The sequence below is a fragment of the Pholcus phalangioides genome, unplaced genomic scaffold (assembly GCF_987345545.1).
Source record: "Pholcus phalangioides strain wild (caught in Gottingen) unplaced genomic scaffold, Ppha-v1.0 ptg000015l_1, whole genome shotgun sequence".
In the NCBI taxonomy this organism is placed as follows: domain Eukaryota; kingdom Metazoa; phylum Arthropoda; class Arachnida; order Araneae; family Pholcidae; genus Pholcus; species Pholcus phalangioides.
In genome coordinates, this window is record NW_028301608.1 from 98,044,321 (window position 1) to 98,116,409 (window position 72,089).

General features: G+C 33.6%; 4 non-coding genes across 4 annotated transcripts; all 4 read right to left on the bottom strand.

Annotated features, from left to right (window-relative positions):
- Window positions 1–30,717: 30,717 nt before the first annotated feature.
- LOC149077145 (signal recognition particle RNA) lies at window positions 30,718–31,012 on the bottom strand. The gene has a single exon (XR_016194231.1).
- Window positions 31,013–31,534: 522 nt separating this feature from the next.
- LOC149077146 (signal recognition particle RNA) lies at window positions 31,535–31,837 on the bottom strand. The gene has a single exon (XR_016194230.1).
- A 2,398-nt stretch (window positions 31,838–34,235) lies between these two features.
- On the bottom strand, window positions 34,236–34,527 carry LOC149077147 (signal recognition particle RNA). Its single transcript, XR_016194232.1, has one exon.
- A 534-nt stretch (window positions 34,528–35,061) lies between these two features.
- Window positions 35,062–35,364, bottom strand: LOC149077148 (signal recognition particle RNA). Its single transcript, XR_016194226.1, has one exon.
- Between the last annotated feature and the right edge of the window lie 36,725 nt (window positions 35,365–72,089).

The window sequence follows — 72,089 nt, forward strand, 5'->3', positions numbered from 1 at the left end:
ATTTAGAACATTAAGTTGTTAGCACGTGCTACGTTCGCACATATATTGCATTACCATAAATTTTCACATTGAGGAAAACTAGCGCACCACAAAAATTTCATTCTACAAATTAATTTATAAAGCGCTCACAAATTTAAAAATTTAAAAACTTCTTTGTCTTTTTTTTTCATCAGTATTATCTGTGAAAGATTAATCTCTTTCGGAATCACTACATAACTCTTTCGGATGGATATAGCACAAAACCGTGATCTTCATTGTCAGAGTTTGCATAGTAGGTCTCCACATCCTACGATTCGTTGTCCGAAATATCATTTAGTACTGATATAATATCTTTCTTCTAAGAGGACACTATACACTGCGAATGAACCTGTTTCCTACGATGCTTTCAAAGCAGCTTTCATGTTATATGAGGAGTTATGGAAAGTATGACAGAAGTAAAAGAGAAACTGAGCATGTTAGGAGAACGATCATAAAAAGAAGCTACACAGCTACATAACAAATAGTGTTTTTTGATTGTGAATACATGAACTTCTGCTGCCCCCGCAAATAGATAGATTTTTTAGCCAGACGGAGTAACATGATGCAGCATATTTTTTTTTCTTACCTGTATGTTACTAGGGAAGATGCGTTGTGTTGGGTTTACCATCAGCAAATGATAGGGGACAAACCAAAAAGCAAAAGCATGCAACGCCCGCCAGAATGAGGAAACATAAAATTTACATATACGCCTCCGTAGCAATCAAAATCACTGTTCTTGGCCGTTCTCGGTACAAACGTCGAGAACTGCGCAGAAAAACCCTTCAAGGTCTTCAACTTTTTGTACTCGAAGGTAAATGTAAAAATAATGAAATGTCACCGAAAATTGAATGCGTACGTCAAGTACTATCGAAATTATAGCTTTCTCAAAATCAAAAACAGTCAAAACGACTGCTCCAGCCATTCTTGTGTTAAGTTCCTTGAACCGATGGACGACATGCAAAAAGCGCATCCATTTACAACAAACAAAGAATCAGAGCATTAGCAAATGCATAAAATCGATGATAACATGGGAAAAACCAAATACCCCGAATCGCGTGTTTCAAAACCAAATTATTCTTTTCCATATTTTATCGCTTTCAAATGCAAATTACCATATTAAGAGGAAAGAAATGTCATACAGGAATTTCATTTTTATAAGTAAATTTTAACACATTATAAATGTTGGTTTTTTTAATGTTTTTGGGGTCTTCTATGTAGATGAAGGTCGAGCTGCATTATTTCTATGATAGAAGATTGCTTCTTTATCATAAGAAATGTAGCACTGATAGAAACCCGTCGCTACGTCTGTAGAGTGCGTGATCTGAAAGTCGTGAGTGATAAAAAGCTTGTTAAATAGGTGAGGCTGCTTGAGGAAAGACGGGAAAAAATATGCATAATCATTCACGCTCGGACCAGCCGTCTGTAATCGTCGCAAAACGTATTCGTTACGCCAGTTTTTACAATTTTTTTTATCCCATGGCTAAAAAAAGCCCCCCCCCCCCCACTTGAACATATTTTCCTCTTGTGGCCCACCCCCATTCGGAGCCCCTCAACCTCATTTAGGAAAACGACCCCTTTCTTTTACTCGCAACTAAATTTATAATGAACAAAAATTTTATAAATGAGGTTGATCTGGAGCCCCCGTGCCTAGTATGGATCCCGAGGGGGCGATCAACCTTACCAAGAGTCAAATCCATTTGGGAAAAATTTGGCTGTCCCGTAAGGGGAAATGGGGACGCTATAACTAACCATCATGATAAATCGTCCCTCTCGGTATATCACCCCGGATCTGACCAATGGGCTAGAGTTCAGAGAGCTTCGTCCCTATATGAGGTTCTACGCAAGGCCGTACCAAAATCATGGGTCTCCTTAGCAGAGTAATTTTCTAGGGCTACTGCTACTCAGCTGGGTGTCTGGATGTATCGGTTTGCATATTTGGCATATTCATTCGCGAATGTCATAGTACCAGATCGCATCATGTAGAACTCTCTTGTGGGCATCATAACCGAATGGGTCCGTGTGTTAAGAAGGTCGAGATTCTATTAGCAGTCAATTTGAATTCTAAAAGTAGGCATATTTTCAATACTATATTTCACTTGAAAGCGTCATTCCGTCAAATCCGAATTTTTTTCTCACAGCTTTCGATGGCCTCCTTACAATGCAACAAGACAGCAAAAGGACCAATATGGCCCAACGTTGGCAATCCCTACTACTGAACTGTACCTGCACCTCGTACACAATCCTCTCTGGAATTTCTAACGAATCAATAAATCCCGGAATGTATGTTCTGAGTGTACGTGAGGCCATTACGCACTTATGTTGTCAGAGTTGTGCTAGTTTCATGCTCTTGTTGCGCTGCCATCTGGTTCAGGACCACTGAATTACACCATGGTGTTAAGAAGTCACCAACGAATAAGACAAATACATGAAAAATACAAAAACCCCTAATGCATTTCAACACAGTGGGTGTCGTCTTCAAAGGGAAAAAATGTTTAATCACCAATCACACTGACCGAGGATCTCACTTGGATTTGATACCAAATCTTAGGTTTCGGTTGCTCAAAGGAAAAAAATTACGTTTGTTCACTTCAAACGTCGTGGACAGAATGAAGCTAAGAGCCTGCGTGTATAAGACTAATGTAGCATCAACGAAGTGGAGTTACCCGATTGGTCTATTAGAATTTTCTCAGAATTCCTGCTCGTAATCAATCTAAGCCATTGCGTTGCTGCCGTTTACTAATATATTTTTGATGGCTCGACTGTATGTGCCTTTTCGTTGAAATCTGAATCAGCTGTGGGCTTCACTTTGTGATAAACTCTCGCTTCCTGAAATTTAAATCTATTTAGTCAACATTGCGCAGCGATGGTCGATTATTCACATTCCTGATTCTTAACTCAACGAGCGTGTTTATTTAATCTTGCTTTTATGGGTCTCCTTTCTTGCCTGTCCTATATAACGAAGAGGGCAATCACCACGTGTAATGAAATCCAAGTGGGATCCTCGGTCAGCGTGTAATTGATGGTTAAATATTTTTTCTCTGAAGACGACACGCACTGAGTGTCGAAATGCATTAGGAGTTTTTGTATTTTCATGTATTTGCCTTATTCGTTGGTGACTTCTTATTATTGGACAAAGTTTGTCTACTCTTCCATACACCATGGTTCCCACATATTATAGCGTGTCTTTGACAGTCTTGTTAATTTGCGAGCATTACCAACGGCACGCTATCTAAACCATACATGTCACTGATCTTTCACAAATCTCTATGAAGACATTATTTACCGTAAGAAAATGAATAATAAAAAAATAAACCATATTTTTAATAGGCAGAGGACAGCTCGATGTTTTCCTTGTGATACTCAAAAAAATAAACTCACGGGCAACGATTTGAAATCGTATCTGCGTGTATATGTTATTGCCATAGCCTTCAATTCTCATTTACTGCCAAAAGCCCAGGGCCAGCTGTTGGCGGACTCCTGTTATAGACGATCAAGATCTATTAGCAAGCATTTCTGTAGCTGCTGGAAAATAGGATTTCCAAAATGTCCATAACTCGATGTGCACCCTATCAGTTGGCTTCCACTTCGGAAATGTTTCGTCACCGTGAGCAGAACACCAAATATACATTGAGCTACAAATACAGGCGCCACAGAAGGGCAACATGCCCAATGAGGTAGTGGAAAGAAATTGAGTAAAAATGTCCATGTCTCGAGTTTTGAGAGAAATACGTGTGTACGAAAAGGTAGTGTCATGAGAACATAGGTAATTATTATCGTCACTAGAATAATGAATGTAAATACGCTGTTAATCAGATCTACTGTTGGAAATAATGGCTTGAATAATAGTAAAATCAATCTAGTAAACACCAATTTTACCTAGTCTCGGTACGCATAAAATCACCTCAATGGCTGCATACGGCCCGCGTGCCAGCTGTTGGCGGATCCCTGTTATACACGATCAAGATCTAGTAGCAAGCATTTCTGTAGCTACTAGTATGAGATTTTCAAACTGTTCATAACACGATGTGCACCCACTCTGCATCGAGCAATATCCATTGTGATTTATGAAGGCATTTCGTTCTCTCTTACATGCTTCTCCATTTCTCGCCCACTCTGACATAAAGTACATAAGTACATGTAGACAGCTTCTGCATCCCCGACAAACCAGTCACGGCCCAGGCTCTGTCCCTCCAGGAATATAAGATAGGTAGGCTTCTGCATCCCCAGCATTGCATGGTATCCCGGTTTGTTACTGGTTACCCTACCTCTCCCAGAATTTTGTCAACGTATATCTGAAACGATTCTGTATTTGTTACGCCAGATTTCAATCTCTTGTGTCAAAATAACGTACGATATAAAGTCAAAAGTCAAACCGAAACTGAATCGAAAGCTTTTTAAAATGTTCACGGAAATGTCAGGTGAATTCGTGAAATAGCCGAGATGTTTGGTAGAAATCCAATTTTCCGATATGATTCGGGTTTCTGCGGGCGAATTCGCAAAGCGGCCGGAGTTTTCTGGGCAAAGTTCGTTGTGTTGATGTAAAACAAACATCCGCGAAATGCGTGGTATTTTTGAAATTCTTCGACAATCAATGCGTCGCAATTGTGAAGCGTGCATAACTGTGGATGGTAAGAACTTTGAACACTTGTTGTGAAACTTAACGTGTACACGTACTGTCCTCGTATATAAAGTATCGTTTAATAAAGGCTTTTTCCACCCATTATGGACCACCCATTATGGAAATTGGCAGGGTCCATATTCAATGAAATTGGCCAGTTCACGAATTCACCAATTTCGGCCATTGGCAGAAATATATACAAGGGATGCCAGAAGTAACTGCGCATGCGCCAAAATACCGAAGTAAATTTTTTTGGAAATACATATTTCCAAAGGATATCCCTATTTTTGAAGATATATTCTCCTCGTATTTTTCTCTCAATAATTATCGAGTCATAAGGGAAATGTCAATGAAAGAAACATATTGGAAAATATTCGATTCCGGAGGAAAATAATTCGTTAGAAATATATCCATATTTCGCTTTAAAAGCGAAAAAATTATGTATTTTTATGTGTTTCAATTATACTTCTTGGGAGAGAAATTTGCGCTAATCAGTATCTCGTCTGGTAGAAAATAATTCTTGCTTATCTCAGTAGTTATCCGGGTCTTATTACAGAGAAGCGCTTGACTGTTAACATCCTTCTAACATTAACACGAATGAAAATCCAACATTATCCGTCTCGTTACAGCCTCGTTAAAACTTTTATGGTTCTTTATGGAGCTGCTAAAATCTACTCGCGCTCCTGATGCGCAATTTTTTTGGAATCGAACGTAGAAATTTTGATTTTTATCATTATTACGGTACAATTAATTATTCGCTTTCATACTGATTTTTCACGATATTCCGTATCAGGAAAAAATATATGATATTCTTTAGCACCTTCTATTAAAATATTCCAAAATGGGAGTATACTATGTAGGTATCAGAAATTTTGTACACGAAATTCGATAATAAGTTGGAAACTACTGTAGATAATAAGTTGAAAACTACTGTAGATAATAAGATAAAGTTCATGTATGTTTATAATTTTACTCTTTTTTTAAAACATTATTCAGAGTCGTTTGCTTCTTCATTAGTGATGTATAAAAATACTGTAATATACTGGATACTTTCTCGTACATTATCAAGCATATATAACACAACATATCATAACATAATCAAGCCCATTATAAGAAATATTGACAACGAAGCACTTTCGGAAATAGGATCCGTGGGAAATTATTGTCGCGTTGAATTTATGGTATGAGAAATTCTATTCAAGATATTTCAGAAATGCATATAATAAGCATGTAGGAGATGATTAATTTTGATTTTTTTTATTGATATGTTTCTTGTTATGACGAATCTTTTTCAATGGTAATGTATTATTCTACGATATATACAGTCCAAAACAATAAGTGGAAATGAAGTTTTCATTTAATTGTGATTTTTAAACATCTTATTTGATAAATTACTGTGCTGATAAAGAACATGGTTTAGTATTTACAAAGAGTTGTGTCACAAGTAAATAAATTTAATGAGTTTTTAAATAAACAATACATTTTGTACGTGCGTATTATTTAGTTATATACATACCATGTTTTGAGCAGTGAACATAACATCGATAATCAATGTGTTCAATTTAAGATACGCGACTGCCTTTTGTTAGCACTTTTGTATGAAATGGCACTGGAATGAACTTAAATAACAATTTTCGATATAAAGTATCTCAAAATGATGAAAACAATTATAAATTTTGTATTATATATGTCATTTTCGATGGAAAAGTGATTTCAAGTCAAATTTTAAAGCAAAATTCATGTAATATTCGAAATAAGATTGCAAAAAAATTCGTCGAATGAAATGTTTTGTTATTTTCACGGTATATTCAGCTAATGATGGCGCAGGTTACGAATTGAACTGAAAGTTACCAACGGATTGTATGGTGTGCTCATAAGTTACACCCAAATCTGTTGTTGTACGTGTGAATTCGTCTAAATTTTACTTAACATATCATGTATAAAACAGCGTAATTAGACAAATACATTTACAAACCTTAGATTTTAGTTCATAGCCTTCTACTAAATACTTAAACTAAATAAATTTCTGTTATTACTTTATTAATATATGACAAAATATCATATTCAAATTTTGTAATGATGTCATCAATAGATTTTAAGGAATCTTCTTCAAACTCAAGTAAAATGCCGAAAATTCTTGATAAAATGCCTTTAAAATTTGTATTCTTAGATTACTTGTATGTAAAAACACAACACACTAAGGTGGGCGTAACTTCGGTTCGATGTGCCATACGAACAAAGGCTTGTTTTGGAATCACATGAAATGCAGCTTCTATAAGAAAAATTTTAATCATTATTTTCTTCAAAAATGACATTTTAGACGTAATCGGATACCCAATTTATATTTATAATATTGATTGTTTATTTATTTATTCATTTGATTTGTTTTGAACGTTACTGTACGACTGTGCATGGTTGTTAGAAAAAAAGTGCCTATTTTTCTAACAACCATGGCCTATTTTTCTTAGTAAAAATATTTCAACATTCATAAATATCTAAGAGAGGTAGAGTAATGGGAGTGATTTACGTTAGAAAGATCAGTATTCTTATTAATCTAGAAAATTTTACAAATAACGGTTTCCCGAAACAATTCATGTACCGAACAATGCGATCGACTACATAAAAATGGCGTTTGTGATCTCACATTAATTAGTATTTTTATTCATGAACCCCCCCCCCCCCCCGGAAGTTTTAACACATGCAGGTGAACTTGGCTAATTTGAACTTGTCTGCTTCGAATTTTTGGACAAGTCGAATTTCAGGAATTCCCTTTAAGTTCCAATCCAATTTGATGTTAAATTTATCTGTTTAATTCGATATTTTTTTTCTCCTGTTTTGGATGATTCGAAGTTTCATTCTGATACATCATTTGCAAAATATATATTTCCCCCATAATTTTTTCTAAAAACTTTACTCATTCTTTTCTTTTTTCCCGTGGTTTACTGATCTTTTCCAGAATATAACGTGTAGCAATTATAGAAAAAAAAATTATAATCAACAAAATCTAAACTTTTTGTTTCTGTTGTGGCTCTAAGCGATAAGTAAGAGAAGCAATGTTTACGTTGCCAGTTTCCAGAAACAAGCTTCTGTCTTTCCGTGAGCAGCTAGTTTTACCGGTTCTTGGATCAAAAGCCATTACTCAGAAAATATGAAAGTTTTTATGTGTTAGTAGCAATCGCTACAGACGGAATGTTTAAAAGCTGGAGTGCTGAAGTCCTAGCTTTTTTCTGGTAAAATGTGTTGGAAACCGAGGTCTCTCTAATGTTATTGTTCACTCTTATTCTAGAATATCCATGTAATTCAGCAAAATTTTCATCATTTCCAACCAAGGCTTATAAATTATTCAGGTTGTTTTTTTTTTTATAAAGATAGTTGATAGAATTATGATGATTAATTGGATAATTTGAATTTTAGATGATTAATACTTTTTCGCTGTTCCCTTCAGCTTCAAATTAACCAAGTCCAACTGCATTTATGATAAATTTAACAACCTCCAGCCCGTGCATGAAATGCGGCCCTGCAAGGGGTTCCATCCAGCCCACGGAGAGTGTTCTAGAAGAAATTCATCGATACACACATACATATATATTTTAAGTAGACAATATTTCCTAAAAAAACAAAAGAAAATATAGGACATTGCCAATTCTATCCAAAGGAATGCGATTGAATATTCCTATAATATAATTATAGTTATTTTCATAATTATCATAATACAATTAATAGATTATAAACTTAATTTCAGTAAAGAATATAAATTATGGTAAGTTTCATTGAGAATACGAGAAATAACGGAATAGTCTTTTTTAAGAAAAAAAGTAAGAACAGCTAAAATTACAAGAAAATATAATAATGTCCCGTAAAATACGGGCATGCCAGTCCCTCTATTATATGTGAACTAGTTTCAGGCCCGCGTGCGCTAGCAAAAACATGTATCTGGCCCGCTGACTGAAAAGTTGTGTACCCCCTCCCCCACCATTTATGAAATACATACTCTACATATGATTTGAAGAAAAATTTCTTAATTTAGTTCAGTCATGGTCGTAAACTCGAACAGTCGTAAATCGGGTACGTAGTAAATTGGTCTATAATTTATTTACGGGCAGTTCTACGTTTCTCTAAGAATAGCTGTAGTTTTATTTAAAGATACTTTATTTACGTACTCTATATCAGGAAGCCATAGAATATTTATACCATTGTCAACCAATTATTTCTCGTTAAAACCCACTTGGGAAATATTAAACAATATTAACCTACCACTATTCTATCGACTTCATAAAGTTTGCAAGCAATTAAAATGCTTAAATTTTCACTCAATCACTGCTCCTCACGCAATTGACGCTCAAGTAGTCCCATATCTCAGACGTAACTCAATTCTCTCAATATCCATCTCTTTAGAATAGCATTTGTTGCAATGTAAGGGAAAGAAAATGAAAAAATTCTGTTTTTTTTCACCTAATACTATTTTTTCAATACAAATTAAACGTCAGTTAGATTTGACTTACGCCATCTTACTGGAGTATAATCTCACTCAAATTATATAGCTCTTCCCTATAAACATGGCAGTTACAATGTATTAATGTCATTCGTGCAATCTTATTCGTATAAAACGTCAACCGTTTAAGAGGCACACTATAAACGTCGAAGAAAAATAATTCTTATCCAAACACTTAGTGAGGGATTGGTTATTGACTGTTATTTACATACTCTATGTCAAGAAACCATTGCATTTTTACCATTTTCAGTCAATTATTTCGCTTCAAAATGCACTTGGGAAATGTTAGTACGCTACTATTACTGCTCTGATTTCCAAAATATATGCAAATTATGAAATCTTTTACGCATTTGACGCTAAGTTCCGAAGTTCACAGAGATAACTTAATTCTTACGAAATCCACCGTTTTATCCCTTTATTTGGCCGTGTTGCTCTCAAAGCAACATGAGTATCTTTTATTTTTAAAGGCACTTTATATTTTGAGCTCGTTTCGGCATTGATGCTAATAAGCAACTCCTAATCATTAGATTCTTACTTGTGAGTTTTTCGTGAAGTTTCTATACTTTTTCTATAATTTTCCAGCAGAATGGCTCAAAGGTAAAGATTTCTTGAGAAGCAAAGCGAAAACGATTTCTGACTCTTGTATTTTGGAGAGAAGTACCACGTGTGTGGAGTGCTATACATGTGTGTGGAGTGCTATACATGTGTGTGGAATGCTATACATGTGTGTGGAGTGCTATACATGAGTGTGTGGACATGTTGCTATACATTCTTCAACAATGATGGAAAAAGTAAGTTGGTAAACAATAAATGGCATTTGTATACTATTCAAAAATGTATGTAATTCATACAAATAAAGTTTGTTCCCTGTAGTGCAACATCCCGTATGTTTTGTTTTTTAATTTTGACTATAATTTTCTTTACGTCGCGTAATAGCATTCAGGATACCACTCATTAGCTCAATGTAGCCCCCTCAAAATTTTTCTCCTCTGGATATTTAAATGCTTGAAAATTAAAGGATTGAAATAGCATTTGTGTTGCTAAACTAGTAATAAATAGTCTTCAGTGTTTGTTCTAATACAGGTATCCCTCGCTTTACTCAATCTCACTTTAAGCGATTCCGCTATAACGCGATTTGAAAAGGTGATTTCAGAAATTGCAACCTGCAAAATTTGGTATAGAGTTTTGATGTTAATCTTTGAAAATAGGCTTGCAAATTGAAAGATGTGGCGTAATTAAAAAATATCAAAATCCGTTCGATTTAGTTATTTGAATGAGACAAGTGTGGAACAGGCATTCAAATCAAATTCTTCAAATCTCGCTAATCAACATCTTCTGTTAACATTGACAATGCTACCAGAAGTTGAACCAAACAAAAAAAAGAGAGATCCAAATGAAACTAAAATTTTCGTATTTGCGAGGGATGTTCAGAATCCTCTGACAATTCTCTTAGTACTGAAATTTTTTCAGAAAGAGATGAAGAATGCTGCTTGTCAACTGAATCTCGATTATTTCATTAAAAAGTCAGTTATCACACCAGGCTATTTAGGAAAGAAAACATCCTCACTCACTATAATCAATCAGAAGTATTGAAGACAGAAGTAAAAAGTACTAATTAAATTCGTTCATATAGCTTAAATTCATGAAATTTATTTAAATGTTTGAATTATCAATTTCTTAAAAAAAGTTATTTTGCTCCTCTGGAAGTTGGTTCTATTTTTTTTTTATCTTTTCAAAGAAAGCATCCTATCATTATCTTAACTCATGTTAATACACTATCTAAACTCACTCTACGTAATTTCGTCTTATGCGGTTATTTTGTGGAACCAATTAATCGCGTATAGTGAGGGATGCCTATACTAAATTTCTAAGACGAAATTTATATATATATATCTACGAAAACATCAATTAGATTTGACCTATGCCATCTTATAAAGAAATCTCACTTAAATGATACACCATCTTCCTATAAACATGACAGTTACAATGTATTAATGTCATTCATAGAACCTCATTCGTATAAAACGGCAATCGTTTAAGAAGCACGCAATAAACGTCAAAGACGAATAATATTCCCGATCCCAACAATTAGTGAATGATTGATGGATCTCAATCTGACCGCCACACATCACCAAATAATAATGTATTAAGAATGACCTGAAATGTCGAAAAATAATAATTCACCATTTTTCTCCTGTAAAGCCCTAATAGTTTTTCCTCGGGTATAAAAAAGAGGAATAAAATGGACGCCCCATGCTTGGCAATATCCCAACCACTGGGTCAACACCGAAGAAATCGAAACCGGGAAGACTTCTGGCACCCGAGTGGCTCCTTTGAAGTGGCAACGTGGCAAGCTGGAATTCTGAAGCATTATATATGGGAGTGCGTGATATATCCTGCTACTACTACCAACTATCCCGGTTTCGAGTTTACGTTCACGTCTCTCGGAACGTGTTACGGCCATTGTACGGAATAATAATATCCGTGATTGTTACCCGTTACTATGAATACAAAATAGATTTTGTTTTTGTTTATATTACAAACGGTGAGCCAGATGAAATTTTTAGAACTGACCAGAAATTATTCTGCCCATTCTTTTCATTCATTCTGTTCATTTTTACTAAGATTTTTTTTAACTTAGTAATCAGTGGAGACGCCGACAATTCTATGGGGGACCTTCACGTTGTTAATCTTATATTGACTGAATCTTTCATATTTGCAGGCAATGACGTCATGAGACATTCGACATGATTGATTGAAAAATTTTACGAAGTACCGAAATTTTACGAAGCAAAGAAGTTCCGAAACGCAGCAGGTCATTGATTTTGATTATTTGTCTTTAAACACTTTTTTTACCTCAAAATTTACAACTTGATCGTTTTGCTAGTTTCTATCAGATGTAGTATTGCTAATCCCTATATTTTTAAACTGGGCCCAACTCGGCGCTCAAGAAACTTTACCTTCTGATGCTGCGAACAATTAATAGCGTTGATTGAATGCTAGCGGACGTGAACTCTCACAGAGGATAGAGATAGGGTTGCTGGAAATCCAGGCTGACTAATCCGCCATATTTGTGACGTCATTATTATTATTATTTATGTTATTAATATTTTTTCGACGTCACTTTGAACCCGAAATTCCGAAATTGGTCTTCCTTTTCCTAAGATGGAGAATGAGTAGTCTTCTCAGTATTCACGTTGCTTGAAACTGACGTGAAACCAGATCCACGACGGCATTTTCACTCTAGAAATTATTTTCCTAGTGACCGAAGCCGTGAAAAAATCAACTAGATACGTGTCTTTTGACAATGAAGCCATTCGCCACGTTATGATAGTAATGCTAATTTCTTATGCAAATCTTTTGGGTCACTTGCTGCTAGGGCAGTGATTCCCAACGTGGGTGTTAACACCCCTGTGGGGGCGATGGAATGTTCCATGGCGGGGCGGTAGAAGCTACCGATATAACATAGGATCAATGGGTTAGATTGCTTTGGGGGGCGATGGAAGATTTTCTGAAGAAGGTGGAGATGGGACAAAAAAGGTTGGTAAACTATGTGGCTAGAGTAAACCGCAAACAAAAAAACAAAACATAAAAGAATCCAATTTTCAAAAAAAAAAAATCTACATGAATCAACTTGAAAATGACTTGAAAACATTAATATATGTCTAAGAAAATTACGAGTTTTCCAAGGAGTTTATTCAGCGTTCCATTTTAATTATTTTTAATTGCTATTCTTTTTACCATTGCAAAGAAAACTAATAAGTGTAAGGTCGGAGTATCTTATATATAAATTGAGGCAGAGTTTTTCTCGGAGATATTTTCCGTATCCCACTAATAAAAAAAGAAAATTGGGAAATAGCAATTTAAAATGAGATGACTAAGTAAAATAAATAAAAAAATCGATAAAGCCCTCAAAATACTTAGATCTATAGACTGTTGTATTTAGAACAGGGAAATGCTTTTCAGATTCACCAGCAATGCGTTAACATTCGAGAGCCCGGGGAACATTTGTTGTGATTTGTCATTAAAGATTCTTTCTAACTCAAAATTTACAATTTTACAGTTTTGCTAATGGCTATCAGATGGAGTGGTAGAAGAGATCGCAGTTTATATTTACGCTAAGTCCAACTCGGTGCTCAGGAAACCCTATTTATCTTCTGAATCATTTTTCGGGTCCAGTCATTTAAAGGGGACTCCTGATTTTATATATTTCGGAAGGGAAACATTTTTGTAACAACAGAATTTACAGAAATAGAAGAATCACGAAAGTAATAATTTCAAGATTATAGAAAGAATAATTTCAAGATTATAGAAAGAATAATTTCAAGATTATAGAAAGAATAATTACAAGATTATAGAAAGAATAATTTCAAGATTATAGAAAGAATAATTTCATAGTTGGTAAAAAAGCTTAAGTGTGTAATGGAAACATAATTCTAGAATTGTGGAAGAAATAATAGAAATCCATATGAAATCAAAGTAATTATTTCAAAATTAATAAAATTAGTTATTTCAGAATTAATAAAAGTAATTATTTCAGAATTAATAAAAGTAATTATTTCAGAATTAATAAAAGTAATTATTTCAGAATTAATAAAAGTAATTATTTCAGAATTAATAAAAGTAATTATTTCAGAATTAATAAAAGTAATTATGTCAGAATTGATAAAATAATTTATTTAGTATGAAAAAAAGAAATTGTTTTAGAATCAATGGAAGAAATAATTTCAGAATTATATAATGAATTATTTTTTCCAAAATAAATACAATAAATACTTCAATAATCTTCACCAACCCCCGTTTAACTATCGGTCCGTTGGCGCACTCGTCTAGATATCACTATAAATTAAATAGTGTCTTTGTGATTCTGAACATAATCCCAATGTTTTAAATACCACATGACTGTGAGTCCCGCGGGGAGTATGGAGAGTTTTCCAATTCAGCCAGCAATGTGTAAAACGTTGAACATAACTGGTGTAAAGGCTTAGGTATTCGAGGGCCTTTATTTTTGTACATCCTGCTGTTCCGTCCATTCAAACACAAAATCCCAGCCGTAACACTTCAAATATATCCTCACTAACCCATTAAGACAATTATTCCTGGATGTGTTTATAAACAAGTCATTCTGAAACGTGGCCGAATAAGCTCCGGAAATTTCACAATGATCCCTCCGTTAGGAATTAGAAAAGATCCTGTGAAACGGCCATTTCCACTCCTCTGGCAAAGATAGACAGAGAGAGAGGAAACTCTCTTTTTTTAACACTCAACCACTCAACGTTTGTTATTGATGAAACCAATTTCCGTCAGAGAAATCGTCATTGTCTAGTACAATTTGTATCCGTTACAAACAACGTCAAAGTAGCCTGCCTAGATTTCGGAACTAAAGAAGTTATTTGGCTCGGATCATGAACGAGCCAATCGAACTGAACATGTACAAAAACAAGAAAAAAGGTTCAAGAGCAAGGAGGAGCAAAAACGAATGTGTGTGTGTGTTTTGGTGTTAGTGAGTTATAGCTCGCATTTTATAAAGAATAAAAAGGACAAGGCTGAAGCTCCTTCCGACGACCATGAAAACTTGGCATGAAGGCGAAGCCGTACTAAAGGCTCCTGTAGAAAACAACGTAACGAGTAAAATAATATGAAAAAGAGAGAGAGAGAGAGAGAGAGAGAGAGAGAGAGCTACGATTAGTACGTCTGTGTGCCGCAAAACTCCTGGCGTAATCCCAAATTTCTGAACACGCAAAAATTCTGGACAGAACCAACGAGCCATGTGCGTGCGTCCTCTCTCCTTGCCAGTTATTCAAATACACTTTTCTCTATGGGAACTGGAATTACTTTCAGACAAAGAAGCTTATGACCTAGTTTACAGGAGCGTAAAACTTATTCCTAATGAATGACGTTACGCCGTGCAGGAGTGTAAAAAGATCTGCTCATGGGGTTTTTCCTCCGTGACGTGTGATTGACGTTCCTGTGTTATTGGTACTCTCGTGTACACGTGTATTTTACGTTTGGAAAAATTCAATCTGCGTTGATAGCAAATACAGGGTGATTATTTATAGGGCCAGCCCAATAATTCCGTAGTTGATGCATATAACTACTAAAATTAAGATATATTAATCTCTCGACTTTGTAGAGTGGAATATTCGAATAATCTGCGTGTGGCACAAACAGAAGGCAGCTTATACGGGACTAAGTTAAAGAATTAAATCCTTAGACCTGAGAATTCTCGATTTCATTTTATGGGCTAATGAAAAACAGAGTGCACGGAATGGACATTGAAAGACCTGAGACACCCTGCTTCGCCGTTCAGAAAGGTATCGAAACATTCCGTAAGGATGGGTGTTTGCACAAGCAACCTCATACCCACACAATATAAAATTTGAGGAATAACACTCCTGCTGCGATAAGGACAATCATCAAAGGAACACACCACTGAGAATGTGAAATATCGAGGGACCGCATGTCTCCAAGAAAACGGAACCCACTTTCAACACCTGCTCTAATCATAATGAAAGACTTTAACATCAGTACACAGTCCAAGGTACATTATTTATCAAGCATATAATTATATGTGTGATATATTTTGTGATGAACCTCATTTTCGGGGGGGGGGGGTGGTTCGATGCGATTCACCCTGTATGATATCAGTCAGGTATAGGAATGTCACACCACATTGAATATCTCTTGAGACATTTACTTTATATAATTCATACAAGTAGGATTACATCCACTCTTGATAGCTCTAACAATAACTCTGCTTTAAATGGAAAAAACACAGTGTGGAACAGAAAGTCCTGCAGCATGCACTAAAGTACTTATCATGACCTGGAGTAGTTTTTTTAATTAAAAAAAATTCCAATTTTATTCACAGGTGGGGTGCTATGAAACTAAAAACTCGATATAGCACAATAAAATGCAACACAAGCAGTGCGTAATTAAGGACAATTCGCGTTACATAAAGCTACCATATCGCAACATGAGCTCAATCGGTTTAAATGTAGTCCGAGCGAAAAAGCGCGCTCATATTGGAATGTGATAATTTTATGTAGCACAAATTGTAATAAACATTAACTATACACTGTTTGTGATGAATTTTATATGTTATGTCTACGATTAATTTATATGTTAATTCTACGATTAATTCGACAGCGCTCCCATTGAATGAAATTTAAACTTGTCAAAAAAACTGGTCATGACAAGTATTTTAGTACAAATCGCAATCCGGATTATTCAAGATTATTCAAGATTATCAACCGATTTTCAGTCGGTGAATTTGTTATTAGTTTGTTAAATTGTATCCAGGGCTTGTCATCTACCCTGTATAATAAAATCCTAATTATTGGAGAAAAATTATATATTTTTGGATCATGCTGGTTAATCACAATACTGGTTAAAAATGCGGATTGAAAAATTATTGCGAATATATATTACCAATCATTTCAATTACTATTTACAAATCTAATCAAGGAAAATTTCAAAATTTTGTATATTTTTGTTTTGCTGGAGCCTGAAAATCTCAAAAACAATTGAAGAGAAACTTTTTCCATCATGTCTGAATATGTGGCGGAGTTTCGCCAACGCTTGGCGTAAAACGTGACTACGCAGATTACGCGCGCCAAGCGACCGGAAGAAGAAAAAAATATACAGTTGTGTGTAAATAACATGATGTGTTTTTTCGTGTGTGTGAATTTTTGTAAATAAATTAATGTTTGATTGTTGATAAGTCGTCTTATAATTAGAGTGGAGTCAGAGATATCCGTTATCAAATCAACTCGGTCAGCATACCAAAAATATGACTTAATGAATTCTTTTTCATCAAAATTGAAAAGTTCGTTCTAAAAATTTTTGACATGAATTTAAATGTATATTTCATTTAATTCAAAAAAATCGTTAATCGAAACGAATAAAACGAGATTTCATGTCTCTTACTTCATAAAATAATCGAAATTTGTACAGTAAATTTTTTTATTCAAGATTACAGATGTTTTCTCATTTCTAACTACTTTTAACTTTCAAATTACAGCAAAAGTATCAGATAATTGTCCAATTTTTGGTAATGGAAATATGTGAATGGTTTTGATATACCACACACACACACACACACACACATTCAAATAAATATTAGTTTAAGAGATAAGGGCATTAACCTTTTAAAGTAAAACAAAGAGCAATAAAATTTGCATAAATACGACACTTTCAATGCTAGAATTTCGAATTTTTTGGATCATTCTTTAAAAAAATTACCATTTACTCAAGAAAAAATGTTTCTGTAAAATTTAATGACTCGCAAAATTATTAAAGCTTAAAGTTTCACAAAGTATAATCGGCTTGATATAACTTGTAATCTTTCTGCAGTTTCTTTAATCATGATTAATGTGTGCCTTCATTAAGAATACCTTTCCGTATATTTATTTGCTTCAAATTACGAGCGAAAATTCAAATTACGAAACCGGGCACCATCGGCTGTAGGTTCCATCGATGTAAGTATGGGAAATATTTTGTGTTAAAATATTTAATCTAATTTTCCGAACATTAGTCGGAAAATATATACGTATCCCCATTCTTCTTTCATCCTATGGTAATGATATTGAAATTCGGGCTTTACTATGAAGATTTCGATATACGTCGTGTTGTTGTTTTTTTTTTTTTTTTTGTGAGAACGCGTAATAAAATACTGATACTATATTAAAATGGAGGTTCCAATATTTGGTGTAAATGCTAAGATATTTCTTAATTTGAAGTCATTTTTCATGATTAAATAATCTTGAAAAAACACTAATATCATGTCATTTAAAATCAAGTCAATTATTTAAATAATAATGAAAATAAATGGATTGATCAATTAAAAAATATGCATATATTTGGACGCGAAGAGACTTGTGACTTCATATACGATATTATTACATAATCTCTTGTAATATACAGGGTGGATACTATCGATCAAACTGTAATTTCACAGATTCCTTGTCAAAAACTAATATAAAAAAATATGTTCAGTTTTTTTTTAGATTTTTTTCTCGCCACCCAGAGCAACAGACCTACTACGATACAATTATTCAATCATTACACTTCACTCATAGTTAGGAAAACTGATGGCAGATGGCAGCACTACACATGACAAGCATCACACAGAAACAAACTTCACGTTTGCTACACGTACACGCTTATTCTAACGTGTACAAATTCGTTAGAAGTTCCACAGAGGAATATGGACGTGGTGAATGTGTGGTTTAGTAGTAGTTTTTTTTTATTTGACCTATAATTAAGGAGTTATAACCCATTAAAAATTGATGACGTCACTTTCGAATCCTGCCAAATTCACCGAACGTGCACCAAGCGTATAACTTGACATTTTCAAGCTGACAGCAATGCTATAACCCTGAGAGTAGTCAAGAAAGCTAAAGCGGTGGAAAGCAGTTTCTTTTCCTGACCTTTTTCCTTAAAACATCTGACTTAACAGTGAAGAAATAAAATTACCATATTTTGGCAAAAAAAGTGTTGATTTTGGGAGAATACTTCTCCCGATAGAACTCATTTGGCTATTGCTTTACAAATCTGGTGACGAATTTGCCAATATGTTGGGGCGAAAGTAACACGTATTAACAAGGTTAACATATCTCTACACGAAAAGGAAAAACCGCCAATCGTGCGAGAAATAGTTGAACTTGGCTTGCTATAGGGGATGAATATTTCAGTTAATTGTCAATTAGCAGCAACCCGCTGAATGGGGGATTTTTTTTTTTGTCTGAGTGTTTGGCACGTAACTAAGCGTTAGGAAATTGACACATAACAAAATTTCAAAATCTTATAACTCTCTTAATATTCGTCCGATCTTGGAAAAGGAAAACACTTAACCATATTCGTTTTTCACATAGAATCCCGTGGGTAATTATTGGGCAGTGGTACATTAATATAATAGTTTAATTACTTAGTAATATCTAAGTAAAAAATCAATCAGAATCAGTAAAAATATTAATTTTTCAGTCTCTTATGTGATCCAAGACAACCCAATGTTTCCCCACTCACGGTGAATTCTATTTGTTTAAAAATATTGGTTTTAACATTTTTCAGAGAAATAACAGTGTTAAAATAGATAATTCTTGATAAAAAAGGCGAGTAAACTTTATGAATAGTGAAAAGATAATGGATCTTGCGGAAAACCAACGCATTCGCCGAAAACGTTTTCTTAGCTTATCTATAACGAAGTTACTTACATAGTAACGAAAACGCCAGCGAAAATTTTTGTCGGTGAAAAGGCAGCGATGAAATTGAAATTGACTATCATAGAAACACGTGATAAATATGCAACAGAAAAGAGAAAGATCGATTGAAGATTATAGGAATCGATATGAATATAATCAAATACACACATTGAATTTGAGGTACTTTCAATTTCCATCTTCGAAAAAAAAATAAAACAAGTAATTTATTTCACCGTAATAAATTATAAAAGAGTTGCATCAAACAGCGCTGCATTGAAGTCATGTATTCTATCATAAATATATTAATGAAAAAAATGTAGAATGTGAAATGTAATAAGTTTCAATTTTTGAAGAAAAAAAATAGTACTTTGAAGGTTTTCGAACTTTACTCTCTGATAAATTTTCCATTTTCTTTCCCAGTTGAAAACTCACTTTTATCCTTAGGACGAAATTTTAATTAAGAGACTTTTGAATCATACGTCATTTCTTTTTTCCATGCATTTTTAAAAAGAAATTTCTTTACCTTTCCTTCAGGTATGCCAAAATATTTAGCGTGTTATCGGATTTTCTTCTGGATTTTTTGAATTGGTAAATCGAAATTTTAATCCTTGCATCCGTGATTTTTATTTAATTTTTAATTACGAAACCCTTTCACGAGTAGGGTAAATAATTCTCTCTCTCTCTCTCTCGCTCTCTAACATATTCTCCAGTGATTCCGCATCTGTGTTTTCAATGCAAATTTTTTCCTATGATTATACCGCCAATTGCATACTACTACTAAACTACACATGCACTTCACGAATTGGTACGTGTTGGAATGTGCATGTACGTGTTGTGGGCCTAATGTGAAGTTTGTTACGGTGTAATGCTTGTTATGTGTAGTGCTGTCATCTGTCATCAGGTTTTCTAACTATGAGTGTGAAGTGAAATGATTGCCTATCATATACTGTACTGTAGACATATTGGCGAGCTATAAGAATGCAGCAAACTTTAGATAAATTGTCCATTACATAAATTCGGTGATGCTTAAATGTTTTTGAAATATTTTTTCAGATCTCTTTCTAATTGATTCGTTATACTATTATGAGCCATAAGAGAGTCGCATCAAACAGCGTTGCATTGAAGTCGTGTATTGTAATGAATATATTTGTGAAAAAATGTAGAATATGAAACGTAATAAGTGCCAGTTCTTGAAAAGAAGACTTTTGTAGGTTTTCGAATTACTCTTTGATACATTTTCGTATTTCTTTCCAGGTTGAAAACTCACTCTTACATTTTGATTCTTAAGAAAAAATTTTCATTGAGAAATTTGAAGGAACCGCCATTTCTCATAGCATTGTGATGCTTTTTCAAAAGGAATTTCTCATCCTTTTCTTCAGATATGCCTAAATATTTAGCATGTTATCGGATGTTTTTCATGATTGTTTTTGAATTGGTGAATTGAAATTTTAATGCTTGCATCCGTGCTCTTCATCTATTTTTTAATTAATAAACCGATTTACGAATCCGGCAAATAATTCAAACGTGTGTGTGACCTCCATCAATAAAATATCAATGTTCTCAACTGATTCAGCATCTGTGGTTACATCATCAATGATTTCCTTGATAGTGGACATATTGGGGAGCTATCAAATTGCTTCAAATTTCAGAAAAATTCACATTATATATATTGCGTGTTGTTACATTTTTTAGAAAAAATTAGTTCAAATCTGGACTGGAATGATATTTTTATTAATCTATTCTTTCTCTCTCTCTCTGTGTTATTTATGGAAGCCATAATACATATCTATATACTATTGCTTTATTAATTTTCCCTATCTGTGACACAACTAATTTCTCTTGTGCTAAATAATAAAGCAGTTGTATCAAACAACATTGCATTGAAATCACGTATTCTATCGTGAATATGCTGTATTTGTAAGAAAATGTAGATTGAAAATGCAGTAAGTTTCAATTTTTCAAAAGAAATGTATTTTGTTTGTTTTTTAATTACTTTTTGATAATTTTTCCTATCTCCTTTCCCTGTAGGATACTTACTGTTATCTCAATCCTTAAGACGAAGTTTTAATTAGATACCGTTGAAGGGGCCGCTATTTCTCACATTTCAATGAATTTTAAAAAAGGAATTTCTTATATTTTCCTTTAGGTAAGCAGAATTGTTTAGCGTTATCGGATTTCTTAACGTAGTGAAATGAAATTTTACTCCTTGTTTCGTGATTTCCGTTTAATTTTTTTAATTAGGAAATCAATTGATGACGCCGGTAAATGTTTCTAACGTGAATTTTATCAATAAATTTGCATTTTCTCTACTGATTTAGCACCTCTAATGTTTTTTTAATGCAAAGTTTTACTATGGTTATGCCACCAATGATTTACTGAGAGGTAGACATGTCGGTGAGCGGTCACACTGTATCAAATTTCAGATAAATGCCGATTGCACAGATTGCGTGTTTTTAATATGTTTTCGAATAATTTGTTTTCTAAATGTTAGTTCAATGATATTGTTTTTATCTCGTTTTTCCTCTTTACGCTATCAATAAAAGCTATATCTAATACATCTCTATATACTGTATATTATAGATTCATCAATTCTTCTCTATCTGTGTTATAATAAATTTATTTTCATAAATAAAAAGAGTCGTGTATATCAAACAACGTTGTAGTGAAGTTTGGTATTCCATTATCAATACATTTGTGAGAAAATGTAGAATGTGAAATGTAATGTTTCTATTTTTGAACAGGTTGAAGGTTTATAAATTTTATATATATATATATATATATATTCTATGTTAAATTTCTCTATTTCCTTGTGATTGAAAAGTTGCTTTCATCTCAATCTTTAAGACGAAATTTTATTAAGGGACCTTGGAAGGAACTGTTTTTTATACCATTTTTTGATGTGTTTCTGTGAAAAGAAATTTCTTATTCTCTCTAATAGGAATGCCAAATATTTAGCATCTTATCGGATTTTTAAAAAAAAATTTTGATCCTTGATTTACTGATTTTCCTTCACGTTTTAATTGAGAAATTCATTTACGAATCTGTTAAATGATTCAAACATGAATAAAACATTAATGAATATGAATATTCTCCACAGATTCTCACATCTCTAGTGTTTTAATTCCATTTCTTTATAATTATATGCCAATGATACTGTTTACAATAGACAGGGTAGCGAACTATGAGACTGCGGAAAGCTGCAGATTGCAGAGAATGAATGTTGCTAAAAAAATTTTGAACAATTTGTTCAGATATAAATGATATTCTATGATAGTTTCTCTCCTCTGTCTCACTCTTTTTTATTGTAAAGTTCTAAAGCACTAAAGCGGCCCGGAAACATTTTCATATAGCACTTAAGCAGCCCGGACACATTTCCTGAGCACTTGAAGGATCCATGAAACATTTAGATATCGCTGAAGTGGCTCTGTAAGGGATTTATCATTAGGGAGAATGTTAGTTCAGGTGCCTACAAACTAGTGAAAGATTTTTCTAATTTTTGGCTCACCGAGTAACATGCCATTAAGAAAATTTCATATTTTCATAAAGGGTGGTTGATGACGTAAGCATCATCCAACCCCCCCCCCCCCCATCGATGCTGACGTAATACTTGAATGACCCCTTGCATCTGTGATTTCTTTTTATCGATTTAAATAAATGATGCAAACATTATTTCTCTCTCTCGCTATCAGTAAATCACCAATGTTCTCCACGGGTTCAGTCTCTCAAGTGGTTTTAATGTAAATTTTTTCTATGGATATATTTCCGATGATTTACTGTGAAAAAAAGACACGTTGGCAGGCTATCAGAGGGCGCAGCAAACTTTAGATAAATACCCATTACATAGATTGAAATGTTGCTCAAATTTTTGGAACAATTTGTTCGAATCTAAATGATAGTCTATGATATTCTCTCCCTGTGCTATTGTAAAGTTCACTCGCTGCTGATGATATGATGTCTGTGTTCGGCGACAGGTCTCACCCTATTTATATGCAAGGCTCGATAAAAAGGAGGGTATATTTTGTTACAAGGACTTCACTTACACAGAAACGGCAATTACTGTGTATGTGTGGAGAGAGTCTGTAGTTATGCGCGCTTGGTCGACATCCGTTACCTGGTTACAAGGCAATCGACAGGTCGGGCAAAATGGATCGTGGTGCAATGCATGTCAGGGATCCATGCAAAGGGATCACGTAATAATTAAACCGCTTCATAAAGTGTGATCTCATCATAGGGAGTAAAAAACTATTGGTCCAGAGGAATTTTTTATGCATATTCAAATTAATGAATAATTTTCGTCAGATTAAATATATTCATAGAAAAAATTTACATTAAAACCACTTGAGGTACTAAACCTGTGGGAAACATTGAATTTATTGATAGAAATCATGTTTGAATCATTTATTAAAGTCGATAAAAATCATGTTTGAATCATTTATTAAAGTCGATAAAAATCATGTTTGAATCATTTATTAAAGTCGATAAAAATCATGTTTGAATCATTTATTAAAGTCGATAAAAATCATGTTTGAATCATTTATTAAAGTCGATAAAAATCATGTTTGAATCATTTATTAAAGTCGATAAAAATCATGTTTGAATCATTTATTAAAGTCGATAAAAATCATGTTTGAATCATTTATTAAAGTCGATAAAAATCATGTTTGAATCATTTATTAAAGTCGATAAAAATCATGTTTGAATCATTTATTAAAGTCGATAAAAATCATGTTTGAATCATTTATTAAAGTCGATAAAAATCATGTTTGAATCATTTATTAAAGTCGATAAAAATCATGTTTGAATCATTTATTAAAGTCGATAAAAATCACATATGCAACGATTAAAATTTCAATTTACTAATTTAAAAGTCAGTAAAATTCCGATAACAAACTACATATTTTATTACAAACATTACCGTATTTTCCTCCGTATACTAAGGAGATTAGTATACGTATACTAATATATGTAAAATATGTAGTGTCTTCCTACATATATTGCGTAGATTAGTCGTTAAAAATATCCAAATTTCTTAAAGTGGATTATATAGTATACCACTCTTATTATCTGCAGTGTCTTTTTCCCCTGAGAGATCATGGAAGAAAAAATTTTAAAAACTAATTTGTAAAAAAAAAAACTTTAATAATCTCTTAATATTTATAGATCACTAGTAGAAAAATTAGAATTTATTTCTACAAAAAAGGCACCACCAATCCCTTCTTATCCTTAAGATTTCATTATCAGTGAATGAGAGTCCAATAAGTGAATTATACGTCGTTGCAGATTATACAATCACATTTTTTCTGAAGTAGTCAAATTCACATCTGTGCAATGTACTGCGGAAATTATGGTGATATATTAGGTATAAATGTCTTAGAGAGTTGTCTAAAGAATGGCGTGCATACTTGGCCAACAACCGAAGTTACTCAAACGTTTTAAATGAATAGTATAAAAATGACAATATCTCATGGGATTTCAAATCTTTAAAAGGTCAAGTGGCTGCCAGATTACCCAGAATGGTTTCTGTCTCCTACAATTTCAAGTTTTACAACCAAGAAACCATTTCTGTTGAAAAAAAAAATCATTTAATTCTATAACAAAACACAACACATTTCCACGAGCAAAATTCATTTTATGAATGGATGACGTTTCCCACAATATATCTTACACTCGCGTCAACCCAAGTCATTTTCATCACGAAAAGAAAACTTGTTATTCAGTTGATCATTATATCGGACACCCGACATGTTCTCGATATCGAAAAACGATGCGATGAAATAATATACGTACATTGTATAGAGATTATTTATATATCATCAATATCAAATGAAGTATATCTCTAAATGGTAGCTCACTAAATAAATACTACTTTTGCACTCTATTAGTCTATAAAAATTAACTGTCATTTTTAAATATTAAGAAGTCACCAACGAAGGCAAGAATACACAACGTCGTATGTCCTTATTTCCTCGTAATTGTCTTATTCGTTGGTGACTTAATGTTCTCGTTCAAAGTTGATCTACTCTTCCACATTTATAAATTATTTTCGTTTATATTATTATTAATTTAGATACGTAAATTTCACAAATGAAAAAAACCAATTTTCACAAAACAAAAAATTTCCAAATCGGATATTTGTATTTATTTGCAAAAAAATAATAATTTATTAATTTTTGTTTTCCAGTTAAGTATTTTACATTCATTTGAGAAAAATATATTTTTTAACAAAAAATTTTGCATCCACTCGCCAAAATCATTTCCAAATCAGAAATTTTGCATTAATCCGGAAAAAAACAAAAAAACAATTCAAACTAAAAACTTTGCTTTCTTCCGCAAAAACGAACTAAACTAACGACACATTTATTAAATTACGAAACCAAGTGTTAAAGTGTTTGTTTTTACTCAAAGTTCTAAAATTTAATTCCTCAGCAAAATTAAAATCTATTTAAGCTTCAGAAAATTTAAATCATCAAGATTTCGTGAAAGAGTGTTAAAAATCCAAATTTCATATTTATTCATCAAAAATTGCAAATTTTTCATTTATCGCATCTATTTCGTAAATGAAAAAAATTACGTATCCCTAATTATATTATACTACTGCGTTTAAAATACATACAAATAAATAATCAAAATTCACAAAAGACGAATTTTTTTTTTAATATTAAAATATATTTTAGTTTATATAAAACTCGCAATTATACGTTAAAATAATATCTAAATACAGCTGTATTATCTGCAGCTTTTTCTCTGAGAGGTTGGAATAAAAATGAATTCTTTCCAAATCAATTAATAAAAAAATATTTCAAAATGCGTAGAGATAAAAGTACAAAAATTATCATTTTTCCTAAAAAAAATCATGACCAACAGCGCCGTGTATTGCTTAAAATTTCATAATCGATCAATGAAATTCACACATGCGGATAATAAGATGGTACATTTTACTCGAAATAGCAATGTGCCGTTAATATGCAAAAAATTACAGTGTAAATTATTCTGATCCTATTGTTTTGTAGTTCAATATGGTCAAAGACGCATATTTAAATAGATATTTTCTCTTATAGTTTTATTTTTTTTATTTACACCAATACACAAAAAAGGTGGGGAAAATAAAACCATAATAATTCCGCATGAGGAAAGAACCCGTGCAAACACTAAATTTCCGGAAAAACTTCGGTCCAAAAATTAATTAATTCAAACGCACATTACATATTATACGGTATATATTTTTTTCTATTATACTCACGCTCCCTTTAATTACATCCAGTCAATCGAAGCAGCAGCAGCTGAATTTTATCAGAGTAATAAGAGAATAAAAACAATAGTGCGAGAGAGAACCGAGAAGCTTCACAAATTGTGATATGCTTGCAAAACTCTAATCTGATTTCCCCGGGTGTACTTAACAGAGCACTTCATGTGAATTGAACACTTTGTTTCTTTTTCTTGCTTCTTTCTTATACTTACTTCTTCACGATCCAAAATTTAATAATGCTTCAACTCCAGAAGTGATAGAGTAGAATTAAGGAAGAAAATAAAAATTATCTTAACAGAAGAAAAGAACAATTTTTTCTTGAAGGAATAAAGTTCTTCATCGGAAATGTGAATTAATTTTGTCTTTTTTTTTAGAGATTTCGCGTATAACGAACTATGGTTTTTCTCTTAAACAACCGATTAACGTAGTAAAAATTATGATTATTTTTTCGATTATTATTATTATTTAGTATTATGTTATATTTTTGTATTTTAGAATTATCGATTTCAGTGGCATCCCGGTTAACGAAAATGATTTGTTCCGAAACTATGTTCGTTAGCCGAAACGTGAGTTTCCATAGGTTTCTATGTATAAACATTAAATTCGTTCCAGATGCCACCCAAAATTTGAAAGTGATTTTTATGAAACAGTAAAAAGCATTGTAAAAAATGCAATAACTAACCAAAGTCTGGGATGAACAGCTTCATAAGTGAATAAAGAAAAATTTAAAGGAGGATGAAAAACTGGAAATCTTTTTTTTACTTCACGCTAATTTACTCAATGTTCTTACTTAGAAGTTATACAGGGTAGTCTCTCACTTTCCAGACCTTCAATGTCTATTCCGCCAAGCTTGTCAGAAGCTGAATCTTCAACAGAAGCTGGCCTCTCTTATCTCTCAAGTGGAGGAGAATTCAAAAATCTATCAATTGAAATTCTCTATTTTTTTAACGTTTTTGAGTTATGTACTTGTCTTCAACCAAAGCACACGTCCGCTCATTTCACTGAGTATTGTCCAGTAGAAGTACAGCTTTTTCGGGCACGTTTTTTTCCTCTAAAATACGTTTCGACTGTGGGTTTTGACTGACATTGCCCCACATACTGCAGCCGGGCGTTTAGGCTAGGATCTTTGGTGGGACAATAATCCGATTCTTCATGATTGTGTAAATCATTATACATTCACATATAGTGAATTTGTAGTGTGAGAAACAAAAGAAAAAAAGATGACAATTGTCCCTGGGGATGAACCCCTGTTAGCCTCACCCTTGTGAGAGCAATGGGTTTAAACACTGTCATGACCCAATTCGTGAATAAACTTCTTGTTACAGACAGAACAGTTTATTTCCTGGAATGACCAGACTTATCAGTTCAATAATAAGAACCTTGCAAAACTTGGGTACATTTTAATTCATGTTTTTTGGAACAAAAGTACCTAACAGCAAAAAATTCTCTTAAATTAATAATACTCATACAGTAATAATATACACACAAGGTGTTTTTACCTGAAACAAGTGTAAAAAAAATCCAGTGATTTAATTCATTTTTTCTACATTAGTGTTTTTTTTTTCGCCTTTCTTGCCTTGCCTTGATGCCCTTTTAACCATACAAAATTGAAATTGCATAAAGTTTTCAACTCAGAATTATAATGTGTTTTTTTTTTTGAACGATGAGATGGCAGACACTTAGACTATCAGAGCTACAGCCCCGGAACCAGAACCCATGCCTGTTAGGAGATCTACTAGAATAAGACGCTAGTACACCCAGACAGCACGACCTCATAAATCTGTTTAGAGACAAGGAGCAAGAGTAGTCGAAGATAGATATGTTTCACGCAGACTTACTCAGAAACTGATCACAGGTAGCAATTGTTGAGTCTGAGGAATATCTTCTGGTCGGAATCAAATTACGCGGCGCTGCGACTAGACCAGCCCAGCTGCAAACTGATTCAGTTACTATCAACCAATGAAAGGTGTCAATGGAAATCCCCGGAGAGAAGCTGATTAACTTTTATCGAGAACTGTTCTAGATTATGATGGTTATGTAATTTATAACTTTGATTCATTTACATCTATCATAATTTTTTTATAATAAATGTTACACTTGTTTCATGGTGAAGTGCATAATGGCACCTTCCCATGTATATATATCTTGTTTAAGCTTAATAAAGGGTTATATATATATAAAGGTTCTCAGGAGGCACCCGGGTCCCTTGGGACAATGTGCTTGTATCACTGAGTGTGACAGAGCCTGTGTGTCTTTCGGTTCCCCATCACTATCACTGTGGTGCCAGTGGGTTCTGAACCCAGGTCCTTGCGATGCAAGTTTAAATTATCAAAATCACAGTTATAATTTACGAACGTTAAATTGTCGAAACAGTATCACAAAATCAGAGTAAGAAATAATGCATATTGAGTGCTTGTAAGGAAATGTAATAAGAATTTTTTACATACAAAGAATCCCGCAACGGTAATGACGACGATCAAAAAATGAGTTGAATTTATCCATTACGAAATAAAAATATTGTCAGAATCAATTAATTGAAATTAAAGAAAAAAATGTATTTATGTGTATAATCACTCGAAGATATCATTTTGATATGAATATGAATTAACGACAATTTACGGAGTTTGAAAAAGAAAATATATTGCAAGGGCAATGAAAGAAAAATTTTCATTAACATGGAGTATATATTAAAAAAATATCATAATTGTCATGGTTTTTTTTTTTGCTTTACGTATATAGCAGTAAAAAATAATGGGAAAAAAACATTTGCTTTATATTAATAATGTTTTAATGAACTAAAGGTATACTTCGAGAGATTATGCAAATTAAAGCGGGCAAAACACAATTTTTTTAGCTTCATTTTTTTTACTTATTTTCATTATTTTTTCTTCAAAAGAAAAACAAGTAATTATACCTGTTCCTTCCAAAAGAACTAGAATCGCATTAATTAATTTGAAGAAAAAATTAGAGAAAACCATAAATAAGAAAAAAATTAGAATAATTATCATGACAATGCTTAAATTGGGTGAAATATTCAAAACTTGTTAAAAAAGTGTTTAAAAAATACATATTTGATAAAAAAATTTTCTAACAGGCGATCAGAACTAACGTTGCAGAAGTTAGGTCATGTGCTTTTTATTTTCATTTTTGGATCTAACTCCGATTTTATTTTTAAACATTTCTTCGGTTTCCGGGATATAATGACCGTGAAAACGTTTATTTATTTTGTGTTTGTGGGTGAAAATTCTAATATTAAAAACTATAAATTTTTCATCAAGATATTATATGAATTATAATGCAAATGTCTTATTTGTTTTATTTATTTTGGGTTGGCACAATATTTGTGGAAAAATTATAATTTTTTCATCAATTAGTTTTTTTTAACTTCTATTAAATGTCCTATAATAATAATTGCACATATTTTATCTCAATCATTATTATCAATAAAAATTTGAAAAAATTCAACAAAAATAAAGTTTTATGTATTTTTATTTATCTTTTTTTTTATTTCAAGTGGCTTTTATTATTATTTCTTTTAATTTATGTTTTTGACATCTTTAATTTTCGTGATTTCTCTCAATCTCTAACTTTCATGTTTTCAATCTTTCGTTCCGTGTTTATGTTTGCAACCATTAATTTACATATTTTCAATAATTAATTTACATATTTTCAATAATTAATTTACATATTTTCAATCATTAATTTACATATTTTCAATCATTAATTTACATATTTTCAATCATTAATTTACATATTTTCAATCATTAATTTACATATTTTCAATCATTAATTTACATATTTTCAATCATTAATTTACATATTTTCAATCATTAATTTACATATTTTCAATCATTAATTTCCATGTTTTCAGTCATTGATTATCATATTTTTAACTTTCAGGACATGTTTCAATTTCTCTAAATCACAATAAAAAATATATTAATTTAATCGGTTGTGTTATTTTGCCGTTCATAACATTCCTCATATAGATGGTGTGTAATTTCTAAAAATCTATACAGACGGTATAAATCAAACCGAAATCAGTAAATTTGAATTTAATAACTAGAAATACACGCAGGCAAAAAAAAATTAACGCATTATATATTTACATTATGCAGGCATGAAAATGCTTTATCACTCAAAAGAACTAGGTCTGACTATTTTGGTTGGCCTAACACCATCAGCCTACTCACAGGCACTGTCCCACTACTGCACGATGCGGGAGCTTTTGCCTGCTGCGTTTCGCGCCCTGGGCCGGTTCGTCCCTCCTTAGTATTCGACCTGGCTGCAACGGTTGCAGCCATATCGACAACGAGCTTAACACGGACGCCCGATCGACATAGGACAACATGGGTTAAGAAACCCCAACCTCAAGTCATCCGCCAGCTCCGGCTCCCAAAGTAACTGGGTTACACGAACACGCCACGGTTCGCAGCCAGATGCCGAACCTTATTTAGCATATGTAATGCTCACATTCAACAAAAATTAACCGCGTTTTTACGGAATACGTTTTTTTAATCTGTATCGACGTGTTTTGAATACGAAAATTATGGATATTTTTATATATTACTCGCTTTCCGTGTTTCCAATCTTTAATTATCATGTTTTCGATTTTTAGATGTCTCGAGTTCGACTTCATTACATCACTAAAAAAAATTAATTAATTTAATCAGCATTGTGTTACTTTGTTGCTTATGATATTCCTTATGTGGATAGTGCGTAGTTTCTAGTAAAAATCAATAAGAAACTGTAAAGCTTCAAACTGATCTAAGGACGGGATAATACTATAAAAGTTTGGCAAAAAATTGAACCAATAAGAGTGTTACATCCGAGTGAATGTAATCAATAGATTTATTTGGTTATTTTTGTTTATTACACAAAAATAGGTCTCTCTCTCTAATTTTGTAATAATATATATATAAGTATATCCCTAACAGTATTTTTATTGTTGCTGAAAAAAATCACTGGGTCTGACTATTTTGGCTGGTTCAACGCCAGCAGCCTACTCACAGGCGCTGTCCCACTACTGCACGATGCGGGAACTTTAGCCTGCTGCGTTGCCGCCCTGGGCCGGTTCGTCCCTCCTTAGCATTCGACCTAGTCGCAACGGGCTCCCCCGTTGCAGCCATATCGACACTGCGCTTAGCATGGACGCCCGATCGACATAGGACAACATGGGCTAAGAAACCCCAACCTCAAGTCATCCGCCAGCTCCGGCTCCCAAAGTAACTGGGTTACACGAACACGCCACCGTTCGCAGCCGGTTGCCGAAGCTTATTCAGCGTATGTAATGCTCACATTGGACAAAAATTTATCCCACAACTTGTAATAATTTCTTCAGGGAAAATTCTTAATTTACATCAACGAATGCGAAAATAATATGCTTTTTTTAATGCTATTCGGTAACTTCATTATTGTAGGGGGAATGTGGATTCCGTTCGCAAGCCGGTTGCCAAAGCTTTTTTAATGTATGTAATGCTCACATTCAACACTTTTCACAGAATACGTATTTTTAGTCTGTATCGACGTGTTTTGAATACGAAAATAAGGTGGGTATTACACTATAAAATTTTGATAAAAGTTATTTTATCAAACTCCAAAGAAATGCAACCAATAATTGCATCGGCTACATTCTAGCAGACGCAACCAATAATCTTATTGGCTGCATTTTTCGAGTTTGATAAAAGAATTTTTATCAAAATTTGATAGTGCAATCCCGGTCTAATGTATATTTTTATATACTACTCGGCTTTCCATGTTTTCAATCTTTAGTTATCATGTTTTCGATTTTTAGATCTGTCATGTTCGACTTCATTAAATACAAATACAAATACAAATACAACGCCACAACAGGCAAAATGCCCAACGAGGTGGCCGAGAAAAACATGCCCATAAAAATATGGATGTCATATATTTAAAAAAAAAACAGCAACCCAATTAAAAATGCAATTAACACAAATTATAAACAATATATACACATGGTAAAATATTATACAATGCCCATAAAGAATACTTATGGTTGTCTGATTCTAAGTATGGGTAGCTTCTCGATTTACCCCAACATGTTTATCGTATTTCTTTTTAAACGTGTCAATTGTGTTACAATTTACTACGTCCGGGGGTAAGCTATTCCATTTATTAACAATCCTGTTAGAGAAAAATCCCCTGCGACACCATAGCCTTGCATTGTCCCTCACCAATCGATACTGGTGTCCCCTTGTAAAAGCAGTCGATTGGCGGTGTACTAAAAGTTCATGGTCCATCCTATCCATCCCATGGAAAATTTTGAACACTTCGATCATATCTCCTCGACACCTGCGTTCATCCAATGTGAACTTATTCAAAAAATGAAGTCTCTCTTCATAACTCAAGCCCTGTGTGCCAATAAGGACACGCGTAGCTCTTCTCTGCACCCCTTCAACCAAGTCTATGTCCCTCTGTATGTATGGTCTCCAAAACCTTACAGCATACTCCAGTCCAGGACGAACTAAGCCTCAAAAAAGCGGAAGAATGACTTTAGGAGAACGCGAAGAGACTTTTTTGAAAATGAGACCAAGCATTCTATTCGCTTTTTTGACCACCGCTGAACAATGTTCAGAAAACCTAAGCCGCTCGTCAATGAGAATTCCCAAATCGGTGACCCAAGTTGCATCCGGGATAGTGACACCATTCAACTCGTAAGAGAACCGTGGGTTGTTCGAACCAAAATGAGCGACCATGCACTTATCAACGCTAAACGTCATGCTCCATTCATTTGCCCATGCTCCAATCCTGTTTAAGTTGGTCTGGAGCAACTCCCTATCGTTTTGATTCCCGATTACCCCCATTAGCTTTACATCATCTGCGAATTTGCTAGTAATCCCATCGATACCCTGATCGAGTTTATCGATAAAAAGTGAAAAAAGTATGGGTCCAAGGACACTTCCTTGAGGAATTCCACTTGTGACGTCTGTTCAACCAGAGAATTCCCCGTTCACCATAACTCGTTGCGACCTATCACTACAAAAAATAAATTAATTTAATCAGCATTGTGTGTATGTGTTACTTTGTTTTTTATGATATTCCTTATCTAGATAGTTCATAGTTCCCAAAAATTAATAGCAAACTGTAAAGCTTCACATTGATATAAGGCCAAGATTACACTATAAAAGTAAGATATTTTACAAAACAAAAAAAAACCAATAAGCCTATTAGTTACATTTGCACGAATGTAACCGATCTTCTTATTGGTTAAATTTTTCAAGTTTTGTAAAAAACTTTATAAAACTTTTATGGTGTAATCCCGGCCTAAGGCCAGGTTTACGCTATAAAATTTTGTTTGATAAAAGTTATTTTATAAAACTTAAAAATGCAGCCAATAACAATGTCGGTTGTATTTGCGCGAATATAACCGGTACGATTATTGGTTGTATTTTTATCAAACTTTTATAGCAAAACCGGGATAACAGTATAAAAGTTTGATAAAAGATATTTCACAAAACTAAAATATTCAACCAATAAGCGTATCGATTGCATCCGAGTTAATGTAATCAATAGACTTATTTGGTAGTTTCATTTTTTTCGAGTGTTTTAAAAAATACCTTTCTTTTATAATAATTCATCTTTATATATATATATATATATATATGTTATATTAACAGTATTTTTATTATTTCTGAAAAAGAGCTGGGTCTGACTATTTTGGCTGGCTCAACACCAGCCTACTCACAAGCGCTGTCCCACTACTGCACGATGCGGGAACTTTTGCCAGCTGCGCTTCCACCCTGGGCCGGTTTGTTCCTCCTCAGCATTCGACCTGGTCGCAACGGGATTCCCCGTTGCAGCCATATCGACATCAATCTTAGTACTGACGCCCGATGGACATAGGCCCACAGGGTTAAAAAACCCAACCTCAAGTCATCCGACAGCTCCCGAAGACGCTGGGTTGCACGAACACGTCACTGCTCGCAGCCGGTTGCCAATGCTTACTGCTCACATTCGACAAAAAATTAATCTCGTTTTTACGGAATACGTATTTTTGATCTGTATCGACGTGTTTTGAATACGAAAATTATTGATATTTTTGTATATTACTCGCTTTCCGTGTTTTCAATATTTAATTATCATGTTTTCGATATTTAGATCTGTCATGTTCGACTTCATTAAATCACAACAAAAATTAAATTAATTTAATCAGCATTGTGGTACTTTGTTGCTTATGATATTCCTTATCTATATAGTGCGTAGTTTCTAAAAATCAATAAGAAACTGTAAATCTTCAAACTGATCTAAGGACGGGATAATACTATAAAAGTTTGGCAAAAGATATTTCACAAAACTTAACTATAATTCAACCAATAAACTTGTCCGTTACATCCGAGTGAATGTAATCAATAGACTTATTTGGTTGTTTTTTCAAGTTTTTTAAAAGATCTTTTTATAATATATAATAATAATTATATATATATATATATGCCTAACAGTATTTTTATTGTTGCTGAGAAAAAAAGAGCTGGGTCCGACTATTTCGGCTGGCTCAACCCCAGTAGCCTACTCACCGGCGCTGTCCCACTACTGCACGATGCGGGAACTTTTGCCTGCTGCGTTTCCGCCCTGGGCCGGTTCGCTCCTCCTTAGCGTTCGACCTGGTCACAACGGGCTCCCCCGTTGCAGCCATATCGACACCGAGCTTAGCATGGACGCCCGATCGCCATAGGACTACACGGGCTAAGAAACCCCAACCTCAAGTCATCCGCCAGCTCCGGCTCCCACAGTAACCGGGTTACACGAACACGCCACCATTCGCAGCCGGTTGCCGAAGCTTATTTAGCGTATGTAATGCTCACATTGGACAAAATTTTAGCCCGCAACTTGTAATAATTTCTTCACGGAAATTTACATCAACGAATGCGAAAATAATATACTTTTTTTAATGCTATTCGGTAACTTCGTTATTGTAGGGGCAATGTGGATTTTGCCAAAATTTTAATCACGGGAATATCGTGAATTTTGACTCACGCGTTGACTTTTTTTTTAAAAATCAGTGACTCGAAATAATTTCTTATTTCATTTTAGAAAAAAAAGCAATTTGTATGCCGATTGCCGATTTTGTATGCCGAATCCATTGATATCTTATAGGTAAGAATACAGCCTATTTTCGAGTCAGGACATAAGATTATTATTTTGGGTTACTGAATTTTTTTAATGTATAGTGTATTTGACATTCATAATTTTTGAGGGAAGATTTCTTCAGCCATGTAATAGGTCAGTTTGCGTATTGTTGCCACTTTTTTCATTATGTCCGAGTATCGGAACGGTATATATATGTAGGGGGTACGAACATAGTGCACGCTGGTTTTGAATTCCGAGAGTCGTCGCCATTAATGATATTAGATCCCTAAATTTTTTCTATCAAATCTGTAACGGCGCCGACTCGCAGAATCGCAAACCAGCACGCATTATGTTCGTACCATAACTTGTGATGGAAACGTAAATAGGTAACACTTTAATCACTTCACCTACAATCTTTTGGCAACAAATTTCGAGGAACTCTATTTGATGAAGCTGCAGTAAATCTAGTTATCTTTTCCTAACCTAACTGCGCGTTAGAAAAATTTAGAACGGAAAAATCAGAAGAAAAGGTAGAAAAAATATAAAGGGGAAAAACAGTATATAATAGAAATAAATAGATAAATAAGTTTTTAGTCTCTTTTCACCCCTCACTCTCTTATGTGCTCTCTTTCCCTCTTACATCTTTATAGTAGAAAGATGCATTCTATGTGTAAGGGGAAAAAATCACTAACAGGAGTATTAAAAAACTGCGTGGAAATAGTTCAGTTCATAGGGCTACAATAAAACTTCACAATTGTGAGGGGAGAGGGATGAAAACAAATAAAACTAATATGAAGTTATATATATTACAAAAAGATACTTGAAATCTTAATAATTAGTCCAGTCTTGAGGAGCTTTTTGAGGACCCTTGGGTGGCAAAATATAAAAAATCACTACCGTAAGTGATCCATTGAACTGTTACAGGCATTTTCTTGATCCTGGGGTTCACAAAGATTAAGAAACGCTGACCTGAACGAAACTGTGGTTGTTTTGCCCATCCCTCTTTATTTGAGCTGAGAATGAACAAAACCAGCGCTATCTGTAGCTAGAAATTACCATCTAGCTGTAGATAACATCGTATAGCACAAGAAACATCGCGTTTTCCGATATTTCACCATATCTGAATATTTTATAAGTGGGTACAACTTATGAAAATAATCAATTATTCCGTAAATTATTAAGAAATTGATTTCTCGGATAAAAAAATGGATTGTGTAAAAAATACGACCTAAATTTATACGTGTAAAATTATAAAGTAATATTCAAAGATAGATGACACTGGAAACCAAAACTACGCGTACACAATCGAAACTTATACCAACTGTAAATGAAAAAAAAATGTTGTCCACCGATCAAAATTAAAATAAAAAAAATTATATTAACTGATATTTTACTGCATTAAATTTCTTTATAATTGAATTCAGCTAGAATGAATTTTGTCAAAATAATAACTTAAAACATAAATTTCACCAAAAAAATGGATCTTAAACATATTTCTATAATATTCATCAATTCAGAAATTTATGTTTGAAGTCAACGCTAGTACAATTTTTTTTCCGGCAGGTGAATCAACACATTTTTTTGATGGAAATAGGAGGGGGCAATCGACTCGTTGCGGAAACACGTTTCCATCTGGAGGGCAATCGATCGAGCCTCTTAATGGTAAGGGTTGAAAACAAATTAAAATAATAATAATAATCCTTTTGAAGTTCTCAATGCTAAAAACATACAAGCTCCATAAAATGTGCCTTCCAAGATTCGCGAATAAACATAAAACAATATCGAAATAGGAATTTACGACAGCAATGAAAAAAAGTTAAAAAATTAGGCAAAGAAAGCATTTATGGCATTTTACCTGAAACTCCGGCCCGTAATAATAACTAGGTTTAGCTGATATGTTATTGCACTGTTCTGAAATCAGAATCACTGCAGAATTTCTTGATTATTCTTAAAACCTGATTCACGGAAACAACTCATAATCATCGTGTCGAAACCGTTTCTCAAATTCTGCTTACCATTCTTGTGCTATCAAAGAAATATACTTTCATTAAAGTTTACGCACAGAGAGACTGTACTTTCCAATGCTTTCCATGCTTTTAATGACGATATAATCAGATTTTGAATGATACACTTTGATCCATAGGTTGAATCACGCTCTCGATGCACTTCAGTTGAACAATGTTAAAATGGGTAATTAATTATTGAAAAAAGAGTAGAAAAAACAGAATTCCCAAACTTTTATTTGTTTTTGAAAACCTGTTGTTTATCAATTTGGTCAAATAAAACAAAGTCTGAATTCTTATGGGGTCGCAGGGAATTTTTCTCCAGGGTTGTTAATAAATGAAATAACTTACACCCGGGGGTATTAAATTCTAACACAATTGACACGTTCAAAAAGAAATACGATAAACATGTTGGGGTAAATCAAGAAGCCATCCATACTTAGAATGAAACAACCATAAATATATTTTATGGACATTGTGTAATTGCATTGTATTTGTAATATCTTATCATGTATTTCTATAGCAGTATGCATGTAATGTATACAATTTAGTATACATGTTGTTTATAATTTTTGTGATTGCATTTTTAATTGGGTTGCTGTATTTTAGTAATATATGACACCCATACTTGTTATGGGCATCTTTTTCTCAGCCACCTCGTTGGGCATTTTGCCTGTTGTGGCATTGTATTTGTATTTATATTTTTTTTGTAGGAATTTTTCCAAACTAAATGTACTCCCACAAAAATGATATTTTTCCCCCCTCCAACTTCGAATTTGCAAAACACTCGAAGAAAGGTAATTGAACAAGAAATTTTCACATTAAAGTGGATAGAAAACTCAAGATAGGGGTGAGTTCGAAAAAAAATTCGAATTAACCAAGTTTTACTGTAGTATTTCGCATTCGCACTTTATTTCTCAAAGAGACCTTTGGATTTCATAAAATGTAATCCTATGAATTAAATTATCATTCTTGCAGGGAGCTTTATTGTATTCAATGTTCACTCACATAAATATGGCGATTAGTTATAAGCGATATTTTTGACATAACTGTTGTATTGGATGTTCACCAGGACGGTAGAAAATTCGTTATAACCGATACTTCGTAACATCTATTCTGTGTCTTTCACTACACATAACAAGCATTACACACTACACATAACAAGCATTACACACTACACATAACAAGCATTACAGAGAAACAAAAAACTTCACGTCAGGTTTCACTACACGTACACGCACATTCCCGCATGTACCGATTCGTTGGGGGTTCCGCGGGGGGGGTGGGCGGGGTGCATGTGTGGTGTAGCAGTAGTAGGTAGGGCCTCCAAAGAATGGCTCGGGGATCCATGATGTTCTTAAGTCAGCCACCTCGTTGGGCAATTTGCCTGTTGTGGCGTTGTATTTGTATTGTATTTGTATCTGATTTCGCTATAAGCGGACTTGAATACACATGTTAAAGTTCATGCTTCAGACTTAACGGTGGAATAGTCAACTCCAACATTCGCTTTTATTATTATTATTTTCTGCTTTCTCCATATTTCTACAGAAAAATCATTTTCATATCAATTTTCCGTTACTAATTTAAACAATTTCATTCCACAATAAAATCAAAAATTATGTATCTGCGTGTAAGAAAATGTTTCGAAATTCGTATAAAAGCGAAAAAATTTTATCCACAGCTGTATAAACCGAAAACCAAACACTCTTATTGCGACGACAAAAGAAATATCTCCACAAATATTTTAACAGAATTTCCCAAGTGGTACTCACGAACATTCCTCCCATTCTTTTGTTCCTCTTATTTCCCGTAAAAGAATATTCTTTTTTGTTATTTGACTTTCTTTGAAATTTAATATATTTACGCATTAAAAAAAAAGCAAAGCTCCACTGAGTACTCAACAACTTTTAAAGTGCTCGAACGGACAGACACATTTTTTTCTTTGTTACTACTCTATAGACTCAAGTAGCAGATCCTCCAAAGTACATTCAAGACAACATATGTGACGATAAAGTTTTCTCAAAAATTTATAAAATATATTCGATAACATGATGATGAAATCTCAAGCAAAATTTGAAATCCCAACGTAAATTACGTTCTCGGGATTTATAAGATTTTCTTCCCGGAAAAAAAAAAACATTCTAAATCCTGATAATCGTATTACTTTTTTATATAAATATGTATTACGAAAACTTATCGAATGTTGTTTCGAAAGTATTCTTATCTTTTGTGCGAAGTAATAAGTTTGTGAGACACCATTACTTATATAAGATGTTGTTTATCCTTAAGTCATTATTCTATACTGTAGTAATGGATGGTAGAAAAATAGAGAAAAACCTCTCTACATTCATCGAAATGAAGGTAAGTCAATTTATCGATAAATAACTCCATTATTGATTTCCTCCAACACATAATTTTTTTTTTTCCACATTCTTTCTGTATAGGAAGTTTCTGGAATTTTTGTGAGATCTCGGATTATCCGTAGCAGGTAAAGGATTAAATTGACGAGGAAGCAATCCATTTTAGTGCAGCGCAAAAAAAAAAAAAGTAACGCATTGGCGTTAAGAAAAATAAACACCAGTGTTGCTTTATCACTTTTATTTGCTGATGTTTTTATTCACATCCCGTATTTTATGAGGGAATTCCTTTTTCTCCTGCATCAGGTGTATTTTTTTATTCTTGAATTTTCTTGTGTTTTTTCTTAACAAAAACTTTCCAGAAAGCTGATTCTGAAAAGACATTGACGTTTTGTTTTTATTTCAAAAAACAAAACTTGCTTTATTCTTGACCGGAAAGTATTGAATGGAAGTTTTTTTTGAGATTTTCACAAGGCAAAACTATTAATTTTAAAATAATGCCATGAAAACTCGGGGTTTTTTTTTTCCTATTTTCCAAGATGGATTGCCCAGACACTGTCTGGAAATATTGACGATAGGATTTAAGATATCAATAACCCTTTTTAGTGCTGGATATTTTTATTTAGTGTTCTTTCTTTTTGGAAATGTGCACTTGATGGATTTTGGAGGAAAATCTTCTGACTGCCAATAATTGTTTTTTAATTCCTTTGTTTAATCTTAAACAGAGAGAGAGAAGTTGTTTGTTATTTTTTTTGGTTTTTATCAAAGTATGTCGAATTTTCCATTGCGTATAAGTTCGTTAAGTTTAAGGATAGCTTTCAGCTGCAAAGTTTTTTATTGTATAGAGAATCGCCTCTCCACAAAAAATGAAGAAATACAATAAGAAATATTGTAAATTTCAATATATTTTTGTAAAGAAAATTAACAATTTCCGTAACACAACTAGCACAATTTTCCTCTTATAATTCGGGAATGGTTCGCTAAAAAAACATCAGAATATCTGAACACAGAATCGTATTTTATTTGCAGTTCTTTCTGAGCGCATGGGATGAAAATTAATATTTTCCAAACAAATTAATAAAGCAATTATTAAAATATATATATATATATAAATATATATATATAAGAAATAACGTAGATATGAAAGTACATATAGTGTCATTTTTCATAAAAGAAATCATGACCAACAACCCCTCTTATTCCTTAATTAAAATTTCACGATTGGTCAATTAAATATACACATGCAGATAGCAAGCCAGCGTCTTTTAATGAAAATAGCGATGTGAAGAAATTACGATACAACAAATTGTTGTTTCATTATTTTTGTAGATCAATATGGATAAAGACGCGTATTTATATATAGATATTATCCTTATTATCCTATAGATTTACTTTTGTATTAATACCAATACACAAAAAAGTTCGGGGGGGGGGGGGAATAAAACTATAATAAGCTGATTTTTTGGGTGGTTACAAAGAAACGTATCTTGTTTATCCTTTCTTTTTGATCACAATTACTACTACTAAACCGCACATGCGTCTCGTCTATGTTCCTGTATGGAATCTCTAACGGACCAGTAGATATATGCGCGTATGTGTTCTGAATCTAACGTAAAGTTTGTTACTGTGTAATACTTTGTAATACTTACACAGTGCTGCCATCTGTGAAGGCGGTGGGATTTGAACCCGGGTCCGCACGATGCGAGTCCGTCACTATGAACACTCGACGACCACAGCAGCGTTTTATTCACTGCAAACTGTTTATATTAGCTCTTTTTTCTTTCTTCTTTTTTTTGGGTGCTTACAAATCATATTATCTTATTTATCAATTTTTTTTATTCACTGCCAATGAGAGTGTTATCCTATTTATCTTTCTTTTTACTCATTTCAAACTGTGTTCCCGTTAATAAATCATGTTCTTCGTTGCTTTGAGAAACAAATTATCTTGCTTATAGTTTTGTTTGATTCCAGTTACGCGTTCCATCGCTTTGTTTCCTATCCGCAATATATTATCTCTCATATTTATCTTTTTTTTTTGCTCCGAAAACGGATAATCCTATTGACAATATTGCTTGTGAGCCTAAAACTAATTAATTTATTTAGTAGTTTTAGGTATCGTTGGCTTTTCTGAGAATCATTCTGTACATTTGACACGTTTGGAGTGAGTAGTTTGATCAGTCTTTGAATTCATGTGAAATGAATACCTGCTGATGGAGTCGTCGAGTTTCAGAAAAAATTAATATTCGTAAGATAGTTTTTTTTTTTCGTAAATATGTAAGTTATACCGTTCAACCCTCTCTTGATTGTGCATCTCTGGCTCATCATCACTTAACATCAGCGTTGGTAATACTCGTAATGTACCCAAAGTGCATTTACTTTTCTTCGAAGTAAGTAAAAGGTTCTTCGTTGAATTAGCTCTTCTGTTATTGTGTGCAAGAAGTGAAAATAAGACTGCAAATATAAAAAAAGGAGCAGAAAGCAGAATAAAAGCAGTAGAAGAATTCCAAGGAAAAAGAGCAGAAGTCTGTTCGGAAACCGAATCATCACGCTCAGGAACATACTCAGGGTCAGGCGAAAGTTCTTCGTGGTTGACAATAATGGAAGCTGACAGCCAGATAGCATTTCGAATAGATGGAAAAAAAGCAGAAAGTGGAAGAGAAAAAATAAATTCTTAAAGGAGAAAGTGAAAGATTCACCATGGCTCCAGAAAAAAGTAAGATAAGATATAGATAAGAAAGGAAATAAGCTTTCAGTGATTCTCGAAAATTTTCTGTCGAAAATATCAAATCTTCAGACCACTTCAGATATATTATTTTCCCCATATCTTCTTCTTCGTCGCCATATTTTGACCTTTGAAGTTATGTTCTGGAGTTTTTCAATAACCACGAAGTGCCTTGAGGTAAGTTTTAGTGCTGTTTGCAAAAAAAAAAGTTATATTTTTAAAAGCCGTATAGGCTTTCTCGTTTTTTTTTATGTGGTTCGGTCTTAAAAAAATTGATGTTACTTCCATCCTCTCGGAAAACATATGGCTATCACAAACCGGAAGATTTATACGGATCACTTATCGATACTTCAACGAAAATATCTTGAGAGCGGCATTATAAACGTGAGTTACAGGTGGAAATGAAAAGTAATAAAATTAAACTATTTAGAAATATCTGAGGATCGCAATTTGGAAAATCACTCATGTAGTATAATGGGTATTTCAATCAGATAACATTTACTGAAACAGCCTTTTCTGTGTAGCAATGCGAGGGCATAAGTGACATGTTTGGGTTCCATTCATTTATGTAGGTGGTTATTGATGCATTACAGAGTGTTAATGGTTGAAAGCAACAGAGAGTTTACAGTTAATTCTTTATTTTTAACAGTTCTCAAAGAAGAAGCCCTCATGAGAAAAATATGCTTTGCATATTTTATGTACTTGTATAATGATAATAAATTTGATTTGATTTGAAAAAAACATTCCCTTTCTGGTCGCCTGTGCAAGTCAACTGATAGCCCCTACACACTCTCAGTTATACCTGTACAGCTGGCCGTGCGTTATTTCTTTCATTTATTCATTTTTTGCTGGTAGGCAAATTATTTCTACTGTTTATTTTTTATCGGTCCTCAAATTACACTCGTGTGCAAAATTGAGAAAATTAGCACATTATGTCGAATTTTCGAAAAACAATTGGATAGATTTTAATGAAATTCGGTACGAATACACAGTTATAACAGAGAAAGAGATATACCGTACAAAAGTCATAGTACGCACGCATAATTGTCAATAAAGCTCATCATTGCAGGAACATCCGAAATCCTAATAGTCTAATATGGTCCCCTCTCACGGTCAGGCAGGTCGCACAGCGCGACGGCATACTGGACACAAGGCAGTTGAGGAGTGTCGAAGGCAATCAGTCCTACTTCTGCAGAAACACAGGTCTCAGCTCCGGAAGGGTTGTCGGAGGGGGATTGCGAGGTAAAATTGCCCTCCCAAGTTCGTCGCAGACATGTTCTTCAGGGTTTAGGTCAGGAGAGCTGGATGGCCAATCCTTATGCCAAATATTCTTACTTTCCAGATAATCTGACCAGGTGAGCCCGTTGTGGACGAGCGTTGTCGTCCGTGAATAGGAACCGAAGGCCTACTGCTTCCCTGAAAAGTTAAACATAGGGCTTTAAGATCTCCTCTCTACCTTGAGTATTATATTTTATAATGTAGACACCCACTAAGACGGAATTTCTGAAAATTCAACCACCAAGGGGATCATGATAGGTCCAAATGCCGTATGGGCGAATCATCACCAAGTAATTTTCAGATTACCAAATCCACGCGAGCGAAGCCACGGTTAACAGCTAGTAGTGTATAAATCTACCACTAGATTCTAAACACCTCATATACATGCCCATGAATAAAAATACACAATATGGGTTTATTTTGGTGTGTTCTGTCATCTCTTAAAAGTTTTACCACTGGTTGATAATCACTCTTTGTATATTGGACGTACTAAATTCTGAAAACGAATTCCTAATTCACTTGAAACCAATGAATTCCTCTCTTACATGAAATCGATTCTTGGGAAGCAATTTTAAGGAAAAAGTTCCATCATTCGTTTTATACATGATCCGCTGTGTTTTAGTCTAGAAATACTCGAGAATGTTCAAAAGATAAAACTGCAAAATTAATGAAATTCTAAAATATCGAAGGGGGTAAAATCTCTTCGAGAACAAACACAGTTCGCTTTGCGTTAAATCTACCCCCGGAGAAAACTCGAGTCGATTAGCGCCGAGTTTTGGCCCCGAACCGAGCACGAGAGAGAGAGAGACAAAAGACGGTCGATATTAATTACATTTTGCCCATTTCTCGTAGCGCCCGGAAATTTTAATAAGTTTGTTCAGTTCTCTTTGGATCGTATCCAGTATGCATAGAAAAACATTAAATTAACTGCAGAAAGGTTTTTGGTGTATAGTCATGACATATTATAATTAGATGATAAGCATTCTGTATGGCACTATTTGAATATGTAGGTGAAGAATGGATAATTTATAGATTCAATTTTTAAAAATTATGATATTTAAAGTTCAAAATATTCGCAATTGCTCCAATGAGTGTGAGAAATGCAGACTTTGTTTTAGGGGTGATCAAATGAAACCGGTTCTAGAAGGATGAAGATATCTAAATCAATTTCTATGGTGTGACAGAAGTGAATAAATCAATTGAATCGGTGAGGAGAACAGTACAGGTCCAAAATCCCGCCTTTTTTTTGACAATCGGTTCGATAAAAGTAGATCTGTACATTGAGTGTGAGTGCAGTACTATATACCAGCCTTCTTCATTGGCTCCAAACATGTTTCAAGTTTGAAAAGGAAGTTAGTAAAAGGAAGTTTTAAAACTTAACCCGTTGAATGTTTTTGACGTAATATTACGTCGTAAGTTCGATACACAATATATACACAAATATATTCTTTTTCTTAAAAATGTCTTTACGCTGATTAGAGATGAAAATGTAACCTTGAGAATTCTCCGTGTTAGTTAATTTTGTCAGTTTGATGGACGTTTCTTTCAAATGATTCGGAGTTCGAGTCTCGTGAAGTCAAAACATCGAATAATTGAGGTTTTTCGTCGAATAAATGAATTATATATTTTAACATTTAAATGTATATAAACCAATTGCAAGCCAAACTTCCAAAAAGCCAAACTTCGCGTGAAAGTCGTATAACCGAGTGACGTATAAACGAGGTTCCATTGTATTTCACTTTTTTTTACATTTCTTCATCTATATCTGCTGTACCTAACCATGTGTTGATTGAATGACGTAGGGTTGTGGGATTTTAAAATGCATTCTTGGTCTATATTAGCGTTCGAAATATTAATATTTATAACATATTTAATATTATAAAAACTAAAGAAATGTACAGAAATATCAACTTTTTGGGTCCAAGAAACCCAACATTACGGTATTCGATTACGTCAGATATTTATTAAATTTTTAATCTTTATTATTTTTGTATTATTTCAATCTATTAATTTTAAGATTGCTGAAAAATACGAATTGTGCACGTGAAATGCTTTATTTCGATTAAACACATCATTTTTCAAGCCACTACGGATATAATGAAGTTTCGCTTATAACGAACAGTTTGGCTTATGACGAACAGTTTGGCTTATAACGAACAGTTTCGCTGTTTTTCCGGTTTCGTTATGAACGGTTTCGACTGTATCTCAACATGCCCACTCGAAAGTTTCTCATTTGATCGAAGCAAAAGTGGAAGACAAAAAAACTTTAATTAGGTGGAACTTCTTGCCGGTTTCGTGACATTCGTCTTGGACAGTTTCTTATACGTATGGGTAAAAGTTATTAATATTTCTATGGCAAACTCACCTGGTAAGACTGTTCTGAAATATGACTTTCCCGAGCTATATATAGGCTTTATTTGATCAATACAGATGACGAAAAAAAAATCGTTTTATATCAAGAGCGCGGAATGTACGTCAATGGAGGAAAAAAATCGTTTATAAGTGACCTCAAATACTCGAGAAATCTCTTCAACCGCACACTGGAAGAAGAATTTGTTATTGTCTGCACGCACATTCAAGGGCTATAGACGAATGGCCGTTCATTCGACCAGGGAGTCCGTTGTTTTCGCCCTCGGCGAATATATCCATACACACATACATTCCTCAGAGGAAGCCCCTGCTGTCCCCGGAGCCCGTCAACAACGCTCCGAGTATATTTTAGTGTTGTATGCTTGACACGAGTGGATTGACCTTTAGATATTGACATATAGTCGGACATACAAATGCCACACACGCAGCAGCAGTGGGGGCCCTAAGGTTTATTGGCTTCTCTAACCCAGAAAAGAGTGGTGGGCGGCTGTTTTCTCCGGTACTATTCGGTAGGAAAACTCACACGAGAATGCACTTATGCCGAAGAAGATTTCTGATTCAGACGGCGATAAAAGCGCTGTCGGGTGAAATGAAAGGAATAAGGACACATATTTTGTTGCTTTTCGATCTGACGAATCCGGAAATTTCTAATACAAGCCGTTCATTGCAATATCCCTTCCTATCACTGAAATTCCGGGATTTGCGGAATATCATTTTTATACTTTCTTTTAACCCTCTGACTACTGACGCCACTTTAAAGTATCCGGTTAGATAATCTATATACACAGGGTGTCCAGTGAGTGCTAATGCGGCCTTTGTCTCGTCAACCATCCGTCCTAGATGTACAGTTTCAATTTAGAAAATGCTCAACAGGCGTTCAAAAATTATCCAGTACCTATTTTTGAGAGTTGAAATACAGTGTATTGAAAAAAATATATATCTAAATTTTTATACGGTCCCTCTGTCCTCTAACTTCCAATCAAAAAGTTGTTGCCCTGTCTATCCTGTGGGGCCCACAAAAAAATTCCAAGTTTCTAAGCGCAATTTAAAAATTCTAATGCAAAAATTGGAGAAAAGTTGAGAAAGGACAGCATAAATCAGGGAATGAATTTCGTTAGGTTTTGCTGTTCTTTCATAACCTTTCTCCAATTTTTGAAGTCAAATATCTTAGCAAATATTGCACTTAGAAACATGAAATTTTTTCCGTTGGCCTAAGGTAATACAGGGCAACAACATTGTAATTATAAAATAGAGCAGGGGGGGGGGGAGGATCGTTTAAAAATTGAGATATTTTATTTTGTCGCACACTGTATTCTCACTCTTAAAGCTGATACCGGATAACTTTTGCATTTTAAGCCTTTTTTATAATTGGAATACACCTCTACGACTCACGGTTGATGAGATAAAGGGCCGCATAAGCACTTACAGCACATCATGTATATAAAATAACATGTCCTGGCTGATTTATTATTGCTGTTCATCGAAACCGCAGAAGCTATAAATATGAACTTTTGTCTCAGTAGTTAATTTTATTGTGTAAGGACTCACTAAGGAGGGGTTTTTCGAAATGCGACCCGTAAGGGGTCACGAGAGGGTTCAAAGTTTATATGAGGCAATCATCGCTTAGCCGAAACCGCTGAAACTAACTATGAAATTCGGTCAGTATAACATTTTATAATATAGACTCACTAAGGCCGGGATCACACTATAAAAGTTTAATTAAATATATTTCATAAAATTTAAAAAATTCAACCAATATGCATATGTCACATTTTCTGGAATGTAACTCATACGCTTATTGGTTGTATTTTATAAGTTCTATAAAAGAACTTTTGCCAAACTTTTATAGTGTAATCCCCTTCCGGCCTAAGATGGATTTCTGGAAATTCAACCCCCCCGCAATGGGGTCATGAAAATTTCAAATGTTATAACGGGGGGGGGGGGGGAAGCAATTTTCGGATTACCAAATTTACGTGAGCGAAGCAGCGGGAAATAGTTAGATTGTTATGTACCAACTAATTGTTCAAAAAACAGTACATTTTCTAAATCTTAATTTGAAAAAAAAATGGTCCAAATAATTTACATGGTAATTATTTATTATTATCATTACACACATCCATGTTTTAATTTATTATTTATATTTTTTTTATTTTATTGATTTGTAAATGAAAGACATTTGTCAAGATTACTCCAAAACATTTGAGGGTGTCAGAAATATAAATTACGTTGCCCATGAAGATTAATGAATCACTTCGAATCCAACGTTTTTGCCCAGAAGAAAAATGTGCGTGAATATTTCGTAAAAAAACTCAGGCAATATATATATATATATATATATATATATATGTATATATTTATGCAATTTTATAATTTACTTTTCCACATGAAAATTTCAACCCCCAAAGTACGGACTCAGTAGGGGGGTTTTCTTTATAGTATGAGCAGTAGGTCAAGGATAAGCAATGATAATAATTTTATTTATATATATATATATAACTATTAAAAACATTAACCGGTATTTGATACATAAAATTTACGCCATTATAGAGTGAAAAAACAAATAATGTATTGTATCATACCACATATCGTTCATTTTCATGCTGCACACCAGTTTAAAACCAATAATCAATTTTACTTCGAGAGTTTCAACATATCGATTTATTTTTATTTGATAGGTGGCAGCAGTACTTCGATAGTAAAAAAAATCTTTTTCTCTGCAATAATTAGTGGTTCCTATGGAGGATATTGTTGTTAAACTTTGTCGATGTCATAACGTAGGTTAATTGTATGATGTCATAATTGTGTCGATGCCATGAGGTTAATTGTATGTTTGACGCTCAGACTTGTTGACATGACCTGTAAACGGGATATTCCCGTAATTTTGCTCTTCCCAAATTTTTCCTTTATAAACACACACGTCATGTCATGTCATTTTATTTTTATTTTTCGACACCATAGTAATCATTTGCATACTTTATAAACTTTACGATGCTTTATAAAAATATATAATATATATTAACTATATATGTAGATGTAGCGTTTCATCTCACACATTTTCCATTTTCATATTTTCCCTATGTATTTCTCTTCAAGTGTCAATTATAAGCAACATTTGGTAACTTCGATGATAACTGGTAAAATTTTTAGCGAGAATTGGTAAAGTGCCCAGGCATATAATACCCCGATTTTCCGTATTTTACTTGATCAAATATGGTTACCTTAATCATAACACGAAATTGTATGTCACAAATTCATATACAGAATTTTTGATTCAGATTGCATTTATCTGTTTTTTTGCATTTATCAGATTACATTTATCTTTTTTTTTTCAGAAAGGTTTTACGTCACACAAAAGTATAAATCTCGATTACAACGACAAGATTTCATGCATCATCCGTTATTACGGAATTCAACTGTAATTTAATGGAATGTTCACAAATCCTCACTACCCATCATCAAGCTGTGATAGATCACAACATATTCAGTGACCTTTGCCATCCGATCAAGCTATTTAACCACGTATGTTCGAACACGATAACGTTACGTTTAAACGATTTAATACTAGTTCCCATGTAACTATTCGTTTTACGCTCTGAAAGAGACCCGTATTTACATTAATGCATCGGCGTCCCATTAAAGATTCAATAACGAAATTCGCGGTAGTAATCGTCATTATAGCTATTGCATCAGAGTTATTAGTCGAAATCCGTGGTTCTGCAAATAACTAACGATTTACCAAAAAAACCCATCACATTTTCGGAGTGGTTCGAAAATATCTCTCTGATTACATTTTGAACAGCCCCATATAAATACTTTATTGTCTTAAAAAGTGTGTTCAGGCAGAATTCGTTTAGCAATGCAAACCGCTCGGTAAAATTCAAGTAGTATATGGCCTTTTACCACAAGAGTGATATTATTGACTGTATCCGTAGTTTCCTGCCCGAATGGCATTATTTAATTCATCGGTAGTTTGCACAAGAATGACATTATTGACTGCTTCCGTAATTTCCTGCGCAACTACAAACGATAATGAGAACCCGATTACCCTACAGCAGCGTTTCTCAACCTATGGTCCGCGGCGATGGCGTAGGTGGTCTGCAGGCAGACTTGATAATTCAATTCTAACTGGATGGAAAATTAATCAATTGTTGTAATTGATATTATAGTAACATATCCATATGGATTCACAAGTAAAATATGTGCTTTCATACTTACGTTCATTATACCTCATCAAGGAAAGTGAGGGAAATTGCGATCTTAAAACTAATTTGCAGCCCAAAAATGCAATTTACGAGAAATTTGCCAATTACAGCAAAGAGGGGAGAAAAAGTGGAGAAATAGAAGGTTGTGTGTGCCACAAATCACAAACAAAAATTTGAGAGGGAAGAAAAACATTCAAATGACCCGATTACTGTAAAATACGAGACATCGACAAAAGTCATCTTTAAAAACGTTGCCATAATTCAGCAAAATCCCGTAGTTGTAGTTAAAATTGCTGAAAAATTGAGGAAAAAAACAGTTTAACTGAACAATGTGAGATAAATATTTGTATTTACACCCAAAATTATCATAACGTATAAAAACGCTGTTTATTAGCGATAATAGTGAACATTATGAATAAACATCTCATTGAAAAACGGAACAAATGTATAAAAAAAATTTCAGAACCACTTAAAATACAGAAATGTCCCGTAATATGGGACGCAAACGGTCCGTCTCATTTTTTCAGACATTTTACTGGTCCTTGGGCCCAGAAAGGTTGAGAAAAACATTGCCCTACATCATACGACTCTACAGCGGCGTATAATCCTGATATTAAAATTCTATTCATCGGAATAAAATCCTAAGTTCCCGGCCTCTAATAAGCACATTATACATATTGTAAATAGTAATTTTCTGCCTTGAAAGGGGATAAAATATAGTTATTACAAAAAAAAACTAAATACAGTATAGGCCTCTACAAGCCGTAGAAAACTATTAGATTGATACATAGAAGGTACTATTAAAATTGAAATATGATCATATTAGAAATATAATTAATATGTGTATGCAATGATGTAAATAAATGTAAATATAATATATTAATAAATAGCGAGATATGTTTTATATTATATAATATTAAAAATTAGGAAAATGTATGAATATGTTATCGCAAATTTCGAATTGGCCCTGATAAGATTCCTTTGATAAGACACTTTTGCTTCTTTTCTTTTCTTAGGATAAATTGGATAAAAGTGAATGATCATGGAATTCTGAGCCTCATATGTGTAAGAGACGCAGCAAAACGTTGGGATGTGAATAAAATGCTGAATACAGAGCATCTGGTAAATGTACAAATACAATAAAAACGCGATGATATACAAAAATCTTGTAGAGATGTTGATACTGGGAAGGCACGATCCCCCCACGTTGTCATGGCTGTCGCAGTGCATTGTAAAATTCTCTAAGCCATTTTAGTGTGAGCTTTGAACAATGGAAGCAAAAACTATTAGTAATCTACATAAAGGTTATGGCTTAAATAGCACATTTGCACCTGCTGATGGTGAAAGCTGGATAGGGAGGATATGCAATGCGAACACCGCGTTGTGGTACCTCAACAAACTAAGTATGGTTCGAAATTCGAGAATATGTGGCGAACTGAACTTAAACTGACTTTAACCATAACCGCGAAATATACGTCATCACAGATCTATAAATACTTCCGAATTTTATTGTACATTCATTTATCTGTATAACCATAATTCAATAGTTCATGCAAATTAATCATGTAACTCAGTTCTGAATATTTAACATTCTGATAAGTTAAAAGTAATAAATAACAGTTGTATTGATTATGGAGTCTACTGCTATTTCTGAAGTCCTGTCTATCCTTCAAATAAATTCCTAAGGAATGGAAAGGATTAGTTATCCAGTTAATGTATAAAAAAAATGCCGATTTCTCCAACTCAGACCTACAAATCTTGAAAAAAGAATTATTTCAACAAATTGATTTTAAAAATATTCTTTCCCTTCCAATTTTTCAGAAAATAATCTACAGAATATACGTAAGGAAATACAGGACTACAAACTGCAAATAAACATGCCTTTGAAGAATTTCCAACGAATTGGTGGTATGCTGGAGTATGCCGTGTATGTATTATGTAATCAAGACGATGTTTGGTTCTGAGAAATACACAACACATTATGCGCCCAAGAAGTGCTGTCATCTGACTCCCGCATTCGAAAGCAACAACTCGGAGGTATAATAACAGTGTGTATTATGCGTGAATTTTTAATGTAGCTGTCCTGTCTGCTTTCGGTGGAGACACTTTTTCGAATGTGATATCGGCTGGCATTCGTTCCTAGAAGAAACCATGCAGAAAAATATCAGCCGACAAGCACTATGCATTATATAAGGATCGAATCAGAAGATGTGAATTCATCCGATGCCTATATAGCAGTAGCGCCCTTTACTGTGCTTCCTGTCGTGCATTAATGACGAAAAAAATAACTTCTCCGAATATTTTTGACTCACCCTGGAAGGAAGCTATTTCTGCCCGGAATCCATTCCTGTTCCCGATCAGATTGCTGAAACTATGGCATTTGCTGACTCCCGCTCAAATTGGATCTCCCGTTTTGGCGTTCCAGAACGCATTACTACGGACAGGGGTTCTCAGTTTGAATCTGAACTCTTCTGATCCCTTGCGAAGTTGCTGGGTGTGGACTACCGCTTACCACCCACAAAGCAATGGAGCCATGAAGAGATTACACAGGGACTTGAGAGCTGCCATCATGTGTCACGCCACTGAAAGATGGGTTGACGTTCTTCCTACCATTCTACTCGGAATACGCTCAAGTTCCAAACCTGATTTTTGTGCTACGCCGGCGGATATGGTCTACGGAACATCTCTGAGGTTACCCGGAGACTTCTTCAAAGATTCCGGTAAGCACACATCTTAAAATCCGATTATGTCCCGAACTTATGTTTGTCTATGTCGAAGCTTCGTCCTTTGCCTTTGTCCAATAATTCCTCAAAAACATTTTTGTACACAAGGACTTGGCGAAATCCACACAAGTTTTTGTGAGGGTTGGCACTGTAAGGTCGTTCGCTACAGCAGCCTTACCAGGGACTTTATGAAGTTTTGAATCAGACTGATAATTTTTTTACTTTGCGTATCAATAATGAATCCAAGTGTATTTCTATTGATCATTTAAAACCTGCATTTTTGTTTAATTCTCCCGAATGCACAGAATCTTATGTTTGCAAACCATCTCTATGTAATGCTCCAGCCTCACCACAGGGTTTAGTCACGAGATCCGGACGGAAAGTTCGTTTTGTAACACCTTATCAAGCTTAACTTCCTTCGAATTCGTGGGGGAGTACTGTGGTGGTGGTGCTGCCGGCAAGAGTGCGTAGGTGTTGGCATTCTAATATAATAAATCTGCCAACACATCGTTTTCTTGAGCGCGCCTTTTCTTTACCTCTCATTCGCTGTTTTGAGAGAGAATGCTTTCGTTTCTTGCAGAGTCAAGATGTCATTTTCTATGTGTCCGTGTATTCTTGTTTTGTATATGTGCAATAACGTACCGTGTGTTTCTTCAAATTAAAACTTTATATTTATCCGTTATCTGGAATCAAAACAATCATCGTGGAATCAAAATTTGAGCTATCTATGAATAAAATCACTACTTCAATTTAAGTGTCAACGCATCCCTTTCTACACCAGTGATACATCCATATTGGATACCCTCATATCTACATGATAGATTTACGTGCTATACTATTAATCATTTTTTACACAAATGTCAAATTTTTAAAGAAGCTTCACATTGACTATTTAAATATACTAATTCCAAATCAAATACACTAAATGCAAATCCAAAAAAAGAAAACGACTTCACTCACTTCTAAAGCAACAATTTAAATGTAGAAAATAGCATCTCGTACAATTCTAAATTTTAAGGCATTTCTTCGACAAATACCAGAACTTAATCTGCAAAAACTTCCAACAGCTTTGAATGAGGTGGAGGGAAAAATGAATAGAGATGAAAAATAATCGCTTTAAAACATACATTAGGATTTCTCTTTTTTAATCTTAAAATCGCATGTTTTATCCATGAATTCAAACCATTAAAGTACTTACGAGGATTTTACTTTTTTTTTTTTTGGAGAAGAGAAAAATATCGAGTGAAATTTTTCCGTCATGGAAGTTGTTTAAATACAAAATCGTTTTCTATATTTTAGTGGTTTTTAAAGATTTCTTTTTTAATCGGTTCTTTTTTACATTTCTATTTTAATTTCGTCGTTTGAAATCGTTAAAATTTTCTAGTTTTAAACGCAATTTTCACCTCGATATTGAAATATTTGCTCATTTTATTTTCCCGTTTTCTAACATTTAAACAAATCCTTAGCGGTTTATTAATTTTATTCAAGTGCTGTGGCGGTGCATTATACTCAACCTAATCAGAGACTTGCAAGGGAGAAAATCGTTTGATAGTTTAAAAGTAAATATGATCTTAATACGTATTTTGTAATGCCATTAATGACTTGTCTATATAACCTCTATTTATCATTATATTTATCTACATCGGGTTCGATTATGAATTGCAATTAACTTATCAGTGTCGCGAGTTCTCATTCAATTTCTAAATAATTATAACTGATTCAGATAATTTGAAAATGTTTTAAAACCCCTGTTAAGGGGGTACATATATTTTTAATCACATTAATATTGTCAATTACATTTTTACCCTTTCCTTGGCATAGCAGAAATACTAAACCTCCTGCACTATACGATATCTTTTATTATGAATTAGACTTTCCTTCAGTTTTCAGCTGGTGCAAAGTAAGGGAAAAGCGTTTCATTGAAAAATCAATTTTACAAAATATTTGTTCCTGCCAACGCTAAAGTTATAGGCTTTTAAGGAGGGGAGATATCTCGTCAATACCTGTGAGAGGGTTTAAATAACACTCCTTAGTCTATACCCCTTAACCCCCACCCCCCTTCACGCTACTTTCTTTTCATTTTCTCGTGTACGTTTGCACGAACAAGTGTATAAAGTGCATTTATAGTAGAAATTTGCGTAGGAAAAGCTATGTATATTTTTGCGAGTACAATAAACAAAACTGTTGAAATACTTTGCATAACTGGGCAAATATATAGAAAGCTTTTGAGTGGATATATTAAATTTGGTGCTATTGATTTCTCTTAGAAAGGTGATACTGTACTACATTGATGAATCTTGATTATCAAAATCACCTGATTCAAACTTATCAAATATTTAAAAAACTAAAAATTTCATTACTAATAAACGTATTTCGACGAAAGATGTTGCCATTGTACACGTCACAAAATCGACGAGCCCATTCGAAAAATGAACAAACAACAAAGAACGATAGTAATGCATCGTTTGTTGCATTGTGCTTAAAGAAACAGTAAATGTCTGACAATATTTCAAAATTAGTTTCAAATTTTCACGACGTAATACTGAGGTCTAAAAACTATTGAAGGCAGAAAACTTCTTCAACACGATATTTTGAACGTGTCAAAATATGTGTAATGAACATTTATATTTTTTATAACAGATAAAATTTCCAAATCGTGAAAATTATCTTCGTCCCCGATTTTGGTAATGGTTTTAAAGCTATGAAAAAACAGAAAAAACAATTTTATTTTAAAAAAGTGGGAAAAATGGCAAAATTTTGGAAAAATACGGAAATGTCCCGTTTAAAAGTTCAGGAATCAGTCCAGCGAACCAATAATTGACATGGTGTTGTTACAACCGAGGTCGTTATAACCGAGTTTGACTCTACGCAGTAAAATATAATAAATAATTCATGCAAAATACATTGAAAATCACGGATTGATAAAAAAAAATTAAAAATAATTCAGTGCTTTGAAATTCCGGTTTTGATCAGAAACTTTTGCAGAAAAATTAGCTATAATACTAGACGCTTCCCGGGTTTTCTCCCTGTTATAGGACCATAAGAGAAGTGACAAACCATTGTACAGGAGCAAATATGTTTGAAGCGCATTGTATAGGAACCACGGTAACCAAAGTAGACATTAAAAAACTGTTTCCACATTTGTTGAGGCTTACGAATCATTATTGCCAGAGGGTCTTTTTCGAGCATTTGCCCAGTTCTGACAAAATTTTGAAGTAGTTCAATCGGTTCATGTTCAGTCTATGCGCAAAAATTTGTCGGGGCTCGGTCTAGATTTGTATAGAGAACATATGCAATGACAGACGCACAGAAAATCAATTTTATATAAAATCCATATATCTATCTACATACATAAAATTGATTTTTTGCCTGTGTGCATGTTTTCAGAGCAGGGCAAATGCCCGAAATGGGCGAAAAACCGTCGGGCATCAATGGCTACCGACACTTCAATAATCACTTTCGGAATGTTTACTGTGGTTAACGTGGTTCTCTAGCAATGCATTTCAGACATGTAACATGTATATGACTTTACACTGGTTTGTCACCTCTGTAATGCTCCCAATATAAGTTTATTTATTACATTATAATAGTTTGTCACTTTTTCGATCCTTCCAGTAATTAAAGAAAACCGAACAACGCTGCGTATTACAGCTAGTCTATATATATATAACTGATTTTCCGTCTCTGTGTGTGTATATACATATATTTCAGTAAATGTGATAAATCCGGTTAATATACATAACTGGTTATGTATGGATAAACGTAGGTGTCGAGGAGATATGATCGAAGTGTTCAAAATTATCAATGGGATGGATAGGATGGACCATGAACTTTTTGTACACCGCCAATCGACTGCTTTTACAAGGGGACACCAGTATCGATTGGTGAAGGACAATGCAAGGCTATGGTGTCGCAGGGAATTTTTCTCTAATATGGTTGTTAATAAATGGAATAGCTTACCCCCGGAGGTAGTAAATTGTAACACAATTGACACGTTTAAAAAGAAATACGATAAACATGTTGGGGTAAATCGAGAAGCTATCCATCCTTAGAATAAGACAACCATAAGTATTCTTTATGGGCATTGTATAATATTTTATCATGTGTATATATTGTTTATAATTTGTGTTAATTGCATTTTCAATTGGGTTGCTGCTTTTTTTTTTAAATATATGACATCCAAATTTTTATGGGCATCTTTTTATCAGCCACCTCGTTGGGCATTTTGCCTGTTGTGGCGTTGTATTTGTATAACGCATAATCACCGAACATTGCAGTACGTTTTATAAATTTCCTTAAATTTACCACTTTTACCAGTGATTATGCATAGTACCCAAGCAGCGTTGGTAAATTTGATAAATTTCTCTAAATTAATCACTTTCACCGGCAATCATGCATATTACCCAAGCGTCTTTGGTAAATTTTATGAAATACAGTCGAATCCCGTTATAACTAACTCCAAGAGACCGGAGAAATCACTTTGTCATAACGAAATCTCGTTATAAAGAAATTTGTTTGTTTGTTGTAGAAAAAGTTGTTTGCATTGTTCCTATGTAAACTTATTTGAGGGGTTAGAAAAGCGTTCGTTAAAACGAGATTTTCGCTATAACGGTATTCTTTAAAACGAGATTCGACTGTATACCATAGAAAAAAACCCGGGGAGCACCGGGTATCATAGATAGTAATCAATGAACAATTCGTTCAAAATACACTGAAAAATACTGATCGATCAAAAATTATTAAAAAAATAATTCAAATCTAGTTTAGGATCAGAAACTTTTATAGAAAAATCTTAGATACAAACAGCACAAGTGTTTCTCTCCCTTTTCGTTCAAAAATATTTCCCGGTAATCTTCCTCCCATAAATCGCACACTTGATATATACCGAACATATTGGAGCATCGGGATGCCAAACATATCTCCGTTAAGCGAAGCTGAATGACTTCCCAGTATTTATGTGCTTTAGGAACATCCGCGATGGCAAAACCGTTTCCCCGCTTATTTTTAGGAACACACCATAAATGCTCCACTTGTCCACAAGAGCGGCAGCATCGTAAAGATAGAAGGGCTCCCTCCCATTATAACATAAGGTAAATTCCTTCTTTTCTTTCAACCTCAAATCACTGACACTAGGCTAATCTGTAACATTTACCGTTATTTATTTTTTAATGTTTATTTCTGGAAATTTTGAAAACCCTCAGAACATTCCTGAACGTGATGTTCATTGAGATGTGAGCAACCATGCACAATTAACGTGCATTCCGTGTGTGATAAAATACGCTGAAAATCACTGCTGTCCTTTAAGAAGTTTAGGGGGAATAGCGTGTTATTTTGATGCAGTCTAAATTGGTTATAACAACCTTAAACATTCCGATCGTTGACTTTTCAAGAGCTTTTAAGTGTGAAAAATATAATTACGTAAAATTAAATGCTGTTCCTAAAGTTATTTCACAGTGATTGAGAGTGACCCTATTTTAGCGAGGAAAATAGGGGAAATTGGGATCATAAATTGCCAATTCTCACCAAAAATGCTACCGATTGTCGGTGAAATAGCCAATAATTACTTAAAAGCTCTTGAAAAAGTCAATGATCGGAATGTTTAAGATTGTTTTAACCAATTTAGACTGCATCAAAATAACATGCTATTCCCCCTAAACTTCTTAAAGTAGAAATCTATAAGTGTGAAAAATATAATTACGTAAAATTAAATGCTGTTCTTCAAGTTATTTCATAGTGATTGAGAGTGACCCTATTTCAGCGAAGAAAATAGGGGAAATCGGGATCATAAATTTCCAATTCTCGCCAGAAATGCTACCGATTGTCGGTGAAATAGCCAATAATTACTTACAGATAACCCTTGGCGTCAAATAGAGTATCTGCAGTGAATTAAATTTTATTTTCCGATTAAGAGAACAGTTGAACCTGGAAACTATGTGAGATTACTTGGAGGAAGTTGGAGCGTCAAACATATAACACATCTTTTTCGTACTGTTTAGGTATCAATAAAAAAAACATACGAACATGTCCTGAATGCGAAATTAATTCCTAAATGCTTAAAATTAACATTCCAAGAATTTCTTAGGAAATCGCCTAAAACTTCGAAGAAAGATCGTCGGAAAAGTGTCGTTTTATATATATTCAAGGACGTTACATTTTCGCCACGTTATAAGCAACTTATTAACATCATTATCTATAGGAATCAGTCGGGAACGTGACTTTATAGCCGAGATATCGTTACAACCAAGGTCCATTACAACCGAGTTTGACCGTACTCGGGAAATATCACGGCTATCGATTTTAGCTGAATGCTTTTATAAAACTCGTATAATGCTAGAAAAAAATCAATTTTTATGCTACTAAATTCTAGATCCACGAATCTTAAGATTTCCCCCGTTCTCTATGATAACTTACAAGAATGCTAGTAAATTTCCTCGTCACTCAGAAATAATCAATAAACTGAATGTTCAAGTCAGCGGAGAGGAATTTAAGGTCAGCCACACCAAAAAAAAGACGTTGACATTGACAACATTCCTTTCTCTAGTAATATTTTCCGGGGAATTCCTTCCACCCGGTTGGAGAATTATCACATCATCTTCTGTGGAATAATTCGAGCAAATACGTTCATTTCACGTGACAGCTTCGAAAATCTTCCTTGTTCAATTATATCCAGTAAAATGTTATTAATCGTGATTTTCATGTTATTTAGTATTTTATACGTTGAGGGGGGGGGGAACATGAATGATTTCGAATTCCGTACGTACGATCAAGTGTAATTACCATCCAATATAATTACATCGTCACATCCATTTGCCTCCTCTCTTCTGCCTGAAAGCTAATTTACATTTTGATTTCAAAATATACGGAAAACGTTATAATATCAAGGAGAAATTTTCAGATATTTTATTGATGAATTCCAAGTGTTTTCCGATAAATATCTACTAAATTAACACTTTCAGAGAAGAGCATTAATTTTTTTTTTAAATTTGCATTTTTGTCTGATTTTTAATTGATGGTCAAATTTTAACTGTGCTACGTGAGAATAGCGACAATGATCGAACATGAATGAGCATTCATCAATATTACTTTTAAGAAAAAATCATGTAAGTAATGAAAAATAGTGATTTTTTTTTTACTTTTGTTTTATAATAAAGCTATACGTAATTAAATTTCAATCTTATAAAATTTCTTTGTTGCTGTTTTTAAAAAAAAGCATTGGGAAAAAAACTCCGAAAAAATGTTAAATAATGCATAAACTATACCAGATTCAAAAGTAATTATGAAATCGGATTCAGAATGAATTTTCCGTTAAAATGTCAAATTTCAAGCAGTGAGATCCGAAAATAAACTACAAAAGTTTTCTTTCACTTTCTGTTAAAAAATCTGGATGGAACTTGAAGAATTTTGCAACTTGCCGACTCAGTGAACTCATATAAAAAATTAGATTACTTGACTCATGCCAAAAATTAGATTCTTACTTGACTAATATCAAAAATTAGATTCTTACTTGACTAATATCAAAAATTAGATTCTTACTTGACTAATATCAAAAATTACATTTTCCATTCCTCATATCCGAGATAAGATCCTTAATCTACTCAAAATTAGATTCTTAATTGACTGATACCAAAATTTAAATTCTAAATTGACTCATACAAAAAAAATGAAATTCTTATTCAAGTCATACCAAAAATTGGATTCTTCATTGATTGCTATAAAAATCTCATTATTCGTTTCTCATACTGAAAATTAGATTCTTAATTTACTCATACCCAAAATTAAGTTCAAAACAAACACAAAGTCAAAATCAAATTCTTAATTTGCTCACAAAAAATTAGAATCTTAATTGACTCATGCCGAAATTCAGATTCTCAATTGACGCATACAAAAAATTAGGTTCTTAATTGAGTCATTTCGAGAATTAGATTCTTAAGTGGCTCGAAATTAAATTATTAATCTATTCATACTACTTAAAATAATATATTCTCAATTGACATATACAAACAAATTAGATTTTCAACTGATTCATGCCTAAAATTATATTCCTCATTTCTCATACTCAAAAGTAAATTCTCAATTTGACTCATGGAAAAAATTAGATTCTTAATTGACTCATACTAAAAAAAATCGAATCCTAAATTCTTTAAAACATTAATCACAGCCACCGAATCTATCTAGAATCTCGGCTCAAAGTGAATTTCCTGGAAAGAATATCTTCACATTTTTACGACAAACCAATTATCAAATTTCTCGATTTCCCCAAAGCCTAAAGAAATATCCAATTTCCCTTCAATGTCATGAATATATCGCTTACTATGAAACATATAGTACAGTCCATGATGCTTCATCGAATAAAAAATGAGAAAACTACCGCATTTTCCATGGGGAGAAAAAAAACAAATTTAAGCAATTGCAATATCGAATTGCAATCCGGCACTTCTCGGAACAAAAAAAAAAAAATTCCAGAAGAAAAACAGGGAAAAACAAAATCAGAATATTTACCGAATTTTCTTCGATTCACGTCGGTTATTTTTTCGTTATTCACTATTGGGAAATGCAAAACTGTGACTTTGGCTCCGTCTGTATTTCTTTGCAATACCACGAAAATAGACTTCCATTTATATATATATATATGCATATATCAATACTCTCTCTTTCCTCAGAAGTTTTGCCGAAGAATTTCAATATCTTTCAGATATTCTTTTTCCAAGAGACCTGTTCTTTGTGAGGAGGGGAAAAAAGCAAACTAAACAGAAGGTGCCTATAAAAGAGATTATGGGGGGATCCACGTGGTCGTATAAAGGGAACGATCGCATAAAAGGATTGCAGGGCCGTGAGACTTATTTCTAAAGCAATATTAGTGCTTTCTCTCACTAACAAAATTTATGCATTTCTTTGCTCCTCCTCCTGTAGGCAGCTGTTGTTTGAATATGAATGTAGGCATCAGAATAAGTCAGTCTTACCCTGAAGATTCTACACATGAGAATAAACAATTGAGACTGAAACACATAAACCCATTGGAATTATCTCTCCGCACAGGTTATTATTTACAGATTCAGATTGTTACAGTCGACTTTGGTAATAACGACACCACTAGTCCTACGAGAAACTAACGTTATATTGGGAGGTACTCAGAAAAATCCCCAACGTATAAGACAAATGTAAAGAAAGTATAAAACTCTTTACGCATGTTGTCTTTAGAGGATAAAATATCACGCTGACCTAGGATCCCACTTAGATTAGTTACCAAATATTATTTCTCAGTTACTCACCGGGGAAAACATATATATGGCTGTCAAAAGCCCCGTTCACATGTGTAAGATTGGGGGTCGCTTTGTTGATAATTACTGGCATGACAACTTTTTCTCCCTCGTAGGGAAAAAAAAGGTGGGAGAGAAGCTCATCAAAAAAGCCCATCTTTCTTGTGGTGGATTGGTTGTCGACACCGACCTTCTATCCCATAATCCTTTGCGCCGCGAAAACTACTGTAAGCTCCTTCGTCAGCCATCTTGAATCAAGCACTTCCGTTCAACCCACGTAACCAGAAACGACTTCCGTAAAGAAGAGGGGATTATCGGCATAAACTAAACGTCATGTGAATGGTTTGTAGTGAAAATCCCCGTTACCGGGAACTTTCCGGGATGTTTTATCACGCATGTGAGAATGGGGCCAAAGTCAAACGTCGTAACCATAATGAAGCTGAGCGTCTGCGTGTAACTCTTCTACAACACCTTTATTGGCAGCGTGCGAAACGGAATTTTCTGACTGGTCTATTCGAATTTTCTTAACAAAGAAAGATTTCGAAGAAAGAAAATCTCATTTAAATGAAATTGATTCACAATAAAGTAAACTGTTTTATTCATAAAATGAAAAAAAAAAGATTTCAATTACATTCATAAATACTTGGATTATAAAAAAATTTTTACAAATTTTTAAAACTCAAAATATGATTTTGAATAAAACTGAGTCAATAAAATCTCAATCTTTTCATCATTTTATGAACTGAACTGTTTTCGTATTTTCAACCCTTTTTTAATCAATTGTTTTTCACTCATTCACTCACCCACACCATCAGTCACTCACTTGGACACTCATGCAGTAAGGGCAGGCGAAATGTCAGGCGTGAAATTTCCAGGGGCGAAACGTGCAGGGAGCAAAGTTTCCGTAAACAAATTTATTTTATCCGTATTTGTGTTCAGTATGTAATTCTTCCTATGAATCTGTAGAAAAATATTTTGTATTGTATTGTATACGTATAAGAAATTATAGGAAGATTTAGTGATGTTTATTTAGTTTTGAGCAATGTAAAAAAACATATAAATACATACTCGTTTGAAATCCATACGTTATTTATTATATAAAAAGCAATTTATTTTTTTGTTCCCTTATACTCTGACATCAAATCGTTTCCATGCCTTTACTGAATATGGAAAATCGTGCTGAAGATCCATGAAAGTTTTTAGAAAATTTTTGAAAGATTCATTTTTTTTAGACAAGAAAGAAATATGTTTTATGTGTTAAAAAATAGTTTTGCTTGCGTGCCAGAAACGTTTATATTCATTTTTTCCCCCTTTCAGTATTTCAACATGAGGTTAATCCCTACATAACCTATGAGTCTGAATTCATATCAATGACGTCCCTATTCATGTATAGTCATCTTTACTGAATTTTTCATATGATTTTTCCCAGAATCTATTATAAATATATATATATATGTTTTTAACTTTCATTTTTGGCTTTATGGCTGTTCACAATTATTTGCTAACATGGCGCATGTTAGTATCGCTCTTGCTGTCGAATTTGCAATCACTGACTTCAATCCTGTTTCTTTGCATACAGCATATGTCTACAGCAAAAACAAAATTACAGTGATGTAACGAATCGTTCACTGTCACACTTTATGAAAATATGGTAGACTGAAGAAATAAAATTCTATTTAAACCAGTGTTCTTTATCACCATGTAGTGCGGGAATTTTCCGTTTTGGACCGATAAAATTCAGTGAAAAGTTTCGTGGTCCAACCTTAATGAGGGAAATAATTTTGCACATTACCAGATCACTCAAGTGTCCCGCGGCACATTCTCTGATCACTTGAGTGTACCGCGACTTTTTATGGATCACATAAATAACACATTTACAGAAGAGATCTGGGACACTATTCGAAATAACTTGAGCAGCCCGTGGAACAATTCCATATCACTTAAGTGGCCCGTGACGCGTTTTCAAACCAATGAAATGGCCTCTCACTCTCGAAAAGTTTGAGCCCCTTGTAGTAGACAAACGGTCAACAGATTTTTTTCCACACAACTTTTTTTAACATAGCTCTCCAAATTTTTCGTTCACTCTGTATTGAAAATAATTTCTATAAACATATTTCTGTGGTGTTTGGTCGGAACATGATAACTCCAAAATCACATTTTCAATATATAAGCATTTTCATTGTCATTTAAAAATCAAAAATGAAGCATACACACAAATGCAAATGAAAATATCAAACATCAGCATGTTGTTTAGCCGTACTTACGTATTTGTGCATTTATCTCACTTGTAATTAGTTACAATCAGCAAGACTTACTTTTAGATCCAAAAGTCATTTTTTGGAGATATCATGTTCTGATCAAACACCACAGATTTCTGTTATAGAAAGAGTGGCTTCGTTTCAAGTGTATAGCTATACATTTTATTTTTACAGTTTCTATAATGATGTTTTGTTGAGAAAATAACATCTTCAAGATGAAACACTGTTGAAATATTTCGAATAGCAGAATGGATTGGAAATTCCTCCAACCTTTACTTATAAAAGAAGCTTTATTGATCCCAGCTCTGAAATAAGAACTTTATTAGTCTACGTTGAAGGGGCTTTCAAGAACTATATACTTTTTCGAGGAAAAAAAATCTTCTCTTTGCAAACCTTTCAGATTCCCCCTCGTATGGTCTTTGTGTTTGTAACGTATCACGTATCGAGAAATTGGCTCTTTCTTTTACATTTCAGTCAGACTGTAATTTGAAGCTATAAGTGCCTTAATATGAATTCACTTTTTATTTCCGTCTTCAAATTTCTACTATGTATTCATTCTTTTGCTAATCTTACTTGAGCCCTCCATGTTTCTTTTCCCCAAGAAATAAATTTTATTTATTTTTCTATGTGTCACGTAAGAATCATTCTTTGCACCGCCTTGGTCTGTCTTAATCTTCTGATGAGAGCCCATTGCAACACAGTGTCTCAGAGTTTATCTCTCATCTAGCCATGAGAGATTCATTTATTACCGGTATCAATCCGATACCAATACTTTTTGTGTCACCACAGATAAAGGTGCGAGGTACACGAATCTTATTTACTTGCTTCTTTATCGTTATCGATATTGATGAGTTTTCATTACTGTATATTTTTTTCATATCAATTGAATGCATTTATTAATTATAATGAAGTGAATTCTTTTACTTCATTGAATTTTTCAAAATTTCTCAGGAGTAAGAATTTCTGCAAGTCTTAAAATTGCAATTAAAGGTACAGTAGAACCTTCCCCTAACGAACTCTCCCGGTTAACGGACAATTTTCTGATCCCCGGTCCCGTGGAATAGGGATTCAAAGCATTTCACTCCCCGTAAGCGGGCAGTGAAATCAGGCAAACTCGAATTTTTTCCAAACTCGAATTTATTCCATTTTGTTCATAAACTGAGAATGCTCAATGAAGATTATGCATAATCGCAAGCGGTACTGGTAAATATGATAACTCGTCGATTAATTAATTACTTAACTAAATGAACATAACTATTGTCTAGAGTAGTGAATTCGAATGGTAATGTGTTAGTTTTGTTTGCACATGCTGATACGTGCGAAGAAATCCAAAAATACAAGACTGATAATGATTTTTAGTTTTATATTTTGCACACTTATTTTAATTTAATTTAAATGGTACGAAGTTATTAAACGGTAGACATTTATTTTTACATATCATACACGGGTAAAAATAATTAATTGATGAAGAGAAAAATTAATGTGAAGAGAAGCTTACGCTTACATATACATTTTTTCCATATTTATCAAACTTTCCAACTTTTATTTAGGAATTATGCATAATCGACGGCGAAAATGATAAACGTAGTGAATTTTAATCATTTTTTTCGGCCCAATTGGTGACTGCATAATCACCAGCATATCGCTTTTACAGAATAACATATACATTTTAACAATAAATGTATAGGAACCAATTGCGATCAACTCAAACGTCGTACAAATGTAAAAGTCGTATAAACGAAGTTCAACAGTATATCGTACCTCCCTATTAACGGACACTCCTCGTTAGCGGAAAAACTTTTTAGTTCTATGGGTGTCCGTTATCGAGAGGTTCTACTGTAGTTACATATTTTTCATATATATGCAAATACAAAAACAAAGTCGACATCAGGTAGAGAAATCAGCGAAATGGCTAAAAAAGAATAAAATAAATGCCAATAAAATAGGATTGTCAAATTGAAAAAAAAAATGGCCATTAAAAAATTCAGCAGTTTTCTGAACTAAAATTATATTCAAAAAAATTAAAATACAAAAATTAAATTGAAATTATTTCTTCGCGGGCCATGCGTTGAAAGCCCATGCCTTTCCATGACAAATATTTTAGTGTGAACAGCACCTTTTTATGTCAATTGGTTGATTTATTGATAAGTTTTCAAAATGTGTTCGAGACCTCTCGTACACCCTGTATTTACGAAATTTGGCTATCACAACTTTGAATAACACCTCAAAACAAAATTCGATCGCTCGCAATAGAAACTTCAATTACAGATAAGTGATTTCACTCCCTTAATTAGCACACACACATGCAATCTATTGGAAATTCAACTTATTTAGTGGGAACTGCGCTCAACATTGTGATATAGTCTACGTATATATATTCGATCAAAAGATATTTTAGTTTCTTTTTTGCAGTTATATAAGACTTACTGTCAAATAAATTAGTTTCGCGATTCAGTCCTTAAAATTTCCAGGGGAAAAGCTTTCGAGAGTTTATTTACTTAAAGTCACACAAACTGAATAGACACTAAGTGAAAAGTTCGATTCCAAACTCTACACAGTGAAACTCACGAGATAAAAAAAATGTCGTAGTTTTAAACCAAACTGAGAGGGAAAAAATCCTGAAAACACCAATTTTATCGCCTTCTATTTTAAGAGTTTGGTTGCGGAGAAGATTTATAGCTCGCGGCAAATCACCAGAGAGAGAATCAGAAAGGCAGCTCTCTCCAACTGATTTTATCGATACAATTACTATCGATCTCCAGATAAATACGACTTATTGATCGCTTTTGAAAGCTTTCCTCTCACGAAATTGGAAACGATAAGAAAAAAATTGAGTTTTTTTTTTCCTCTGCGATATTATCTCTGATTTATCGCCGTACAATATTCTACGTCGAAGATTTAATTTAAACATTGGCACGTTTTTGTAAACAACATAGGTAATCTATCATTGCCGTACACTGTGAAATTATCCTAGTAGGATAGTAAAAGTGATATTGGTTGTTGTAGGGTGATAAATATCAGACTAAAATAAAACTGGAATCGTAATTTTTTTCGAATTTATGCTGGAATAACGGCTTTCCCAAAATATTGTTGCATTATTGATATGTTTCTCTTTTTGTGTTGTCTCTTTGCCCCAATGTCTTTCCAACAATACTTCTGAAACGATGCCTTTCTGAAAAAATTTTTCAGGATGATATTTTTCGAGCAATTGATTTTTAAATGATATTACTCTAAGTGTAATTCTTTTCCTAATGATGCTTTTCAAACAATATTTTTACAACAATGGTTCTCAAATGATTCCTGACAATGATTCTTAATGTATACCCTTACAACAATTCTTTTCTAACAATGCTTCTCAAACAATATATTTCCAGCAATGATATTTTTAAAGGTGCTTCTAAAACAATACCTTTACAACAATGATTTTCCAGCATTACTGCTCACACCATACCTTTCCAACAATGATTTTTTGACGATGCTTCTCAAACAATACCTATACAACAATGATTTTTCCAACACAACTTGTCACACTATACCTTTCCAACAATGTTTTTAACAACGCTTCGCAAACAATACTTTTCAACAATGTTTTCTCAGCAACACTTTTCTTAACTGTACTCTTCGAGCACAGTGGATTTCCAAATGACATCTTACACAGTTATTTTTTTCCTAGTAATGCTTTTCAAACAATGCCTCTCAAATAGTTTATTTTTGACAGTGCTTCTCAAACAATGATTTTTTTAACAATCCATCTCGAATTATGCCTTTTCACGCTGTCTCTTTTAAAAAAATATGTTGTAATTCGTGACATAAATTAGATACTTCTATTCTAAAGCCTCACAATGACTGAATAACAAAAATGTAGGATTTTACCTCAAAGGAAACCGTAATTACAGATGGGATTTTTTCGGATATAGTGATCATTTGATTATTGTAATAGGAACTCCGAATTCCATATTAAGTGACTCGGACTCTATTTAAAAATCTTGCGTGAGTTATACCTCAGCGATTCAATAATATCAGTATGTAAATTAAATCTGAAAGTAAATCCATTTCGAGCTCAAAAAATATCGGAATTCATTACAAGACATCGGTTGCGTAAAATATAAATTTCCATAATCCATAAACAAATTACTCTTACACACTCGCAATCTTTTCCGTAAAACTTTTAAGCCAAAAATATCTTGCGGGTAAACTCAATCAAAATAATGCAAAGCGAACGTTAAATACAGATTCCGAAACAACGGAAGATAAATAATAAGAGAGCAAAGGCTTTTTGACTTTTATTCTAAAATAAATAGTTTTTAAGATGATTAGCTGTCTCCTCCTAGACCATGAGAAATCAAAATAACAAATTATCTAACAATGACGGGAAACTGAAATCACAATTAATATAATTACCGAAGGTCTTAGCTCTGCCCGCTTATATGTATTGGCATATCATATATAATTAGGTACAAGATTCTGAAATCTTAAACCGGAAGGGATCGCATTTGCATACACATTAAACCGAAACTGAATTTTCAGTTTTCGAAATAAAAGCTTCCATTCAAGGAAAGATAATATTTGGTTATCATTCGTTGAATGGGAAATAAAGTAAAATACGTTAAAATAATACAATTTTTCGTAAGAAAAATTTAAATAAACACAATAAGAGAGAGAGAGAGAGAGATGTGAAAAGGAATTATCGAAATCCAATTTCTCTGTAAAGCGAAAGTTTTTGGAGGTAAAAAGAGAGATTTTTATATCCCCGAAATTCTCCCCCTCGAAAACGTACATGAGGAAAAGGTTGCGCAATATTAGTATTGAATTAATGATTTCCGTTAAAAATATTTCGCCGCGTAAATACGAGCAACTATTTAAAAAATAAAGGTAGAATTTTTATCTGTGTTTTCAAGTATTTCGTGTTTCAAATGGTACATAATACCTTGTCTGACGTTCAACACGTTTCGAAGCGGTACAGTGTCCCTGAGGGGAGATATTAGTTGGGTTGGGTACGTTATCGTGTAATGTACGTCTAATGGCTCAGATGTCGAAGCCATTATGCGATCAATTAATGGTTGTTAGTTCGTCGTATTTGTGATATGGGGAATTAGTGAAATAAACATATACTAAGAAGTCATGAAGAATTTCGCAAGAATTATGTAATTTTTACATGTGAAAGAATTAGCCGTTTTCAGTGCGTGTATTTCAGGGAATTGTCGTTTTATAATGTCACTTTTATGAACTTTAATAATCTCTCTCTCTCGAGTTGTGGAGGCGATGAGAAGAAAAAATATTTGAAGAAAAGGGGCCTATGGAACAAAAAATTTGGGAAATTATGACATAGACAGAAAAGCTAAATGTTTGCTGTTTTTAGCGTGAGATGTTCGTATATACCGAAAGTGAGAGTCATAAAATTTTTAATGCGATAAACTTCAGAGTGGCATACATATATAACTGTGAAACTGACATTCTTTCTATGGGTGCTTTTTTTTAAAGTTATTGGTCGTTTTAAGCGCAGATTAAGCAGAATTTAATGAATAGTCATAGTTCTGGGGGGGAGAACGCTATATATGATAACATACCTGTAATCTGAGTGTGAAATCAGTGTAGAGTAAACCTTCGGCTGAAATTTTCGGATGTTACAATCATTGGGAAAAAATGTACGTTGATATTCAAAAAATCTGGCATCCTGAGAATGTGAGGAATGATTTCCATTGAAAATATTTCGCCATGTTAATACGAGCAAACTATTTAAGAGGTAGAATTTATCTATATTTTTAAGTATTTTTGAGTTTTACATGGTACATAATTCCTTGTCTTACGTTCAACACGTTTCAGTTCAGTCTCCCTATTGGGAGATATTAGTTGAGTACGTCATCCATTTGATCATGTACAACTAATGGCTTAGAACTCGAATCCATTACGCGATCAACTACCGAGTCTTGTAGGTTCGTCGTATTTGATATGGGGCATTAGTGAAAGAGAAACATATACTGAGAAGTCATAAAGAATTTCGCAAGAATTATGTAATGTTCCCATGTAAAAGAATTAGCATTCTTTGGAACATGTATTTCCCAGAGGAAAATTTTCCTTTCAGTAAATTGCGTGACGGTGAATTTTCCTTCGGCGAATTGTTGTGGGTGAATTTTCGGGAGGTGAATTGTTGTCTTGAATTTTCCAGCGGTGAATTGTCGGCGACGAATTCACCGCACATGAATTATTTAATGACGTAATCTATCTGAAGCAATTTACATTATTATAAATCAATTCTCTGGGAAGTGGCAAAGCATCCATTTTTTCCTTGTTAGGATAATTGTAAAACTGAACTGTTATATTTCCATGAATTTCGCGTAAAATTTTAAAAGACTTATTATTTCAAACACCATTTCGTGTCCATGAAATTTGCATGAATTTGCATATAACTAGAGATTAAGGTTTCTTAAAATTACGTGGACAGTCGATAGGAACAAGTCCTCCACGTCCCGAATTTGGGGAGAAATTTAAATATTCTCAGGCGCGAGACACGTGACGTAAATGCCTCGCGATACTCGCCACATCGTGTCAGAAATATTTTTCGCAGGTTGATAGCGAAATGCCACGCAAAGCGCAATTTTGTCGAGAAATTGAAGAATTTAGCGCTCAAACACTAATCCGATATTCGTGATGTTTCATCTTCTGAAAGAAAATATACTGCAGACAGAAAAAAAAATGGTCGTAAAAAAAGATAATCAAAGAAGACTATTCAGCAACTACATATAATAGGCTTTACGGACACGTCATCAAGCGTTTTCTCGCTAGAATAACCTTTCTTTTTCCCATCCATTAACTTTATTGGGATTGTATGTTTTCTAAAACCATTTCTTATCCTCGAATTTGGAAAAAGAGTTCTATATTTTTTTTCTTTTAAAGCATTCGATAAGAAAGTAATTCATACAAGTGTATAAATTGAAACTTTTATATTTTTAGTTTTTTCCTGACTAAAGTGAATGTGATTATATTCAAATAGAAGTCATTCTTATGATGATGATGATGATTGTCTAGTAATTGTGTATAAATAGTTACTTATGGAGAGTTCTTGCCTGTTTCTGTTTGTCTCTTTCTGTCCCTCTCTCTGTCTCTCTCTCTCTCTCTCTCTCTCTCTCTCTCTCTCTCTCTCTCTCTCTCTAGTGGTTGTTTCTTTTGAAATTCCTTTTTGAACCTTAAACCTTCCCTTGGCGAGACTTTAACAGTTCATACTCTCGTTCCTTCATCATCGCTCTGCCAATTAA